This window comes from Schistocerca cancellata, chromosome 2 (assembly GCF_023864275.1).
Source record: "Schistocerca cancellata isolate TAMUIC-IGC-003103 chromosome 2, iqSchCanc2.1, whole genome shotgun sequence".
In the NCBI taxonomy this organism is placed as follows: Eukaryota; Metazoa; Arthropoda; class Insecta; order Orthoptera; family Acrididae; genus Schistocerca; species Schistocerca cancellata.
Window position 1 is genome coordinate 32,541,609 of NC_064627.1, and position 72,089 is coordinate 32,613,697.

Consider the following 72,089-nt stretch of genomic DNA (forward strand, 5'->3'; position numbering starts at 1 on the left):
CTCGATGGTTGGTTCTGGTAGATTCCTTCAGTAATTTTCCTTTTGTTGTCCGGATGTCTTCCACGACGTCATCTGCCACCATCCAAGCGTTGTCCGCTATCTTTTGCATTGAAGGTCTTCCACAGACTATTGTTTCCGACAATGGCCCACAATTCATGTCCGCAGAATTTCAGTCCTTCTGCAAGGCCAATGGTATTCAACATCTGACATCCGCGCCGTTTTCGCCACAGTCAAACGGTGCCGCTGAACGATTGGTCCGGACTTTCAAGTCACAGATGTTGAAGTTGAAAGAGTCGCATTCTCGGGAGGACGCGTTATTGCTCTTTTTGTCCTCGTATCGCTCTCAGCCCCGGGATGGTCGCTCGCCGGCTGAGTTGCTCCATGGTCGTCCTCATCGAACCTTGATGTCTTTGCTGCATCCGCCGCATCAGGTTCCTGTGCAGCGGCAGACTCCTGCTTTTGCTCCAGGCGACGTTGTATTCTATCGCAACTATCGCGGTTCACGGCGTTGGCTCGCAGGGCGCATTCTTCGCGGCCTCGGCCGCGCGATGTATTTGGTTTTCGGGGCCTCTGGTGAGGTGCGTCGGCATCTCAATCAGCTGCGCCTCTGTCGTCGCACGGGTTCTGCCGCTCCCCGTCTGCTTTCAGCGACGGTGCCGTCCGGTCAGCGCCCTGGGGACCCATCTACTGGTTCGCCTCATCCCCAGGTGTTGCCGACGATGCCTTCCATTTTGCCCCATGGCGACGCGCCGCCGCATCCGCCGCCGCCGCCTGTTCTCCCGCCGGCGCCGCCCGCAGTGGACGCCTCGCTGCAGCCGCCAAGCGCATCCCTGGGTCACGCGCCGCCGATCGCTGCCCGTGACCAGCTGTCCTCCGCCATGGAACTCTTGCCCGCTCCGGACCACATGGCGTCATCGCGCGTCGGATACCCCGACGCAATGGAGGTCGACCCTTCGGCCCCTCCTCTCCCTTTACGGGCGCATACACCGCATGTTGGCGTGCACCCTGGACTAGGTTTTCAGGCGTTTCCTAGCTCCCCTCGGACCGAATGGCCGGGTGCGGGTGGCACAGTCTCGCCTGTTGTTAGGCTCCCCACCTCATCGCATACGTCAACATGGGGCCCTCCCCACGGCGGGCGGAAGCCTTATAACACGACCGTTCGCCGATTTGCGGGGGAGGAATGTGGTGTCACCGCCAGACACCACACTTGCTAGGTGGTAGCTTTAAATCCGCCGCGGTCCATTAGTACATGTCGGACCCGCGTGTCGCCACTGTCAGTAATTGCAGACCGAGCGCCACCACACGGGAGGTCTAGAGAGACTGACTAGCACTCGCCCCAGTTGTACGGACGACTTGCTAGCGACTACACTGACGATGCTTTTCTCTCATTTGCCGAGAGACAGTTAGAATAGCCTTCAGCTAAGTCCATGGCTACGACCTAGCAAGGCGCCATTAACCAATTCTAGAGAGTCTCACTTGTATCATCAAGAATGCTGTATACAAATGATGGATAAAGTTAAGTATTCCAGCAGCTACGTACTTTTCTTTATAGCATTCATTACGTATCCTGTTCCAGACGTCACGCCAGTCTGCGTTAGATTATAGCGTGTATTTCGGCCTCCTCTAACTATAAGGTGTTGGCACATCTGCCAACACATCAAAACATTTTTATTTATTATGAAAACATGAGTGCAACTTACAGTTTATGTCTGTATGGAGTAGCGTTCATTATTAGGCCTTTGGTAGATAATAAATGCAATGAATTTTCAAACGGTAGAAATTTATTTTCAGTGATATAATTACAATTTCGTGAGTTTCAAATTTTTCCTTAACTTATAATGTGAAATCTTGCTTCTTACCAAATTTCATGATTCTAGGTCAATGGGAAGCACACTATAAGCTTTGATGAGTGAGTGTGCAACTATCAAAACATGTGACATAAACGACTGAATCTTCTAATTGAACCGACTTAGAGGCTTACATTTTTTATACCGCTAAGGGACCATACAATTTCGTGTGTGACATAAATCTGAACTTGCTACTTCAATCTGTTCCAGAGAAAAAGGGGTCCTAAAAGACGGCCAGACAGACAGATGGATAAAAAATGACAGAAAAATATCTTTCCATGTGATATAATTACAAATTAATAATTATTGGATTTTTTCTTTTATCTGTAACGTAAAACTTTGCTTTTTGCCGAATTTCATGATGCTAGGTCAACTGGAAGTATCCCATAGGTCTTGACGAAAGAGTTTCCGAGTTTCAAAATATTTGACATAAATGTCCATATCTTTTGATTTAATTGACTTAGGAGCTTCAAATGTATACACCGGAAAGGGACCATAGATCTAAATATGTGACATAAATTTGAGCTTCACGCGTCTACTCTTTCCTGAAAAAAACGGTTCTTAACAATCGGACAGACAGATAAACAGAGAGACAGCAATCTTCTTTGTAGATTTATTGCAATTTCCCAGCAGCCCACCAGACAAAAAGATGGAAAACAAGAAGATCCTATTAGGTTTCCGTTTATAGATTGGGACACAGAAACATCAAAAGTTCTCGGTTAACTTGCTGCGTCGAAGTCGGGTAAAATACTAACCAGAATTTTAACCAAAATGACCTTTCGGCGCCGGGCGATGTGGTCGAGAGGTTCTGGGCGCTTCAGTCTGGAACCGCACGACTGCTGCGGACGCAAGTTCGAATCCTGCTTCGGGTATGGATGTGTGTATGTTCATAGGTTATTTAGGTTTAAGTAGTAAGTTCTAGAGGACTGATGACCTCAGATGTTAAGCCCCATAGTGCTCAGAGCCATTTTTGACCGTTTGGAGAGCGATCATTTCTCGTTTGTTCGCCTTCGACTCGTGTTACTTTTATATGGTTATCACTTGCTGCAGTGCAACAGAACGAGAGATTCTGGCCATGGCTATCGCATAGCCGAAACCGGTAATTCTGTTAAAAAAGACTTCGCGATCAAGAAAGTTAAACGAAAAACTAAAATCCCAAACTTTCGATGACTGCCTTCATAGTCGTCGCAAGGGACTATGTCTGACAGTCGAGGTTCCCACATTTATGCCCAGAAGACGGCATCTCATTGGTTGGATTACGCTTGGATTACGGAAATGGCACCTGCTGGGATGGCAGCCTCCGCATGCAGACGCAATGTTTTCGCTCTGTCCGGCGCCGCTAGCAGTGCCATCACACACAGCAGGAGTAAACTACGAGAAGCCATCGTGACGTAATCCAGCCAATCAGACGCCGACTTCTAGGCGTAAAAGTGGAAGAAGCCTCGCTGGTTTCAGACTTATCCCCTGACGACCAAAATGGAGGCTGTCATCGAATTGTTGGTTTTTCATCCGAATTTGACGCGACAAGTTAGCAGAGAACTTTTTATCCTAAAACAGCTTACACGGCAGTATTAACCCGATGGCGTGACACAACATAGAACCCATAGTAAGTCACTGCTGTCAACTGGCAAAATATATTGTCAGTAACAAAGTTTGTCAAATATTGTTAACTGACGTTCTGCATATACAGTCCAGTCCCAAAATTTCTACATCTACATCTACATCTACACTTATACTCCGCAAGCCACCCAACGGTGTGTGGCGGAGGGCACTCTACGTGCCACTGTCATTACCTCCCTTTCCTGTTCCAGTCACGTATGGTTCGCGAGAAGAACGACTGTCTGAAAGCCTCCGTGCGCGCTCTAATCTCTCTAATTTTACATTCGTGATCTCCTCGGGAGGTATAAGTAGGGGGAAGCAATGTATTCGATACCTCATCCAGAAACGCACCCTCTCGAAACCTGACGAGCAAGCTACACCGCGATGCAGAGCGCCTCTCTTGCAGAGTCTGCCACTTGAGTTTGTTAAACATCTCCGTAACGCTATCACGGTTACAAAATAACCCTGTGACGAAACGCGCCGCTCTTCTTTGGATCTTCTCGATCTCCTCCGTCAACCCGACCTGGTACGGATCCCACACTGATGAGCAATACTCAAGTATAGGTCGAACAAGTGTTTCCTAAGCCACCTTCTTTGTTGATGGACTACATTTTCTAAGGACTCTCCCAATGAATCTCGACCTGGTACCCGCCTTACCAACAATTAATTTTATATGATCATTCCACTTCAAATCGTTCCGCACGCATACTCCAGATATTTTACAGAAGTAACTGCTACCAGTGTTTGTTCTGCTATCATATAATCATACAATAAAGGATCCTTCTTTCTATGTATTCGCAATACATTACATTTGTCTATGTTAAGGGTCAGTTGCCACTACCTGCACCAAGTGCCTATCCGCTGCAGATCTTCCTGCATTTCGCTACAATTTTCTAATGCTGCAACTTCTCTGTATATTACAGCATCATCCGCGAAAAGCCGCATGGAACTTCCGACACTATCTACTAGGTCATTTATATATATTGTGAAAAGCAGTGGTCCCATAACACTCCCCTGTGGCACGCCAGAGGTTACTTTAACGTCTGTAGACGTCTCTCCATTGACAACAACATGCTGTGTTCTGTTTGCTAAAAACTCTTCAATCCAGCCACACAGCTGGTCTGATATTCCGTAGGCTCTTACTTTGTTTATCAGGCGACAGTGCGGAACTGTATCGAACGCCTTCCGGAAGTCAAGGAAAATAGCATCTAGCTGGGAGCCTGTATCTAATATTTTCTGGGTCTCATGAACAAATAAAGTGAGTTGGGTCTCACACGATCGCTGTTTCCGGAATCCATGTTGATTCCTACTTAGTAGATTCTGGGTTTCCAAAAACGACATGATACTCGAGCAAAAAACATGTTCTAAAATTCTACAACAGATCGACGTCAGAGATATAGGTCTATAGTTTTGCCCATCTGCTCGACGGCCCTTCTTGAAGACTGGGACTACCTGTGCTCTTTTCCAATCATTTGGAACCCTCCGTTCCTCTAGAGACTTGCGGTACACGGCTGTTAGAAGGGGGGCAAGTTCTTTCGCGTACTCTGTGTAGAATCGAATTGGTATCCCGTCAGGTCCAGTGGACTTTCCTCTGTTGAGTGATTCCAGTTGCTTTTCTATTCCTTGGACACTTATTTCGATGTCAGCCATTTTTTCGTTTGTGCGAGGATTTAGAGAAGGAACTGCAGTGCGGTCTTCCTCTGTGAAACTGCTTTGGAAAAAGGTTTTTAGTATTTCAGCTTTACGCGTGTTATCCTCTGTTTCAATGCCTTCATCATCCCGGAGTGTCTGGATATGCTGTTTCGATCCACTTACTGATTTAACGTAAGACCAGAACTTCCTAGGATTTTCTGTCAAGTCGGTACATAGAATTTCGTGTGAAAGCCAACTACGTACAGGCAACCTTTACACAATATACCGTGCAATTCTGCTGAATCGAAATAATTGGAAATGTTTTACACAACGTGATACATATTTTGCTTTCTATTTTCGTATCTTCTACATCTACATCCATATCCATGCTGTTCACACCATTGCGAAGTGCATGACAGAGGGTACTTCCCACCGTACCAATTATTATAGCTTATCCATGTTCCATTCAAGTACGGAGCTCAAGAAGAACGATTGTTTAAATGCCCCTCTTCGTCCTGTATTCAGCGTATTGTTTCATCGTGATCCCAACAGGAGTGATACGTATGAGGTTGTAGTATAGTCCCAGATTTCTCACATAAAGTACTTGAAACTCCGTAAGTAGGTTGTCACTGGATGCTTTGCATCTGTATTCAACTGTCTGCCAAATGAGTTTTTTCAACATTCCCCTGAAGGTCTCCCACGGATAAAAAAACCTGTGACTATTTGGGCTGACCTTCTTTGTATATTTTGATGATCCCACGTTAGTCTTATGCGATACGGTTCTCACACACTTGAACACTATTCTAGGTCGGGTCGCGCGACTGTTTTCCAAGCAGTCTCATTCTTGATGTATTTTGTTTACCCAGTAGCTTGCCAAAGTACCCAAGTCTGGTCCCTACGTTACAAGTCCTACAAATGACCAAATGTGATCATTCCACTCGACATCCTCGCAAACTATTTCATCTAAGTATTTGTATGAGTTGACTCATTACAGTTGTGACTCATTGATATTGTCATAGCGATACTTAGCTTTTTGCTTTTGTCAAGCGCGAGCTTTTATCCACTATTCCGCAAAACTTACAGACCTAAGTAACTTTAGAATGATGTGACACTGCCAAATATCATAGCTTGCTGATACTTGGACCACACATAGAAAAAAAAAACAGCTAGAGTATACTACACAGCCGACCCCTGCGGCCGAGCGGTTCTAGGCGCTTCAGTCTGAGACCGCGCGACCGCTACGGTCGCATGTTCGAATCCTGCCTCGGGCATGGATGAGTGTGATGTCCTTAGGTTAGTTAGGTTTAAGTAGTTCTAAGTTCTAGGGGACTGGTGACCTCAGATGTTAAGTCCCATGGTGCTCAGAGCCATTTGAATCATATGCTATACGAGGTAAATGAAATAGACGAACAGAAAAAAGACATTTATTCAAAGACAATAATTCATGGTGGTCCCTTTCTCGTTAGTACTGGCGGTACATGGTTCTTAACAGGGTGTGTGATCACCACGGACAGCAATGCATGGTCAGTAAAGCGCTCTGATGCTGACCACCTGGTGGCTAAGGAATTCTTGGGGCAAGGCTTCCCACTCCTCCACCAACGCGGTCAACATTTGCGCTCGTTGGTGCATGTGAAAGTACTGCCATACAGGTCCTCAATGCATCCCACATGTGCTGGATAGGATTTAGGTCAGGGAAATGGGTGTGCCAGTTAATTCGCCGAATATCCTCTCGTTCCTATCCACGTGGACTTTTCGATGTGGTCGCGCATTGTAATGAATAACAGTGAAGTCACGGCCGAGTGCACGCCTGTAGATACGCATGCGGGGAAGGCGTACAGTGTCGCAACAGCGTTTACCGGTGAGTGTAACCTTGTTCTAAGATTCGGGGGTCTGTAGGCGCACGCATCATTATGCCTCCCCACACCATAAAACCAGGGCCACCGAATCTGTCATGATCGACAGTGTGCATGTGTGCATTAGTTGTTGCCGCATGTCGCGTTACGAGGGTACGTCTGGAATCACTGCTCAGTGTCAACTTGCTCTCATCCACGCGACGCCACGTCTCGCTGGTCCAGTCCCAGTGTTTTTGGCATCATGGCAAACGGCGCCGCTGATATGTTGGTCTCAACGGAAGACTATGTGTTGGTCGTCGGACAAAGAGACTATCACGATGGAGTCTACATGCTACTGCGGAGAGTGAGATTACGTGTCTTGCGGGCCTTTTAAAGTGACTGCAACCGGACAGGCTGTTTAATGTGGGTCCCTTCTTGCCTGTTGCACAATTCAGTGGTGATTGCTGCAGTAGCAGTTCTGACTTATCTCTAATAGACCACATGAATGACAAGGGTCCTAATTCACTCTAGTGGGCACACCTGAAGTTAATTCTCTATTTCTGACGATGACTCTCCATCCAAGGTAACAGGCTGCGCATTCCCTACTAAGAAATTCTCAGTCCAGTCACAAAATTTCCCTTAGTACCCCATACAATCGTACTTTCGACAATAATTGTAGGAGTGGGACTGAATCAAACGCTTTTCTGAAGTGAAGAAATACTGCTTGAGTTTCGTGTAACCGATGTTTTCGCAACGCATACTTTAGAGGTACTTCATTAATAGACATAATCCTGTCTGTTGTACACATTGATATGCCGATGTACAGTCAATGATCTGGCTACGAAGCTAACTTCTCGTTGTTAAATTTGCAAATTTTGTAATGTTGTTATCATGTTTCTTATTGTTAGTCCTGACTGGTTTCACAGACAGCATAGAATTATGCAAGACTTTATCAGAGTTGTGAAACGTTTTTAAGTACAATGCGGGCAAAAGCAGGCAAGAAAGAACGCATATGACTTGTTCCTGAAGTAAAGTAACAAAGATTCCTTTTGGCTTTGAAGAGAGGTATACTAAAATAGTTTTCATTGGATAACTTTGCCGTTCGTTATACTGATTTCTTCTTAAAGTAATGTAGAGCAATAGAAGCCAGGTCTTCATCCTACAAACCTACGGAATAAACTAAAGCATTACACAGTTTCACTGAGAGTCTGTACAATAATAGTGACTGCCGGAAAGCCGCTAGATGCTGCTGCGACTGCTCCTAGAAATACAGTATTTACTACTTCTTTCTTTTCGAAATACTGAGTAAACAGTTTTTTTATTCAAAATCACCTGAACAGTAAAAACAGATTTTGTTTTCCATAAAACGCATTTCCAGTGCTATTTTGTTCTCGGTACTGGATTGCATGTCCATTGATTTGTTCTGAATGTCAAATCATAGAAAAAATGTATCAAACATTCATTCCTAGAAGATGCATGGCCTTCGTGCCAATTAGATCCTCGCTCACGACTTCCAAATGCCATTACAAAGAATTCAACTTCTTTGAATTTAAAGATGCTGTTAATACGTTAAATTTGTAAATTTTGTAACTCCATATGCAGTTTCATAAAAGTGTCTCATACTCACCCATCTCACAAAGCTATCAAAAATTCTTACTCTGAAGCAGAAAAATGGAAAAATGTCATCGCTGATGTATACCATGGTGTACTTCATCTGAAAGACCAACCACGTTTATCAGTTGCAAGAAAGGAAGATGTGTTGCAGTTGCCATTTTTTCCTCAACAACGCGAGGAGTTCTATAGATAACACTGCAACATCTGATTCCACGAACAGAGCTATCTAAGAATCAGTGACAGATTTTCTGCATGAATTTAATTTTGTTATTCTAGTGTGAAAAATGTAGAAGAAGTGAGAAATAGTTTTTTTGACTACAATTCTTCTAGCTAAAATATTTCTGCTGTATTTCTGTATTTGTGTTACCACAAATAAAACAGTGTCTCAGTAATAATGGTACTTGGAAAAGAAGCAATCTTATGGATGCATAGACCTATCATATCTTCTGAATCTCTTGGATACAAATAAATTGTGTACAAAAAGTGATACAGTGTTGTTTGATTGGCCTGACAAATGTGAATCTTGGCACTTAGAACCTCTTCCACTTCCAGTCTTGATACGTACTCTAACGTTGTATAATGTGACTTATTTCCTGTTGAGAACCAATCCACAGACATTAGCCGCATTTCTTTTTATGAAAAATTCAAAACATCGTGTTCCATGTAAGTGGTAATTTGTTCATAACACCGTGTGCTTTTATAATTTTGAGCCTCCTGCGTAGCGAATGGAACACAAATAATTCGCGCACGAGTCGCTCATATGACTCTTCATTACCTCTGAACTTCATAATAACAATTTCTTGTTTTTGCCAGCCTCCCTAGCTGAGGATACTAAAGGACGCTTCTGCAGTGGCGCCGTGCTCGAAGATAACACAGTCGATTGCTAATGGTACCAGGGCAGCAGGAAAGGGGTGGAGATGGCATAAAGTTCCTGATAAACAATGAGTAAAGTTCGGGCTTGAATTACAAACCTCTGCACTGTCTCGCATGGGATTAAGGTACGTGACTTTGTTGGTGACGATACATCCGTTTTAAGGCCATTTGCATTACCAAATTGAACATTCATGCTTGAGGATGAGTCCTTTCAAATGATCCCTTCTTTTAGTCACATTCTCGTAGTATGTGATATTCATCCACATCACTTTATTTTCTATAAAATTGTTGTAATTTCTCTTGTTTAGCCATTTCATATGCTCCTTCCCCCTATCAGTTTCCCCTTCCTTGTTTAGAACTGGCTTGTCCACTGAGCTTTAAGTGTTCATCCACTTGCTCCTATTTTCTTCAAAAGTCTGTTTAATTTTCCTGCAGGACACATCCACCTCTCCGCTAGTCATCCATGGTTCTAGAGCCTTTAATTGTCCTTTAGACATCCTTGCTTTGCCATTTTGCACATTATGGAAATGTCATTCCCTAAACCTCTGCATTCTCTTTTGCCTTCTTTATTTGATTCATTTTTATATTTTTCTTTCGTCAGTTAAACAATATCTCAAAATGAAACCAAGGATTTCTATGAGCTTTGTCCTTTCTTACTTCGATCTGCACCCGCCCGTGGAAATGTTCACAGTTTAGAATCTGGTTCTGTCTTACTATTACGAAATCACTATCATATTGGAGTTTTTGAGCAGAAAAATAATAATGAATTACTTTTTGCAAGTACACGAATTACCGTTTTGTTGTAACACCCAAACACATTTCACCACTGTTACCCCTCCCCCCCCCCCCGCCAAAGAACTTTCTTATTTTTCTGAAATACATATATAAAAACTGCCTTTGGGTTAGGGACTATGATACATCAGAGTTTCTTGTTATTGAAGTTACCTGTTATTTCACATTGTTTGTATCCAGTGGCTGCCAACCAAAATCAGCCACAACTGTAAACTAGTGGATTGTGTTATCTCCAAACATGAGGGATGTTAGATAATCGTCCACATTGAATTTTTATCTCTAATCCAATCTATAAAACATATGTTCTGATAAAATTCGTGGCATTTCCCCGTTTTTGGCCTTACCATTGTACTATTTGGATAGTCTTAAGTTATGACAAGCTTTTTTATGTACTGAATGTGTTTTTGTGTCTCTGTGCTGAGATGGTAGGCATTGGTAAAAGTTCCTTGAAGCTTCGTTATGGTGAACAGTTTCGTGTAGTTTGTTATTCTCGGATTATGTTTCGCGTTTTGACAGTATTTACTTATGTTTTATCCTGTTGTAAGTAGGCTGTTTATGTTTTCTTATTGGTAACGCCACGTAGCGCTCTGTATGAAAATGACTGGCTGTGCTGAGTGCAGTCTGTGGCTAGTTTGCATTGTTGTCTGCCATTGTAGTGTTGGGCAGCTGGACGTGAACAGCGCGTAGCGTTGCGCAGTTGGAGGTGAGCCGCCAGCAGTGGTGGATGTGGGGAGAGAAATGGCGGAGTTTTGAAATTTGTAAGACTGGATGGCATGAACTGGTATATATATTATGGTTATTAAGGTAAATACATTGTTTGTTCTCTATTAAAATCTTTCATTTTGCTAACTATGCCTACCAGTAGTTAGTGCCTTCTGTAGTTTGAATCTTTTATTTAGCTGGCAGTAGTGGCGCTCGCTGTATTGCAGTAGCTTGAGTAACGAAGATTTTTGTGAGGTAAGTGATTTGTGAAAGGTATAGGTTAATGTTAGTCAGGGCCATTGTTTTGTAGGGATTATTGAATGTCAGATTGCGTTGCGCTAAAAATAATGTATGTCAGTTTAAGCACAGTCCTGTATAAATGTTCAGAGGGGACGTTTCACTGTTCGTTTGTAAATACTGCGATTTGCTATGTTTTTGTGGCTTGGTTGGTTGGTTGATTTGTGCGAGGGGACCAAACAGCTATGTCATCGATCCTATCAGATTAGGAAACCTTTCCAAAGAAACCATCCAGGCATTTTCCAGAAGCGATTTAGGGAAATCACGGAAAACGCAAATCAGGGTGACCGGACGCGGGTCTGAACCGTCGTCCAACCGAATGTGAGTGCAGAGTGCTGACCACTGCGCCACCTCGCTCGGTGCTGAGGCTTGGACAAACGTTTCACTGAACAAATTTACGCTTTTGGTACGATTCCGACCGTCTTTTTTTACTGTTTTGTTTCGCTTTGAATCTGTTTCATTTCGATTCTGTGTGTATGTTGTGTGTTTTGGTGTTGTCCGAGAATTCATTTAGAGTGTTGAACGGTGTTTTGTTACATATTACTGTTTAGTCATTGATAACTTTTTTCCCCTGTGTGACAGCTTTTCGGATGTTGGAAGATTTTTCTGTTGTTAAAAGTCGGTGCCGATGGTCATTGCGATTTAGGGTTTGGAGGTACGTTTCTATGCCATTGGGATGGTGGTTGTTTCTGATGAGGTTGTCTGCAAATGTAGAATGTGTGATGCCGCTTTTCATTGCTTATAAATGCTCTGAGTATCTTATACTGAAATTTCTACATGTTTGTCCAATGTATAATGCGTCATAGTCTTTCCCGGTTAGCTGGTATACATCTCCTTTGTTGAAGTTACCTATATCGGTGTTGGGTGTCTTTTTAATCTTTCCGCAGAGTATTGTTTGTTTTACATGATGCATTTATAACTTGTTTGCTCATGATGTTTCCTATTCTGTTTGTTATTTTGTTGTCAAACGTCAGGGAGATCCACTATTTCTAGTTTGTGGTTTCTTCACTTCTGTGCCTTGTGTGTTCTCTGTTGACTGGTTGTCGCTGGTTTGTTGTGTTGTGATACTGTTGCGTGTGTTCCATATCAGGTGTGTTTATTGTTTTATGGTTTAGTTTGTCAACAGTATTTATTTTGTAATCATTTTCTGTGACTGTCTGTCTGATTGTGTTTAGTTCTTCTGTGTAGCTACCTTTGCCCATTGGGGTTCTGTTCTGTTCAGCCTGTGTAGTAGGTATCTGATGCTGCCCAACTTTTGAGCTGTCAAGTGGTTTGCCCTGTTGTGAATAAAAGTACTGAGTGATGAAGATTTTCTTTATGCTAAGAACTGGAGTTTGTGGTTATTGTTTTACGTTGTCATATCTATGGAATTTATTATGTTTTTCTCTTTCATTTTCAAGGATGAAGTATATTTTTGGGTGATTAATGTTGATGTGTCTGTGTAACAGTAGTATCCAGTAATGTGTCTCATCTATCCAGCAAATTATACTTTGTACTTTTTTGGTTTTATTATTTCTTCAAAGATTTTGTTTTAAGTGTGATTAAGGAAGATGTTGGCCAATAGACCGCTTACTGGTGACCCCATGGGGAGCCATTCTTGTTGGATGCAGAATTCATGTTTAAATCTGAAATAGTTTTCTCCTATGATTGCCTTGAAAATAGTTGAGAGTTCTTCTGTCTGTGTTTGCTGGGTAATGTTTGTCTGTCTTTCAGTTACTTTGATTGTTCGTTCAGTTACTATAAGGGTGTACACTGATTTGAAGTCGAATGAGAGTAGTGTACCTGTGTTGGTTGCATTAATATCTTTGATTTTGTTGGTTGGGTCCTTAGTGTTTTCTAAGCACCTTTCGTTTGTATAAGTTTAGTGTTTTGCGGAAACGTGTGCAGTTGTCAAATCAATCACACATCTGATCGGAGTATCCGGTTTGTCAATTTTTGGTAATCTTCTGAGTGAGGGTACCCTGGGGTTCTTTCGCGTTACTACACTTTTAAGAGGGTAGATTTGATGTTTCTTAGTATTTTTTGTATATCTCTTTGGAATGTTAGGCTGTGGTCAATTATTAGCTTTGTTACTTTGTTTTCTGTTACGAAATTTAGTGTTTTCTCAATCTAGTCCTTTCCATACATCCCTTTTCTGTCCTTGTAACCATTGCACTGTGTGACTTCAGTCTTTTGTGTATGTCTTCGTCTGTTTTCTCCTTTGTGGTTCCCTTGTTGTCACTGACGGCATTTTGTTCTTTTGATAATTTGTCTGATTTCTTCTGCAAATGGTTCTCTGATTAGCTCTTCCTTAAAATTTCCTTTATCTTTTGTTTCTTCCTGTTTTACTACAGATTCGCTTTATGTAATGAGATTTTCTGCTGCTGTTTGTGTGAAATGTGTGTTTAGATTATGTTTTTGACCCGTTCTTCCTGTGTTGAGACTATTTGATTCAGTTAAATTAGCTACTCCTTCGTAGAATGTATGTTTTCTACAATGGTGACTGTTGCTCCTATTGTGTGGGTTTGTGTTCAATAGTTTGTTTGGTTTCTGGTCCTGTTTCTGTAATATCATAGAGATTGTTTAATGTAGTTGCCTAGCCACAAGTGAGTTTTTTGTGATTGGGTGTTGCTGTGTTCCTGTAATTGTTCTACAGCTTTGAAGGAAACTCCTAGCAAGGCGTTAAAACCATGATACTATAGTTTGGAGCTCAGTTCAAGTTCTTGCAGAAAAATAATAATGAATTAATAACGGATTTGCTTTTTTGCAAGTACACAAATTACTGTGTTGTTTTAACACCTAAACATGTTTCACCACAGTTGTGGCGTAATCAGTGTTTTTCTTTTCCTAAAGTAAATATATACAGATTACAGAACATAATACATCAGATTTTGTTATATTTTACCATGTTTTTCTTATTTTCCGCACTTTTATGTGTTTGTCTCCCATTTCCAGATCCTCAAGAATCTTTTCTATTTTATCCAGTTATGTGATATCAACCCCACTGTCTACGTCATCATTGCCTCAGGCAGTCACAATGCAGTATGAGTCAGAATTAACAATCAATGATACTGAAGCACACCTCCCCAGCTTCACCTTACATACCTGAACCACCTGACTGGGTATCATAGGGACGGCTTGTAGGGTGTTTCTGTTTGTTAATAACAATTTACATCACCCGAGTCCTGTTTGTTAATAACAAATTATTATTTCGAGGAACCAGTAAATGCCACACCCAGGCCACACCCACAGAGATATGTGAGTACTTTCATTTACTCACAGTTTTACGCTTTTTACCCTTTATGTGAGTTATGTGTCAAAGTCAACATCACACCACGTCACGATATCGCGCCAATGTCCCATCGCGTCATGCGAATCCCATGACGCCCACAGCCAGTAGCACTGTTCCGATTTATGTATATCTGTTAAACCGCCATTCCATTACTAGCGTGTGTGTGTGTGTGTGTGTGTGTGTGTGTGTGTGCGCGCGATGTCTTAGATTTAAAAGCAAAATAGCACTGCTAGAAATAATGATATCATTTCATATTAATGTCATTTCAAATTCTATAAACCCTATCGATTTCTAATCCAAGATATTGTATGTATAGGAAATACCACACTGTAATAGATAAACGACCATTACATGACATACTAAAATTCTGATGTTCCCAGCCAAAAATACTGTATGCATGTAACTCAGCAACTGAAAATACCCCTCTTGATAGGTGTGCAGTATCTGATCTGCAGACTGCCGGGTGCCACTGATGTATCAGTTCTGGCCGAGGGATTTTCCGACCGCAGTAATAACGGCAAAAAGACGACGACACGTCAATGACAATACCAGACTGTCTCCATACAGTATTCCTTGGGTAATGCATGTTGGAGATGGAACTCCTCGTGCGATGATGACTACCAGGTCGTAAGTGGGACAGCTCCACACGTTTCATTAACACTACTTCAAAACATCTCCCCATATTTGGTAGAGAAATTCAAGCAATATGTATGTGTAATCGTTTTCAACCTAATAGCTGGTACAAATGGCGCCCATTTCCACCATCCTTTCTCTCGGTACTATCCGGGTAAACCAGTCATAATTGGTAGACACTTACATGCTCAGCAGAGGAGATCTGTGGACTCGTCTTTGGATAAACGTTGCTATCATTATCTTCCCACCACCCTTTCTCTCTCTGGAACAGTCGGAAAAATATGCCCCCTCCTCGACGAACCGACATGCTTTTGATACTAGCGTGGCTGATTCCTTTTTCAATCTGGCAGCCTCCCAGGTGGAACGATTCCCCTAATTACGATACCGAAACAAAACAAACCCTACAGTATTATTAGTGTATGTATGTGACATTACTACTAGTCTTGGATATTAGCCACAGGAAAAACGAGTATGATAATTGCTATTAACGTAATTTCGACTGATCCATAGACTTCGAAAGACTCACTCAGGACAGCTAGCACACTGCAGTGATTGCTACGAGTACTTATCTGGGAGAACAGGACTCATGCAACAGACATAACATCCTTTACACGTGAACCATACAGGGTATATCGGGGAAAAATTTAGCGACAAAGTACAATCCTAGGACCACGTCGACGGTGGGCTGGCTCTACCAATGTTCCTGGACATGTAACGCACGGAATATTAATGTGCAACATCACTACAAGACTCATAAATAGGTATGGCAATAATCTGTAGTATATACATACTCGCCATACACAAATAAGACCGATTTATGCCACGGTGCCGCAAAAATGAACTCTTCCTATATACAAAGCCATAGACTCGCAGAGGCCGCGATATCAATCCCGCTATACGATAAAAATATGATTTTAGAGACTGTTCAACATTTATCTTAAGGTGCATTCTCCAAAGACCAGTTAACCTAATACCTTGCGGATTGAAAAACCCGAACACCACACGCACAATGACAGATGCCGAAACCTGTTGCACATACCTGATGACAGTGCAATCAGCACCATCTTTGTGAGATGATGTGTGTCTCTGTGACCCCAGGACCGCTACACCTGCTGATGCCAGAGCTGGAATACTGACCAGACCTCGGCCGCGCAACGTTTCTCTCCCTAGTTCTGAGCTCCACAATCACGAAGTGCGGACATTTGATGACGGAAAGCGCGGGAAGCGGCCAACACAAAACTAATAAACGGAAGAGAATCACTAGCATGTGAGTCTGTCCACTTAAGCCACCGAAAATTCACTTCTGGAAATACGTTTCCATCAGTCGCAGCTGACAGGTCTAAAGGAAGTAACTAGGCAAAGCGATGTGATTTCATTCATCCGACCGTGTAACTCCAAATTATAGCGTCAGATTTGCTGACAGTATTGATTTTCTTGTTAAAAATATAGACATACGGCGAACATTTATATAAACCTTGATGGTCTTCCTTTCAAATGTGGTTTCGAGGTACTACATTCTGCCATTACCGACCTTCATATTAAAACTACAGTCTTGTGTATAACACTTATGCACTGGAATTTTAGGAGCCGTAAGCAGAAAAAATGTATTGATAACACAATCTGAGCTAGTGTTACTCCCCTGGTAGACAAATTGCAGGGGTTACATACACAGTAGGTTTAATAGGTCTGTTCGGCATACAGTACCTCCTTTACGTATCAGGAAGGGATAATCTGTTATATATTTCAGCCACAAAGACAACCACATCTTCTAGATGTGCATTTTCATATTTACGATCACTATAAACTTCCAGTTTCTTAACGCTACCGCCGACCGGTGTGGCCGAGCGTTTCTAGGCGCTTCAGTCTGGAACCGAGCGACCGCTATGGTCGCAGTTTCGAGTCCTGCCTCGGCATGGATGTGTGTGATGTCCTTAGGTTAGTTAGGTTTAAGTGGTTGTAAATTCTAGGGAACTGATGACCTCAGATATTAAGTCCCATAGTGTTCAGAGCCATTTGAACCATTTTTTGTCTTAACACTATCAAAATTTAACTGAGAAAGTAGTGTAGCCCAAACTTGCTTGCTTGCGATGAACAGACATATAGTGTAGTCGTATAGTGCACAGTAGAACTGTCAGCATCGCTGTTTGGTGGCTCGTGTAATCAATTTCAAGTTAAATAATTAAAAAAGTAGAAATACGGAGGGTAGAATTATGACCAATTATCAACTTTGATTACATGTAATGTATGTACTGCCACACAAGCCAACAATATTTACTATATTTCCCCAGTAGACGTCCTTAGATGTCACATTTGCTTGCCTTAGTATTTGTAAAAGGGTAGGACATACACTGGAATGAATCTTAGCAAAGCATTATGACCAACAGCAAATGCTTTTTGCTAACCATGATTATTCACTCTAGTAGGAGAAAGACCCTCTGGTATAGGTTATGATAGGGACACTTTCAGTCACACGATTGAACTTGCACTACATTGAGTGCACCGTGACATGGATACCCCAAGTTCACGGGGTGGGGGTGGGGGTATGGAGTCCACCAACGTAAAGCAACATTCGTAGTGCAGTTCTACACACCAAAAATGCATACTTAACAGTGCATATCTAATGAAGAACCAGCGCCAATGTCTACAAAAAAGTATGAGATGCAGTTCCCAAGCCTAACACCTATATGGAATGCAATGATAATGCAACCATGGCATGGATGGTCTTCATAATGAATAGTCTACGTTCATATTGTTTTAATTAGAACTAATACTTGTATTTTGACGTAATAATACGCAAAACCTACACTTAAGTCCTCAGCCCGGCGCTTATGCACCCTCTGTTGTAGTATCAGTAGTAGTAGAAAGTGACTGAGAACGCATTTTTTATACGAGTATACACCAACAGCAAGCGTTGACGTTATCGGTTTCCACGTTACATAACTAAAAATTGTAGAAAAATGAGTAGTATTCTGCTGACGACAAACACAATAGATTATCCATACTAATAAAAACGTATGAGTGAAGATTCCAAATGACACCATTTCCGGTCATAATCTCTACGTGTTAATGTACGTACACTCTTTTAAATGAATACTCCAGGATCGAGGGTAGGGTGGATACGACTTTACTTTGTAATCACACTCGTTTACGTGAGTATACTCCAAGACCTAGTGAAGGAGGGATGCTATTTTATTTTTCTTGTGCATGACGTCATACAAATAGGGGAAATTCATTGTAGATGGCTCTGAGCACTATGGGACTTAACATCTATGGTCATCAGTCCCCTAGAACTTAGAACTACTTAAACTTAACTAAGGTAAGGACATCACACAACACCCAGTCATCACGAGGCAGAGAAAATCCCTGACCCCGCCGGGAATCGAACCCGGGAACCCGGGCTTGGGAAGCGAGAACGCTACCGCACGACCACGAGCGGCGGACAAAATTCATTGTAGAAAGACCCAAAACAATAACTGCTGATATTGCCAAATGATAATAAAAGCGGACGGCTGCAAGTAATCACACGCTGTCATTCAACGGTGCAACACCATCACGAGGAGGAGGAGGAGGAGGAAGACGTACGAAACTTCAGTCGGACTGACATCTCAGGAGTCCCTCCTTCTCTCTCTCTCTCTCTCTCTCTCTCTCTCTCTCTCTCTCTCCCCTCTCTCTCCAGTGAGCGTTGATTCTCCTCCAAAACTGTATTTGTATCGAAAACAGTAAATTCTCGCAATTGATACAACCGTAGACGACAATGAAAAACAGGTTAAATGTACTATAAATAGGTTTAAAAATCAAACAAACGCAAAGCAACAGTATTAGGAGCTTATCTGAGTCATTAAATTAAAAATGATGCTATCTATGTCCAGCACAGAGCCACTTTTTATCCTCTGCCAACAAAATTCTCACTATTACATCTTTCGTAACGTGAATATGCTGTCAGTATGTTTCACTTCTTTCGGCTCTGCAATCATGCCACTTTACACAGCATCCAAATAATATTTTACGCTTAAGAATAAATACGTGAATTGCAATCAACATGTATTATTTGCTTTTGATAATGTACTCATTTTTCTTGCTTGCCTTGTCTGTTTCTTGCATTTGTCTCTTCCAACATGCCCACCCCACCTATTCACCCCTGCTCAGCCGCTACAGCGGCCAGCGTTAGACGCAACACAGCTAATGCAGATGTTTCAGTTCCAGATGCAGCAAATATCTACCCTGCTCAACACGGTGCAGCAGCTACTGGTCAACGCTGCGCTCCCGATGGAACCAGCACCAGCTATTACAGCTGATATTCCGCCTTTTCGCCAGTTTTGTGAATTAGAAGAGGAATGGCTCGAGTGGTTGCGACAGTTTGAAGTCCACATACTCGCTCACAACGTACCACGTACTGTGAAACATCCTATTTCTTATCCACGTTAGGAAATGCAGTGTTCCGCCTCTTCAACAAACTATTTCCCAAAGCCACTCCGAGTGAACTTTCGTATGAACAAGTTGTAGATTCGCTCACTAACTATTATGACCAACAATTGAATGTGATAGCAGCTAGGTATCAATTCTTCAATTGTAAAAAACGGTCAGAACTTATCGCAAATGGGTAACAGGCTTGCAGGGTATGATGAGGAAATGAAAATTCAGATGTGTTTGTGGAGATTTATATTCGGATGTTATATTGTGTGATGCGATTGTGTATAATGTACCTGATGTCAAACTTAGAGAACAGATTTTGAAACAGTCCGATCCATCATTTCAGCAGGTAGTGTAAATACTAGATCAGTAAGATTCCGGTCCCCTGTCGGCTGATAAGTTTCAGCAGCCAGCTACAGGGTGTTTCAAAAATGACCGGTATATTTGAAACGGCAATAAAAACTAAACGAGCAGCGATAGAAATACACCGTTTGTTCCAATATGCTTGGGACAACAGTACATTTTCAGGCAGACAAACTTTCGAAATTACAGTAGTTACAATTTTCAACAACAGATGGCGCTGCGGTCTGGGAAACTCTATAGTACGATATTTTCCACATATCCACCATTCGTAGCAATAATATGGCGTAGTCTGTGAATGAAATTACTCGAAACCTTTGACAACGTGTCTGGCGGAATGGCTTCACATGCAGATGAGATGTACTGCTTCAGCTGTTCAATTGTTTCTGGATTCTGGTGGTACACCTGATCTTTCAAGTGTCCCCACAGAAAGAAGTCACAGGGGTTCAAGTCTGGCGAATAGGGAGGCCAATCCACGCCGCCTCCTGTATATTTCGGATAGCCCAAAGCAATCACACGATCATCGAAATATTCATTCAGGAAATTAAAGACGTCGGCCGTGCGATGTGGCCGGGCACCATCTTGCATAAACCACGAGGTGTTCGCAGTGTCGTCTAAGGCAGTTTGTACCGCCACAAATTCACGAAGAATGTCCAGATAGCGTGCTGCAGTAATCGTTTCGGATCTGAAAAATGGGCCAATGATTCCTTTGGAAGAAGTGGCGGCCCAGACCAGTACTTTTTGAGGATGCAGGGACGATGGGACTGCAACATGGGGCTTTTCAGTTCCCCATATGCGCCAGTTCTGTTTATTGACGAAGCCGTCCAGGTAAAAATAAGCTTCGTCAGTAAACCAAATGCTGCCCACATGCATATCGCCGTCATCAATCCTGTGCACTATATCGTTAGCGAATGTCTCTCGTGCAGCAATGGTAGCGGCGCTGAGGGGTTGCCGCGTTTGGATAGAGGTGTAAACTCTGGCGCATGAGACGATACGTGGACGTTGGCGTCATTTGGACCGCAGCTGCACTAGCTGCACGTTGCCCTATGTCGATACGTGGACGTTGGCGTCATTTGGACCGCAGCTGCACTAGCTGCACGTTGCCCTATGTGGTTGCCGTACGCGGTCGCCCTACCTTTCCAGCACGTTCATCCGTCACGTTCCCTGTCCGTTGAAATTTTTCAAACAGATCCTTTATTGTATCGCTTTTCGGTCCTTTGCTTACATTAAACCTCCGTTGAAAACTTCGTCTTGTTGCAACAACACTGTGTTCTAGGCGGTGGAATTCCAACACCAGAAAAATCCTCTGTTCTAAGGAATAAACCATGTTGTCTACAGCACAATTGCACGTTGTGAACAGCACACGCTTACAGCAGAAAGACGACGTACAGAATGGCGCACCCACAGACTGCGTTGTCTTCTATATCTTTCACATCACTTGCAGCGCCATCTGTTGTTGAAAATTGTAACTACTGTAATTTCGAAAGTTTGTCCGCCTGAAAATGTACTGTTGTCTCAAGCATATTGCAACAAACGGTGTATTTCTATCGCTGCTCGTTTAGTTTTTATTGCCGTTTCAAATATACCGGTCATTTTTTAAACACCCTGTATTTGTCGGGTTGAGTCCCTTGTTTACGACCAGCACATTCAGCAGCAGCTTGCGCTCGCCACGCTGTGTAAACAACATTTCACCACAAGTAAACAGTTTGCTAAACAGACGGCTACACAGTCGAACGGAATTAAGTCTTGCCCTCAGTATTATTCAGGGCACAAACGCTAAGACTGCGCCTTTTCACAAGCTGTGTTAAGCTTGTGGTAGGACAGGACATACACAATCCGTTTGTTTGCCGCAGAACAAACATAAGAATTCGGCCCACTCACAGAAATCTAGCCATAAGGCCCCTGTCATTAACGCAGTATATTCAAAGTCTGCAACAGGCCGCAAAACTGGCACGTGAGCAGTTTCTTCAGTGATACGCCAGTCAAACAAGCTTTTTCTCCATTTACGAGGTGCGGCTGGAAAAAAACCGGACTGATGCTGGAAAAAACATTTATTTACAATTATTTACAATTTCATGTTATCTCCTTCAATGTACTCTCCTCCTCGGTCTCTACACCGCTCCATACGAATTTTCCAGTGTTCATAGCAATGCTGCAGATCATTTTCGGTAAGTCCATACATTACTTCCGTCGCTTTTTCTTTTACTGCTTCAACAGTCTCAAATCTAGTTCCTTTCAAAGCTGACTTGACTTTAGGGAAAATAAAAAAGTCACAGGGGGCCAAATCAGGTGAGTAGGGTGGATGATCTAAGATGGGAATGTTGTGTTTTGCCAAAAACGTCTTCACTGACAACGCACTGTGAGCTGGGGCATTGTCTTGGTGAAGGATCCATGACTTTTTTCTCCACAAATCGTTCCGTTTTCTCCGTACTCGCTCACGTAGGGTAGCCAGGACGCTAATGTAGTAATGCTGATTCACTGTTTGTCCCTCTGGTACCCAATGAATGTGCACAATCCCTTTGATGTCAAAAAAAAAACGATCATCATTGCCCTGAATTTCGATTTTGACATTCGTGCTTTTTTTTGTCGTGGAGAACCAGGAGTTTTCCAATGCATCGATTGGCGTTTAGTTTCGGGATCGTAAGTAAAAAACCACGTCATCGCAAGTAATAACATTTTGTAAGAAGGTGGGATCACTTTCAATGTTTTCCAGGATGTCAGAACAAATCATTCTTCGGCGTTCCTTCTGTTCAGTTGTCAGACACTTTGGAACCATTTTTGAACACACTTTGTTCGTGTTGAAACTTTCATGAGGAATCTGCCTAACACTTTCCTTGTCAACTCCTGTTAACTCAGACACTGCTCTGATTGTTAAACGGCGATCTTGTCGAACAAGTTTACCGATTTTTTAAATGTTTGCATCAGTTTTTGCTGACAATGGTCTGCCAGTGCGAGTGTCATCACTGGTGTCTTCGCGGCCATCTTTAAATCGTTTAAACCACTCAAACACTTGTGTTCGCCCGGCCGCGGTGGTCTCGCGGTTAAGGCGCTCAGTCCGGAACCGCGCGACTGCTACGGTCGCAGGTTCGAATCCTGCCTTGGGCATGGATGTGTGTGATGTCCTTAGGTTAGTTAGGTTTAATTAATCCTAAGTTCTAAGCGACTGATGACCTCAGAAGTTAAGTCGCATAGAGCTCAGAGCCACTTGTGTTCGCGATAAGCAATCACCACCGTACACTTGTTGTAACATTACAAACGTTTCACTTGCAGATTTTCCTAGTTTGAAACAAAATTTGATGTTAATACGCTGTTCTTTCTGTACACTCAACATTTTCCGACGAACAGACAAAACGTCAACTACTTAAAACAGACGCCACGGGCAGACTGAGTGCAGGAGGCAGATGAAACTCGAGCAGTAGGCGGAGCGAGAGTCACGTGACAGGCCACGCGACTTTCAGCCTTATTGCATTCGTTTTATTGTTTCACCAGTACTAGTCCGGTTTTTTTCTAGCCACACCTCGTACGTGAAATTTCAGTTGGACACGGGTGCCTCTGCCACACTGCTAAATCGTCACACACATGAATAGTTAGGCTCCCCACACCTGTCTAAAAATAGTACGCAGCTGATGGCTTGTAAAGGACAAGACGGTCCTGTTCTCGGGAAATGTACATTGTCTGCCATATATCGCTTGCATATGCTACAGTCACGCGATAACATATTTGATCTTGATTCTTTTGATTTATCTGGCTTTAATATTCAGGACAATGTGTTGTCACTGTCTGCTTTCCATGCACTTGACAGCATAGCTAGCTAGCTAAAAGAATTCCTCGAACTCTTTTCTGACGGTTTAGGCAAGGTTAACAATTTTGTGGCATATATTACTATAACAGCCAATGCTCAGTCGAAATTTTGCCGGGCCAGATCTGTTCCCATTGCATTACGGGACAAAGTCGCTGCTGAACGTAAAGAATTGCAAGATAGCGGAGCTATAGCGCCCATACTAGCTAGTCAATGGCAAGTCCACTGATTTTGCTCGCCAAACCTTCAGGTCACATTCGCCTCAGTGTTGACTTTAAATCTACAGTCAACCCACAAACTGTAATTGTTACTTATCCGTTGCTACGCCCAGAGAATCTCATGGCCAGATTAGGCTCGGGACGCTACTTTTCAAAAGTTGACTTGCGCGACGCGTATCTTCAAATACCGCTCGATGAAGAATCGCAGAATGTGTGTGTAGTAAATACTCAAAAAAATGGCTCTGAGCACTATGGGACTCAACTGCTGTGGTCATAAGTCCCCTAGAACTTAGAACTACTTCAACCTAACTAACCTAAGGACATCACACACATCCATGCCCGAGGCAGGATTCGAACCTGGGACCGTAGCGGTCGTGCGGTTCCAGACTGTAGCGCCTTTAACCGCTCGGCCACTTCGGCCGGCTAGTAAATACTCATTTGAGCTTGTTTAAATATTTGCATGTCGTCAATTGCTTGTGACGAGTCATTGCAAACCAAAGTTAAGCATTGTCAATTCAATTACTGTAATAAACTCCATTAATATGATCTACTTGTATGTTGCCTAGCTATCGAGAGAGCAGCTTGCTAGGCACCCTGTATTACACGAGTGGGCAGGATACCACAACTACCCTCACCTCACAAATACAGAGATACCAAGATGGAACAGTATGACTAATTTGTCTCGTTTCACTAGAATGCGCCATTGTTCCAATAATACGGCAAATGTGCTGTCACTCAGTTTCCTATATTCGCTACTTACAACTCTCCCGATAGATCCTGTGTTTTCGAAGTATATCTATGATGATGCCATGTTTCTCCCCCCCCCCCTCCCGTCCCCCTACCACCACTGTAACAAAACTCATACATTTCTTTCCAAAGGATCTACGACGAGCTCTCTGTCAACATATAGCATAGACATAACTGAGATGCTATGGTGCTGTGATTGTAATAGATCACTCATTCTCAGAATTTTCTAAAAAGGCATCCAAGGGATCTCTCCAGATTCATATTTCGACTACAGTCTAAATGTCAGTGAAACAACCCTCAGCCTTTATCAAATCCTGATTTTTGTTTCAGAGTTTTTGGCGTTTTCCCACATTTTTCGATATTTATCAATTTTTCCATACGCAAATACGCAAGTATAAATATGCTCTTATTGCATACATACCCAGCTGTGACCTGCTTTAAAAAAATAAAAGAAACCAGCGGAATTTGATACAGAGTTACGATCCAGCCAGGGTATCTACTCATTTCTCCAAATGGCAACACTAACAAAGGAACGTTCCCATGTGTCAACAAAGGATCTTGATGAAACTTTGGAGGTGTGTAGAGGGGCAAAATAGTGCAATACGTATTTTTTTATATGTGCACAATTTCACTTTTAAGGAACAGAACAGATCCTGCAAGGTAATTTGGCAGTTTAGGTCTGGATGGAATATAATAAAAACGATGACATACAAAAAATGTTTTTCATACAAAAGTTGATATGCAATTAATGTACTTGAAAACTGTATAACCAACTTCTGTAATAATTTGGAATTTTTCCAGTTACGACTGGTTTGCCTGGGTAGTCCAGAGGGAAAAGATGGTATCAAGGGGTGAGAGAGTGTTCAGCGTTTAAATTGTTGGCAACGTTTAACTGCAAATGCGTCGGAGCATTAGACCAGGTTCTGCTGCAGAAGGATGTCACCTCCCTGGCTGACTCAGCGCTATTTACGCCAGCTGTTAGGTCGGAGATGATTACACATACATATTGTTTAAATTTCCTACCACTCCTGAGGAGATGGTCTGGAGTAGTGTTAGGTAGACATTTTGAGCTCTCACGTTTGCGACCCGGTGACCATGATGGCACGACGAGTTCTATTCCCAGCCTGAATTATCCACGGAATGTAGGGTGGAGGCAGTCTGACATTTCAATCGACATGTTGTGGTTAGTTTGCCGCTACTACCACAGACGGGAGATCAGTCGGCCAGAACTGATATAGCGGCAGTGTCACCTACCAGGCTGGAGATTATATACTGCTCACCGCTCTAGAGGACAATTTTTAAGTACTCTGTTACATGAATGCAGTATCAGTGGTTGGAAGCATCACAAATTTAGTATTTCGTCACATAATCTACTAATTTACTGCTGGTTTATCAATCACTATGTGGTATTTCTTACGATTAACATGAAACGAGTTTATTACTTCTACGAATGTGTTCGCTTTGAACACTTACACACTGACACACACACACACACAAACACACACAAGCAGTGGAATGGCGGCTTAGCAGTGACTGCCTGAGACGTCGATCTAACGCGATACGATGCTGACGTGACGTCGTGACGTGATGCAGTGTTGATGTTGACACATAACTCATATAAAAGGGTAAAAAGAGTACAGTTAAGGAATAATGAGAATAATTACCCATCTGTATAGGTGTGGCATCTGCTGATGCCTCGAAATATTAATCTTTTACTAACAAATAGACAGCAAAGTGGTATAATTTGTTATTAACCAACATCCCTGTGGTACGCACTCAGGCGTCGCAAGTATGAAAGGTGGGGTCGAGGAGGTGTGCTTCAATATCAGTGATATTTAGTTTGGACTCATACTTACTGGCCTGAGACCATGATGACGTCGACAGTGGGGTGATATATTAGGTAAATGAATAAAATACGTAAAATTGTGGAAAGTCCAGAAATGGGTGGCAAATACTTAAAATCACGAAAAATGTGGAAAAATGTTCTACAAATTACAGGCCCAATAGCGGCTCTCGTGATGGAAGCAAAGTCATGTCACATCTCCACACATAAAAATCGAACGGATTCAAGTGTGTGTGTGTGTGTGGGGGGGGGGGGGTCGGCATGGAAACCCATACTATAGGCTAACCACAATTGATACACCTGCTGTCGAACATTCATACCACGTTTTCCCTTACAGGCACGTTACATTATACATGTACCACAGAAGCATTGTTTTATAATAAGGAACATCGGCCAAATAGTCGATTAACCTGTGTTGCAGGAAATGAATATACTGCCAGTAAGCGGCCAGGTACGGGACGTGGCTCTATCAACCGATCACCGACTCCTGGCGAAACCGTAAAAGAAAATCTCCGCTGATGTCTCAGTGTGAGCAAGCCCAAACGGGTATGTTGTGGATATTTATGGTGCTGTGTTAAAGCACACTGCGCTCGCATTCAGGAGGACGACGGTTCAAATCCCTCTCTGGCCATTCAGATTTAGATTTTCCGTAATATCCCTAAATCAGTCCAGGCAAATGCCGGAAAGCTTCCTTTGAAAAGGGCTTGGCCTATCTCCTGATCCGAGCCAGAGCACCATCTGAAGGGTCTCTACATGAGCCTCTTCATGATTTTGCATAACATTTAAATTAACGTCACCACCTATGGTACCTCATTCCGCGGCGCAAACTATCAACTTCTTAAGAAAAAAAAAAAAAAAAAGACTGAGCAGCTGAGTGTGTCTGTAGTGACTATTATCTTTATTCCACTTCATATTTCGCTAAGATATTTGGTAAATTTACGAGCCCCACATGCATATTCAATGCATTTATGTGCAACATGTCAATATATACATTATTTCCTCCTCTCACCTGGTGAATGAAAAGCACGAATGAGAGTGTAGAAAAAAATTTCCAATATTCAGATCTGTGGGAGTAGAAGTAGACTGTTACTATGGTAGAACGGCCAAACCTATAAGCAAGTACCAAGTAGCAAAGCGATTTCCGTTCTCCTTGGAGGAAGCTTTTGTGTAGGTCGGCACCAGAGTAGCGAGCTCTCGGGGCAGTTCTGGATAAACGGGACGCGTGGGTTCCAAACAAGTTCGCTCGGCAGTGTTCCAGGAGACAAGCGGTGACACCGACTAAGGGTGAGTGTGCCTGTTCAAAGTTATTCATTGTCTTATTTCTGCAGATTTCACTTCCAGTCAAAACTAACGTCTTGCTCTCACCGCTCATTACTCTTTGAGCGGTATACGAAATTTTTGTTGCCAGTTTCGGAGCTTCATAACCTGTTCCACTTAGCCACCCAAGCAAGCCATTGCTCCGCTCTTGTTCAAACATTTGGACGCGTCATGTGTCTTCTCAGTTCCGTCTGATTTGGTTCGTTGGTGATCTCACGAGTATAAGATAATTGATCAGATTTATGAAACTTCGCTAATTTCGATTTCAGTTCGTAATCTACTTTCCAAATGTCTTTGTTGTCTCAGCATGTGTTAAATATGGATCTGAGAGTCATAGGTTCGCAGATCGTGTCTCTCAATAATGTATCCTGTCCAATTTTCTCAGTTACTCTGAATTTTACCACTTATTTTATGCCCAACTTTTGTTTGTGACGTCCACGCATTCGCGGACTGTGTGTCAGTTATTGATTCTCTGGGTAAAACTTCCAAATTAATTTCAAAATTTCGTCTGTGCTACAATTATTAAGTTTTACTTTTATCGATGAGTTCTTGTTCACTTTCTTCGGGCACTCAAGCCAAGGGAACGACCGTTTGCTAACCACGTGTGTACCGGTGAAGTTTTCCTTTATTCTGTATCTCTATATGTCTAAACGTGCTGGATTGCCGCCATTAAAAGATTCCTCTGACTCTCTCACAATTAATGATAAATAATGCTGCGGTCTCCAGGTCGCTGTTGTAGATGCTGAGATTGGTATGAAAAACAGTAACCATCAGTCATTTACTAGTTTAGTTTATTAGTTTGTTCAGTTCTTGAATAAAGTTGATATTTTTTACCACAGCACATACTCACGTATTCCCCTCCCAAACTTAAGTTTTTTACGTCCCACTGATATCCGTTGCGCAACAGATGAATACGGCAAAGGTATTTATTTAATATTTATTCAAGTATTATAAATGTGCAGATTCGGCAGCTCAGTTCGTTTAAACATCAAAGGTTTTTCTTTCATGCATATGCAGACACAGTTTTCTCACTGTCCATGTTAACAAATACCGCTTTTTTCATCTTCTTTACGAGCACCGACTTCCAACCTGATCCTTCACGTATAGATATACTTCACGTCGCTGATGACCATTAAGCACTAATCTTCTTTCCTTCCCTCCTTCGGCCGGCTGAAGTGGCCGTGCGGTTCTAGGCGCTGCAGTCTGGAACCGCGAGACCGCTACGGTCGCAGGTTCGAATCCTGCCTCGGGCATGGATGTGTGTGAAGTCCTTAGGTTAGTTAGGTTTAACTAGTTCTAAGTTCTAGGGGACTAATGACCTCAGCAGTTGAGTCCCATAGTGCTCAGAGCCATTTGAACCATTTGAACCTTCCCTCCTTCCGGTAATTAATGTTTAGTCAGTAAATAACCCATGCACGTGGAACTACAGACTATTCTCGCAAAGTATAAGGATCCATTGACAGTAGACAACCTAGCTCGAGAGTCAGGTGTAGGTAGGACTTGCGCACATTGTACGCAATACGGACGCAGCTGTCCCTCACGTAATACTCGCCGTTTGGTGGGTGGTGAAACCTGCTCTGCTGCAGTAATCCTTCTGGAACATGTGCCTGGTATTGCGTCCACTTGTTGTAATAAACGCTCCTCCATTAGGGGTATCGTCGCTGTTCTTGGTCCACCTGCATGATGCATGTCGGGTTTCAATGAAACGGTCACGCGCAGGCGCTGAGGAGACCTTGTGAATACACCGCTGTCTGGCTGTGTTCTCTGAGCACACGCTTTGTGATACAAGGCGTGCCGTCTCTCGTGCGTTGCTACTACCGTGCCTGTACACAAAGTAGCTGTCAACCGTTCCATCATTTGAAAATGCTTGTGGCGTCATGGCAGCCGCTTTACAGGGAACACGTGTAGACTGCGTTTGGTCTTCACTGGGAGAATTGGTACCTGAGGCGTATGGCCGTGTTAATGTTGCAGCCTCGCTGCTTGCGTATCGGCGGCACGTCATGAAACTTGAGCAGTGGTCGATTGCTTCAGAGTCGTTCTTCGCTTCACGCCAATGAAAGTAACGTACCCTACTAACCGATAGCGATCGGTGAGTAACAAAGCTGAGTTTGAACGTAGTCTAGACATTAACATTGTTGTAACACTGGCTCGACTTAACTTGTACATACGTCGTATTCGGGAGATTTCGGTTTCCAGACTTATGCCTATTAGGATTCTTTGCATATTTCAGTGTCCTTTTCACTCCCCCTTTCGTTTGTACGTATAATAATGCAAGATGCTGTCGTAGTACCAAATCTCTGTAAAAGTTTCTTATTTTATCCCGAGTCGGTAGAAAGCGGTATACGTGATGATGTACAGTATAACTCGTCATGCCCTGCCACTCGACCCAGCGCAAGTTAACCCAACCCTCTCCAGGATTACCTTAATGAATCAGGGCGTATAATTTCCAACCACCTGCTTTCTGTGAACCTCTCGTTGAAGTTGTTCCTCGAAGTAGTTCCTTGAGTGAACTGGATCCAGGAGACCTATGATTGTAAATGGAAATGTGGGTGTCTAATCTACTTGAAATAAGTCCCAGGCTGCCGTTACACTGCATTTATTATGGAACACCGTAAAACAGTTTACAACGAAGTAGCTGAAACAATTTTTCCCAAAAACGTACTAGAAAACAAAGGCATGGATTAATAAGAGAACAGGCTCGGATTACATGCCATCGCCGACTATCACAAAGCCGACTATCACCAAACACCAAGATCGGCGTGCAGACGAAATCTCTTGCATACTAACCTCGTAGCTGTTCGTACACCTTCGCTAGCTTAATAATATTTGTTTGTTTACTGTCTTAAATCGTTTACTGCGTAGTGGTATTCTCATATTTAAGTTCAGATGTCATGTAGGCTCCTCCCGCGGGTAGTATTTGCTATACAAAGAGTAAAATTTGTTAACTAACATTTAACAAAGAAAATTCTGAGCTTTGCTCGTGAATGGATTTGGTTCCTCTAGTACAGAATACGGAGCACTGTCACTTCTTATGGCTCGCTACGTCTCCTTACTCCAGCGATGCACTACCACGCCACATGGTTCGTCTGTTGCCGATGCCTGCCAGAGAAACAGCTTTCCGCTCGGTGCTGTTGCATTCTGCATGGCGGCTGGAGAGAGATAATTACTTCTGCTAGTTGCAGTAGCCCAATAAAATGTAAAATTTAGAAAATAAAATGTTGCCCAAAATAAGAGGAACTTCACACGCTCCTTTCTTTCCAGAACTGTTTTTCTTTTATATAATCAAGTACCTGTATTATTGTTTCTAGAATTAGTTTGTAAAATTGGTTCGTTCTTTTTTCTCTATGCAGTGAACATTCTGATACTTCAAAAGCTAACTCTTTAAACCTCCTTTTACAGGTTAGTAAAGTGCATTACTTTCTCAGTACTACTGCATGCCTTCTCGCAATTTTTTCTTTACGCGTGTACTGTACTGCATAGTACTTCAGAATCAAATTCTTTAATTCTCCTTTCAAAATTTTGTCAAACAAAAACATCTCCTTTACATTGAACAAAGTTCTGATTATCTTCTTGTTTCTGTGAGGTAATTACATCTTTATTGATTTCCCCTTGACAATATTCATTCATCAAGTCCACGTTGCATTGATTTTGCGATTCTTTATAAATATTATTATCTGCCGACAGATCCATTTCTGTAATAAAACATAGATACATCGATGTGGTAGCACCACGTCAATACTTCTTCTTTATTCCTCATCTCTGCTAATACGTGTTCCTTTATTACAATGGCATCTACGACCTGAAATCTCTGCACTGGTAAGAATGGTACTTCCTTCCGTTTACTGATCGCTTATAAAGTCCTCTGCCATGGCACGTTACTTGCTACCATTTCCAATTATCGCTGCTGTTTGAATGTAACCAGCCTTAGCTCTCTCAGTAAACTGATAATTCTCTTTATCCTGATTCCTTATTTCTTTCCTCTTGTCAATGTTTTCTGTGTCACGATCATTACTTCGTCTATTGTAATGACAATTTCAACTTCCATCAAGCTTGTCTCTGCCAAAATCGTTATATCGTCTAAAATGCAAATTTAAAGCCTCAGCAGTGTTGTGTTGGTCACAATCATTACTTTGTTTACAGCTATGAAAATGTGAACCCCTTCGTTTCTGACATATTGCTTTTCTGGGAAAATCAATGCCATATTTTCACTCGCGCTTGCGGGAACGTTTCATTACTTCATCATATTCTTTGCTAGCATTTTCTGTATTACTGATAAGAGCATGCAACGTTCCCTGCATATTAAAGTCAGCATTTTTACTTTTGTTAGTTTCATTTCCTGTGATTACATACTAAGAAATAACTACATGAGTATCTGCTTTAGTTACATTACCTGCTGATCCCACAGTCCCTTGAGCCTTTTCAAGCTCCCGATCTTCCCCTAAATCACTCACTCTGACGTCTTGGACTGTAGCACCTGCTTTCTTCAAAATTCCTGTATGATTCCTGTCTCATTCCGAGATACTAATCAACGTATTTCGGAAAAAATTGTCAGTTAATTCTGTTTTACTACGAGTATTGTTATCATATTCTACTATTGCTTCATTTATTCGCCGCAACAATAATTCGTTAGTATTTCCACTTGATTCGTTCTATCGTTTTATTGAGGCCATCTAGGATTTCGCAATTATCACTTTACAGTTTGTTACTCTTCTGTTGACTTATTGTTTCTTTGGGAACTCCCATAAAATCGTCGACAAGATCCCACATTCCTAGCCACTTCACGTAATTTTTAGTTTTATTCTCCCTGATAAGTTCCTCTATTTTGATGTTATATGCTTGTACATCATAAATACAGGGCTATTACAAATGATTGAAGCGATTTCATAAATTCACTGTAGCTCCATTCTTTGACATATGGTCACGAACGCTACAGATACGTAGAAAAACTCATAAAGTTTTGTTCGGCTGAAGCCGCACTTCGGGTTTCTGCAGCCAGAGCGCTCGAGAGCGCAGTGAGACAAAATGGCGACAGGAGCCGAGAAAGCGTATGTCGTGCTTCAAATGCACTCACATCAGTCAGTCATAACAGTGCAGCGACACTTCAGGACGAAGTTCAACAAAGATCCGCCAACTGCTAACTCCATTCGGCGATGGTATGCGCAGTTTAAAACTTCTGGATGCCTCTGTAAGGGGAAATCAAGGGGTCGGCCTGCAGTGAGCGAAGAAACGGTTGAACGCGTGCGGGCAAGTTTCACGCGTAGCCCGCGGAAATCGACTAATAAAGCAAGCAGGGAGCTAAATGTACCACAGCCGACGGTTTGAAAAATCTTACGGAAAAGGCTAAAGCAGAAGCCTTACCGTTTACAACTGCTACAAGCCCTGATACCCGATGACAAAGTCAAACGCTTTGAATTTTCGGCGCGGTTGCAACAGCTCATGGAAGAGGATGCGTTCAGTGCGAAACTTGTTTTCAGTGATGAAGCAACATTTTTTCTTAATGGTGAAGTGAACAGACACAATGTGCGAATCTGGGCGGTAGAGAATCCTCACGCATTCGTGCAGCAAATTCGCAATGCACCAAAGGTTAACGTGTTTTGTGCAATCTCACGGTTTAAAGTTTACGGCCCCTTTTTCTTCTGCGAAAAAAACGTTACAGGACACGTGTATCTGGACATGCTGGAAAATTGGCTCATGCCACAACTGGAGACCGACAGCGCCGACTTCATCTTTCAACAGGATGGTGCTCCACTGCACTTCCGTCATGGTGTTGGGCATTTCTTAAACAGGAGATTGGAAAACCGATGGATCGGTCGTGGTGGAAATCATCATCAGCAATTCATGTCATGGCCTCCACGCTCTCCCGACTTAACCCCATGCGATTTCTTTCTGTTGGGCTATGTGAAAGATTCAGTGTTTAAACCTCCTCTACCAAGAAACGTGCCAGAACTGCGAGCTCGCATCAACAATGCTTTCGAACTCATTGATGGGGACATGCTGCGCCGAGTGTGGGAGGAACTTGATTATCGGCTTGATGTCTGCCGAATCACTAAAGCGGCACATATCGAACATTTGTGAATGCCTAAAAAAACTTTTTCAGTTTTTGTGTGTGTGTCCAAAGCATTGTGAAAATATCTCAAATAATAAAGTTATTGTAGAGCTGTGAAATCGCTTCAATCATTTGTAATAACCCTGTATATTTTACCACATCCTTCATTCTTATTTCATTAGCTTCGAGACTTACCCACAGACTTGGTGTCACTTCCTGCTCTTCCATCTTCTTTAAATTACTGCTATTGTCTCTCCATATTTCAGTTGAACTTAAAAGGACTGTATACCACAATACAGAATTACTAATGGGCCCTATCACAACTAACGTGAACAGTCACATTTTTATATGAGCCCCCGCGCTCTCCAGATGGCATATCAGCTGAAAAGACGTGCCGATGTCGCACCCGCGTGTCAAACTCCGGACCTTGGGGCGTCCGCCATCACCGCGCCGCGCGCTGCCGCTCTGACGGACCGCTTCCCGCGCGCCCCCAGCACACAGCGATGCCTCCTCCTGGATACGTGATCATCCTCTCTACCTGTGTTTCTGCTGTCGTCCTTCTTCCTCGCGATATCTTCTTGGTAGGCGGTCGTTATCCCTAGTAATATATACCTCTGAAACTTGTCACACGAAGTGTGCAAGAGGGTCACAGTGATCTTCAATTATTTGCTGGACAAACTACCTAAAAATAGAGTATTTTACAATGAAACTGGACTCTTACATTTCGCCTCTATCTCATACTTCTTCAGTCAATATTGGTAATAATAAATCCAAAACTGGAGACTAAGTAAAAACTGTCATGGAAAATTTTCAGTGGAAAAACCTTAAAGTGATCCAAATCTAAAGACTTTATTTGCAATTTAATTAGATGAAGATACTATTCATTTAATGAATTGCACATATTACTCGAATATTTAGAGACGTCTTCAGTTATTCACAAATCCGTTCCCTCATTACTTGTACATTTTTGGAGTATGGACTACAGTGTCAACGGCAGCGGGCAGACTTGTTCTATTAGGGACAGCTGTATTCCAACAGGGACCATTCTTAAGGAGGATGACTGTAATTGCTTCATCGCATTCGGAAGATTCAACAGATTGTTTCGCCATTCTTCGTATTTACTTCGGGAGCATCAGCTTCAGAATCACTTACCTCACGAAAATCACGTCACTTTCACAGTTGAGTTCTTTTAATAACTCTTCTCCTTTTAGCCTCTTGCGTCCGTGAAATGTGATTCCCACGTGCAATTTTCACATAAATAAACTTCACACTCAGCGGCGGAACATTTACATAATGTATACTCCATGGTCACAGATCTGGAAGAGTTGAAGAACCTGAGCCGTAGTGTCATAACATCAGTGACGAATAACATGCTTGCCCGAGTATGTGAGGAATTTGAGTGTCGATGTGATATTGTTGGTGTCGCTGATGGAGGACATACTGAACATCTGTAATCGAACTTGGGAGGGTCGTAAATATGTGTGTAAAATTTCATATTCGTATGTCTTAAAGTTTAATAAATATATGCATTCGAAATACGTATATTATTTTTTAAACACCCTGTAAAGCTATGCGTTAACTGTGGCGCAGTTTTCCAGAAAGTCAGGGAGCATCGGGCCCTTCCACACAAAGAAAAATATCATCATGACTTTCCCACAGCTGGCGTATAGGGCTTTGGATTTTTTCTATGCGGGTGAATGATGATAATCATGTTTCATCTCCTGCGACAATACGGGTCACGAAACCATATTCTTCACCGCGATACAGTTCCACGTGCTGCAGTGATTGTGGCATTCTGCTCAACTTCTGCTCTTCCGTCAGGTTGTGGAGAACACCCTGCCCGCAGGTTTTCCAGGACTTCAGGTGCTCTCTTATGATGGTGTGAGCGGCACCGTGAGTGCTGCCCAACGTGAGCCGAATGTCTTCCACCGTCTGTCGTCGGCCGTTTCTGACGGTAGCATCCGCCTTAGCAGATACAGAAGGGGCAAATGACGCGGTGAGCCCAGGACAGGCATTCGATGACACCCACCTTCCGGAAGTCCTCTATTCTACTGGAACACACGCGCACGTGACGTACTGTCCTCGTCATACACAGCAGACATTCTGGCAAGATTTTCGCTTCCTGACACGCTTTCCGCGGTCAAAAACAACGACACCTCGCTGTTCCTCTTTCCCGGCCTCCTCAGTGAATTCGGACGAACGTACGACTCGTTGACCCCACGTCGAGCACAGCGGTGAACGGTTGAGCTGTTTATTACTGATTCACGATACAGGGCATTTTCACACACACGAGTCTACCTGCATTACCAACGTCCCCGCAATACTCGTTTCATACTCTGTCTCGCTATCATTTGGCCTACTCTTATACACTAACGCGCCAAAAAAACTGGTATAGGCATGCGTATTCAAATACAGATATATGTAAACAGGTAGAATACGGCACTGCGGTTGGCAAAGCCTATATAAGACAAGAAGTGTCTGGCGCAGTTATTAGGTCGGTTACTGCTGCTACAGTGGCAGGTTATCAAGATCTGAGTGAGTTTTAACGTGGTGTTACAGTCGGCGCACGAGCGATGGGACACGGTGAGGTAGCGATGAAGTGGGAATTCTCCCATTCCACCACTTCACGACTGTACCATTTCACGACTATACCGTGAATATCAGGAATACTTGAAAACGTCAAATGTCCGACCGGAGAAAGATCCTGCAAGAACGACGACTGCAGAGAATCGTTCGAGACAGAAGCGCAACCCTTCCGCAGATTGCTGCATATGCTGCAATGCTGGGCCGTCAACAAGTGTCAGCGTGCGAACCATTTAACGAAACACTATCGATATGGGCTTTCGGAGCCAAAGGCCCACTCGTATATCCTTGGCGACTGCACGACACAAAGCTTTACACCTCGCCTGGGCCCGTCAACACCGACATTGCAGTGGTGATGACTGGAAGCATGTTGCCCGCTCGGGCGAGTCTCGTTTCCAGTTGTAACGAGCGGGTGGACGTGTACGGGTATGGAGAGAACCTCATGAATCCATGGACCCTGCATGTCAGCAGGGGACTGTTCAAGTTGGTGGCGGCTCCGTAATGGTGTGGAGCATACGCAGTTGAAGTGCTATGGAACCCCTGATATGTCTAGATACGTCTCTGACAGGTGACATGTACGTAACCGTCCTGTCTGATCACCTGAATCCATTCACGTCCATTGTGTATTCCGCAGGACTTGGGCAACTCCAGCAGGACAATGCGACACCCTATACGTCCAGAATTGCTACAGAGCGTCTCCAGGAACACCAATCTGAGTTTAAACACTTCCGCTGGCCACCAAGCTCCGCGGACATGAACGGTATTGAGCATATCTGGGATGCCTTGCAATATGCTGTTCAAAAAAGATTTACACCCCATCGTGCTCTAGCATGGAAGTTATTCCCTCACGTTTTTTCATCAAGCCCTTCTTCTTCTAGTTAAACTTTACAATATATCTCTTTCCTCCACTCTTCCGCAGTGAACCTAGTGTCTTACGTTATAAGTACACCTAATTTTCAACATATGTCTATAGCACCACATCTCAAACGCTTCCTCTATCTTCTCTTCTGGATTTACCACAGTTCATGATTTACTTGAATACGATGCATTGGTTTGAAAGCACATATCCAGAAAATTCTTTCACAAATTCAGGCCCGTGTTTGATACTCGTAGACTTCTTTTGGTCAAGACTATCCTCTTTGTCTCTACTAGTCTGTTTTTTTACGTCCTGCTTGCTCCGTCAGTCATGTCTTATTTTGCTTACAAGGTGCCAGAATTATTTAACATCGATTATTTCAGGGTCAACAATTTTTATGTTAACATAGAAAGCTGTTCACTACATTAAACTTTAACCTGTGAGTTCGTAAGATACAGGACCACAGTTTTAATTCCCTGAAACAATACTCTTTAAATGAGATCTGACCCATAACTGAACAAGAAAATGCTCTTACAAACTTTATCTTCTATCCTTTAGTGATCAGGAACTTTCTCATGGTGCAACAGAATAATGAAACGGGATTTAACGCAATCAAATTCAAAATAACTTTAAGGCATAAATTTTAGAACAAAGCCCTTGTAACTACTTGCTGTCTGGCTAATTTGCTTACAACACCTAATAAACCGAAATGAGCTCATACTGTAGCTAAACATCGATTTTTTCGTCACTTAAAACACGTGACTGGACGTTCCACTGCAACACGCAACTCCCTTGGTAGCTGAAATTTTCATTCAAACATTCGTTGAAGGCAATTAATCTCGTTTGTCTTGAAACATAATGAAACAGAATGTATTTCTTTCGTGAACGAGGTTCTTAAATGAGCACATGTGAAGATTTAAATAAAGATCAGAGGAGTCGAAAAAAAAATGTTTGCGCAGTTGGCGCCTGGGCTAAAGATTTTCTGTGAGAAAGCAAGTGTTTCGTGTAAATATGTAATTTAATTATTACTCACCTAAATACAGTGGTTACCAGAGTGATTTTCTGGTGGCTTGCTCGGTAGCATCAGTATCGACCGCAGAACCCTACATCGATGCACGCGCATCGATGCCCGACGTGCCAATGTCAGCTGACGACGAGACCGTATTTGGTGGTCGCGTTACCATCTGTGTCTATATTATCACTGTATTCTGTACTGCCTTCCGACGACTTCAGCACGTCCGTAGATGTTTAGGCTCGAGGGCTTTTCTCTGATTCGCATTTTCTAGAAATCCTATCAAATTTACGTGTAATGTGAGGCAGACGTTTCATTGTATTGTAAGTTTCCATTTAATACCAAGTTTAGATTTTATTCCGGCGAACATTTTTATCGTGTCGCTTTTGGTCTTAATAGTGCGCCGCCAACTCTGCGCCGTAACACTCTAATCAAAGTGCTTGCACACTACGCCAGTACATAACTTTACACAAAACTAATCCGTAAAAATCACGTAGCAATCGTGCTCCTTCAGTAGTACCATGAAATCGTAGACAAGCACGCCAAACACCTCCAAACCTGGTCTATCCATTGTGGGCCCAACCTTTGTTTACTCACCATTAGTCTCGTAGTTATTAACGGTTCAAATCTGGAGGTATTTTGTAACACAATAAAGTTCGACGGACGAGCAAATAGACGCCTTCACGCCAGTAACTTCGTGAAAGTGACATATTACTTGAATACTGAGTAATTATGAAAATACTGTGCAGAAAATGTGTACAAAGTCGCATGTCTTACATCGGAGAGCACTTCAACGGACCACGTGACTTTGCATAACCGCATATATACAAGAGGCAGAAAAATAATCCTGTAATTCATATCAACGTCCATAATGTTATTAAAACAAGGAATGAACAGCCTGCAGACCCAGATGATTGAACAGAAAACGGATGTTGATTCCCATGTGTTCCAACAAATCGCGATGTCGTACAAAGTACAGGCATTGCTCACATGAAGTACAGTTGCGAAATACTTCACGTGGATAAATCTGAAACACCACGTAACAGATAATTATGCAAAGGCTGCAGAAACAAACAGCCATCTTAGCAAAATCCTGGACGATGCCGCTTCCGTGTCCCCATTTCTATGTCACAAAACAAATCGTCTAAGCTAAGTGCGAGGGGCACAGATTTTTTTTTCTGAAAGAGTGTTGGTTTCATTCAGGATTCCAGCACACCACATTATTCCCCACTCTTTTGTATCCTAAACACTGTTTTTTAAATATAACCTCCGTTCAGTTCGACAGCCTTACTCCCCTTTACTGGGAAAACCCATATAATACAACGGTACTACTCCACTAGTCGACCGCAGAACCAACGACTTGCTACATCAGTAACTTCCCCATCGTCGACGTACTGCTTCCAGTGGAGTGCGTCCTTCATTGGACCAAACAGATGAAGCAGGAACGTGAGAGATCCGAGCTGTAGGAGGTGAGTGACCCAGCGGACGCACATCTTTGAATACGCCAACTGGTTGTCGAGTGTGTCAGCACTGCTAACACAGATGTCCGCAGGAGTAACAGCTGTGTGGGGCCAGCCGGCACACGGGAGGCTGGGCAGGACTGCGAGGCCTCCCTGCGAATGTGACAGACGCCGCGCCCAACGACTCACCGTGCTTTTGTTTACTGCTAAGTCTCCGTACATATTCTGCAAGCCCCTGTGACTACCTACGTCGCTTCCCACGCCCGGGTTCCCGGGTTCGATTCCCGGCGGGGTCAGGGATTTTCTCTGACTCGTGATGACTGGGTGTTCTGTGATGTCCTTAGGTTAGTTAGGTTTAAGTAGTTCTAAGTTCTAGGGGACTGATGACCATAGACGTTAAGTCCCATAGTGCTCAGAGCCATTTGATCCATTTGACTATCTACGATGCTCCGGTTATCGCCCAAAAGAAACTCTTTGATATATTGGCGACTCCATGGCGTTTTGTGTTCACCATGACCAAATAGTGGATAGAATTGGAAGCAAAATCAGCATTGGCCGTATTTTGTTGTTCCATTGTCAGCAAAATCGATTTTCGGGCACTTAGTGACTATCCTCATCTCTGTAATATACACTCCTGGAAATGGAAAAAAGAACACATTGACACCGGTGTGTCAGACCCACCATACTTGCTCCGGACACTGCGAGAGGGCTGTACAAGCAATGATCACACGCACGGCACAGCGGACACACCAGGAACCGCGGTGTTGGCCGTCGAATGGCGCTAGCTGCGGAGCATTTGTGCACCGCCGCCGTCAGTGTCAGCCAGTTTGCCGTGGCATACGGAGCTCCATCGCAGTCTTTAACACTGGTAGCATGCCGCGACAGCGTGGACGTGAACCGTATGTGCAGTTGACGGACTTTGAGCGAGGGCGTATAGTGGGCATGCGGGAGGCCGGGTGGACGTACCGCCGAATTGCTCAACACGTGGGGCGTGAGGTCTCCACAGTACATCGATATTGTCGCCAGTGGTCGGCGGAAGGTGCACGTGCCCGTCGACCTGGGACCGGACCGCAGCGACGCACGGATGCACGCCAAGACTGTAGGATCCTACGCAGTGCCGTAGGGGACCGCACCGCCACTTCCCAGCTAATTAGGGACACTGTTGCTCCTGGGGTATCGGCGAGGACCATTCGCAACCGTCTCCATGAAGCTGGGCTACAGTTCCGCACACCGTTAGGCCGTCTCCCGCTCACGCCCCAACATCGTGCAGCCCGCCTCCAGTGGTGTCGCGACAGGCGTGAATGGAGGGACGAATGGAGACGTGTCGTCTTCAGCGATGAGAGTCGCTTCTGCCTTGATGCCAATGATGGTCGTATGCGTATTTGGCGCCGTGCAGGTGAGCGCCACAATCAGGACTGCATACGACTGAGGCACACAGGGCCAACACCCAGCATCATAGTGTGATGAGCGATCTCCTACACTGGCCGTACACCACTGGTGATCGTCGAGGGGACACTGAATAGTGCACGGTACATCCAAACCGTCATCGAACCCATCGTTCTACCATTCCTAGACCGGCAAGGGAACTTGCTGTTCCAACAGGACAATGCACGTCCGCATGTATCCCGTGCCACCCAACGTGCTCTAGAAGGTGTAAGTCAACTACCCTGGCCAGCAAGATCTCCGGATCTGTCCCCCATTGAGCATGTTTGGGACTGGATGAAGCGTCGTCTCACGCGGTCTGCACGTCCAGCACGAACGCTGGTCCAACTGAGGCGCCAGGTGGAAATGGCATGGCAAGCCGTTCCACAGGACTACATCCAGCATCTCTACGATCGTCTCCATGGGAGAATAGCAGCCTGCATTGCTGCGAAAGGTGGATATACACTGTACTAGTGCCGACATTGTGCATGCTCTGTTGCCTGTGTCTATGTGGCTGTGGTTCTGTCAGTGTGATCATGTGATGTATCTGACCCCAGGAATGTGTCAATAAAGTTTCCCCTTCCTGGGACAATGAATTCACGGTGTTCTTATTTCAATTTCCAGGAGTGTACAATTAAAATTGGTAGGCACTGGTATGAAGCTCAGTTTATGTGATCTCTCTAAGCTTGTGGTTATAGCTTCGTACAAGTGCCTACCAATTTTAATTGTATATTACAGAACTGAGGATGGTCACTAAGTGACCGAAAATCGATTTTGCTGACAAAAAAAAACAACTAAATACGGCCAATGCTGATTTTGCTTGCAATTCTGCTGGGACTGGACCTCCGTTACAGAAACCATTTTGAATACCATTTGTAGTGCCGCCATCTGTCGAAACTTCGTTAAACTGTATGCGTCTGAAGCGAGGATACTCCGCGATGTCCCAGAAAAAATTCCGCATTTTTTCAACCGAAATTAGCAGAGCAAAAAACTTGTTTCATTGTTTATTTTGACGCCACTCGTAGTTAGGCATGTCCAAGCACAAAAGCAGATCGTGTTCGTGGCAGTAGGTGGAAGTGAAACCTGTCGCATTGTCCACAGACCATGTGGAGCCTTCCTAAAGGATTCTCCATTCCAAGCCTTACCACTCGCTGGCTAATTTCAGAAACTGAGCGACTTGCTTGAGACTTGCCTTTCCATATCCCAACCAAATATAAAGCTCCTGTAGCAGACGGAATAGTGAGTATAGGTTCTCTGAGACTTGCAAGTGCTTCTCGATAAGCGCATAAACACTCACACAGCTCAAAATAATTAGGGGAACACATGTTTCGACGCCCAGCACATTAAATCTATTTTGATATATGTGATATCTGTGATCTTGTTGCATAGCCTGCGATTTTCGCTTCCAGTACTTGTAACAATTAAAACCACTCGCAATCTATCAGCTGCGTTATGCTTTACAGTTTCAGGTGACCGTTAGAAGGAAGTGGGCACGGGCGTCCCACTGTTCCAGTGAGGTACACTGTTTTTATTTGTGGACGTCATAGTCACCTAAGCGCTTGTAGTCGAACATCTTAAGGCAGTGCAATTTGCAAGGCCAATCTGTGTGATCCAAGAACGATAAACTTCCCATCGTATTGCTTCTGAAGCTCTCCATGTGTCATTCATTGGTTGTGGACACGCTATTGGGAGACAGGTCAGTATACAAGGCATGTTCGAGAAGAACGCCGACGCATTGCAACCACACGTGAAGACCGATATCTGGCCATCTCGTACGGCTACCTCTAGAGTACTGGAAGACGATTGCAGAAGGGCCACTTGAGACTCTCTGTTCGAGCAGACTGTAAGGAAAAGGTTGTTACAGAAAGGACCTTATGACACCGACAGCCTGTTCCTGTAACCCGCTCGACAAGACTACATCTCGCAGCTCTCCTTGATATTTTTCATTCCGATTTCAGCCGGGCTGTACAGATTTACACTGACGCACCGTGATCGTGTGGAGACGCTGTGGTGAGTAGTACCTGCCAAACCGACTGATTCGGCCAAGGGCTTGCACGGATCTTGTCGTTATCTACGGTCCCCCTAACCGTGACGCAGTACACTGTGCGGATGCTGTTGGGTCATGTGGTGGCTGCTGCATTCTGTGATGGCACTGGATTACTTCTCATGCACGACAGTAAAAATGTGAATGTCGTGTGACTAGGGCCTCCTGTCCGGGTGTAAGTCTTTCGATTTGACGCCACTACAGCGACTTGTCGTCGATGGGGATGACATGATGATGATTAGGACAACACAACATCCAGTCCCTGAGCGGAGAAAATCTCCGACCCAGCCGGGAATCGAACCCTCTGCATTCTGATGCACGACAGTGTCAGCCCCCATTTGACAGGCATCAGCAGGGGCGAGTTCCGACCTAAACTCCACCGCGCATGTCTACGACATGCTTCACAGGCATGTTCGTGGTCGTCCTGATCTACTTTCTGTCCACTCGTCTAATACATGGTACCTAGGAAGCTCTTTTCTCGGATCGCTAGACAACAATTCAAGCAAATCGTATTAATAGATGTAAGCGTAGCCTTCCGCGGCCGTTGTCATCTTCAATAAAATTCTTCAGGGTATCAGACCGCATCGTCATAATTTTAAAATGCGCCAACGTTTCGGCCAGCGTTGCAGCTAGCCTTCATCAGGGCCTTACGTTAAACTGCTAAATGAAACTCACTTGGTTCCTTAAATAGCTGCACGAGAAAACCGTGACGTTACTTGATTGGCTGTAAAAGGAGGAGCAGGAGGGGTGAAAGGTATGCTTTATTGGTGTTTCCTTTATTATCTGTCGTTGGCTGAAATAGCTGTTTTCTATTGGTCTTTATATTAATCCACCCCATTGGGGGAGACGGACGAATAGCGAACAGGTGATGGCTGTGACGTCACACTGGTTACATGCTGTCCAGAAGCCGGCTGCGGCGTGCCATTGCTTTGTGTGCTCGCGACCACTACTGCGGCTCTCCGCGTATCTACATGGGCCGCCACGGCTCTGCCGCCGCTCCGTAGCCCTGCTATTGCAGGCAGCCAAGACCTCGGAAGCTTGTACCAGTCCTCTCTATTCATGTTGGCGGGTCTTTTGGCTATTTCTATCGCCTCTCTAATCTTTCTTTTGAAAGTGAGAGGCTGTTTCGCTAGGACGCGGGGTTCTTGAAAAAATATTGGTTTCCCGCACTCGTCTCGGCGTTCTGAAGACAGAACTTGAACGCCTCAGGTCCATCTTCGGAACTGATGGCTATGGGAAGCAGACGATAGACAGCACCATGTCGACAAGGGAGAAGACTAATAGGGAAGAGGAGAAGGAGGCACAGAGCATTGCTGTGTTACCATATGTACAAGGGGTCACCGAACGTATTGGCAAAATTCTACGAAAAGCCGACATCAAACCAATTTTCCGAAGCAGAAACAAAATATCAGACATGCTCGGTTCTACCAAGGATGCAGTTGACAAACTACACACAGCTGGCGTGTATGAAATTGGTTGTGCGTGTGGATTAGTCTACATAGGTGAGACGGGACGTCCGATTAGCACAAGGCTCTCGGAACATGAAAGATATATCCGCCTGAAACAACACACTAAGTCAGCAGTGGCGGAACACCGAGACGAGTGCGGGAAACCAATATTTTTTCAAGAAGCCCGCGTCCTGGCGAAACAGCCTCTCACTTTCAAAAGAAAGATTAGAGAGGCGATAGAAATAGCCAAAAGACCCGCCAACATGAATAGAGAGGACTGGTACAAGCTTCCGAGGTCTTGGCTGCCTGCAATAGCAGGGCTACGGAGCGGCGGCAGAGCCGTGGCGGCCCATGCAGATACGCGGAGAGCCGCAGCAGTGGTCGCGAGCACACAAAGCAATGGCACGCCGCAGCCGGCTTCTGGACAGCATGTAACCAGTGTGACGTCACAGCCATCACCTGTTCGCTATTCGTCCGTCTCCCCCAATGGGGTGGATTAATATAAAGACCAATAGAAAACAGCTATTTCAGCCAACGACAGATAATAAAGGAAACACCAATAAAGCATACCTTCCACCCGTCCTCCTCCTCCTTTTACAGCCAATCAAGTAACGACACGGTTTTCTCGTGCAGCTATTTAAGGAACCAAGTGAGTTCCATTTAGCAGTTTAACGTAAGGCCCTGATGAAGGCTAGCTGCAACGCTGGCCGAAACGTTGGCGCATTTTAAATTATGACGATGCGGTCTGATACCCTGAAGAATTTTTATTGAAGAATCAAACGCGCATGTCTATGACATGCTTTACAGGCATGTTCGTGGTCGTCCTGATCTACTTTCTGTCCACTCCTCTAATACATGGTACCTAGGAAGCTGTTTTCTCGGATCGCTAGACAACAATTCAAGCAAATCGTATTAATAGAGTTTATTACAGTAAGTTAAATTGACAATACGTAAGTCTGCGTGTTCACAGAGGTGTGTTGCAAGCAAATGGCGACATGCAAATAATCAATGTCCTTCAATGTACACAATTTCATTGCAAGAAAAACAATACAGTTCGTAAGTCAGTGCTGTGGCATTTGTACGACGGCGCGTCCTCCACTCCGGCCGCAGTTAGGCGGCGCGGCGCTTATGTTCTCTTCGTGTAGAGGCCGCTCCTGTCTTGTTGTCCTAGAGAGTGGTTCGTCAGCGTGCTGTTGGCTGACGTCGTCTCGCAGTCCCCTCTGCCGCTCTTGATCGTCGTGCTGGTACTTGTCGTTACTCCGGAACACGCTCCACCACAAATTCTCCAAGAACTCTGCAGGGCTCTCGTTAAAGAAAGGTAACGGTTTCCTAAGAGTGACCTCCGTGGAATCGGTGATAAACATTCACATAGGGCGTGCTTAAGTCCAATGAAAAGCACCCTGGATTTGGGGGTGGATGGTGGTTTCCACTTTGTTTTCAACATTTTTCGGACATTTCAGTTCCGATCATGTAAATCTGGGCCGGCCAAACGCTGCACAGTGTGCAGACGTGCGGAAGTGCTGCACGTGTGCGACAGCGACATCTGTTATTATACATGTGTCCTAAATGAACGGCGACGGCTCCACTTCCCTGTTTATGTGGTACAAGCAAGAGCGCAACATACCCAGTCTCGTTTACCCCTGGTAACCGTAACCTTAACAGAGAAATACTGAGAAATGACAAGTACTGTGAAAAAGCAAAGGATGGGAGATCTATGTTCTCAGTCGTTTAAAAATGACTGGGAACTGCAATTCTTTTTTGTAGCCGTTGGTGAAAACTCAGTGTTTGTTATGCCGCCGAATTACAGGCGGCCAGCGTAAGTTTTCAATTGAAAGACACTACAATACATACCACAAAGACGAGTGTAGTGTACTCAAGACTGAAGAACGGCAAGCAAAATTAAATGTCCTTTAGAAAATGGATGAGACACATCAAGTCGATTATCATTTCTCATGAACGGTGATAAACGTGTTTGGATTTATTCCTTTCATAATTAAAAGTTATTGTTTACTAACTGTGCATTAGTGCCTCTTCTGCTCCGTTACATTATTATAAGGAAAGTTGGTCATAAAACCGATTGTTCCAATGTATACTTACATTTAGGGTTTTTTTTTGTTAATGTCTGAAGGGCTACGCTCAGCTGAGGTCGATAAAACGTGACATTCATCTAATTGTCGGTTGTTGTGCAGATTTCAGACGTAACTGATGAAAGATATAGCAATAATGGTATTGAAATAACAGGTGATCATCGAGAGGTCTGAGGTTATCATTCTGTTCAGAGGTCAGTGAGACAGAAATTATGTGGGTGTAACTGAGGGCATCGAGAATTAGTTAGAGGAAACCTTGCATTCGTTTAATGTTATTTCAAATCATGAGTAAGTTTCGTTGGAAGTCGCTAAGTGCTCTCTTTCTTAAATACTAGATCAAAAACATTGCTCGTATTTACGTGCTGTCAGTCAAGCTGTCATAATAAAAACCCACGGTTGTTAACTGTATTACTTGTCTTACTGGGTTAAACTGTTAACATATAAGTAGACGTCGCAATGAGTAGTCTGTGACACTGTTTTAAATGTTTAATACGCGAAATACCTTCCCATGGTTGGCTTGCAACATGTGGAAAGAGCACTAGAATGCGCCGGGACAGAGTATCCCAGCAAGTGGATAAAGCGACATCTGTGGGTAGAAACGTGCACTACATGAACGCTGACGGCTGCGGCGTGCGCGCTGTGACCCGGAAGTTGCACATGTGCAGGAGCACCGCACGCGTGCAGAATTTCTGGCCGGCCCTGATGTAAATGAACGGGGATGTAATAATGTTCTGTTGTGTGCTTAATTTGTGAAACATGAAGGTATAATTTGGTAACATAGCCAGACCTCAGTTGTTGCTGAATGGAGTATGGCAGACGCCCAGAGTCATGTTCCCCTAATTCTTTTGAGCGGTGTAGTCTCAAACTTGACTATAGTAAAGCCGTCGGCACACGGACCGTGCATCCGAACGTTGAGCGTTGAGCGTGCCGAGTTTCTGACGTCATAGCGTGAAATAGCACGTTCGCGAGTCTTTCCGAACGTGCAGAGCAATATCTGGCCTGTCAGATATTCTGAGCGTGCGTCTGAGAGTTGACCAATGAGGTGGCACAACGCCACCTACGTCACATGCACGCTGTCCCCCTTCAGTACAGAGTTGTGAGGCGCCATATTGGCTTTCATTTCAAGCCTATATGTACATATGCCGTTTCTGTGCACCAGCAAATTGAGAATCACTCGAAAACCCGTTGTTAACTCTGTCATTCGTTGCAATAAAATAATGAGAAACATCATATTCGTGGCAAAAGAATTATTGTAACTTGCGTATTACGAGAGTAGGCTATTTGAAGCCAGCGACACACTGAAGATCCACCCAAAACGCATTGTTCTTGGTACAATTTGTTATAATTAAATTTCAATTAGTAACATATCTACCATTAAGGTTTCCTGTAGGACGTAACATACTATGATTAGACGTTGCTTGTCTATTACTGTTGTAGTGTAATGACTAGCGTCAATGCCCAATATAGGAATATTTGATGGGGCCCTGATTCGCGTCTTGCCACTTCCAATTTTTTTTCCCAACATTCGCGCTTTTATTGGGTTCTGATACTTTATTATTAGTTTAATATAAGTATATACTATAATATTTGATTTTATGTAAATATAAGTTCACCTTTTTTTGAGGGACTACTTTGTTCGATTGGCTTAATCTACAGGACAGCTTGCGCTACTTGTATAAAGTTATTTTGCTCCTTTTTCTTTTACGCTTCGTAATGCAGATGTTGCAAAGATTCTGCTACTGGGTAGGAACACTGATCAAGTAAGACTGACCTTGGGGTTTTACTAAAATGTGGGAATGATGAAATAATGTTTATCTTATGCGGAGAAGTATTCCCACTTTGTACTGCAAAGTTCGTAATGGAACTTTTATAAGCCTGTGTCCTTATTGACCGGACATGGTACTTTCATATTCGTGGACGATGGAGGAAAAGTACGTTTTAATAGAGCTAATGTGGGAATTTTACGCGCGCCCGTTGAGTAAACAGTGTGACTTACGAACTAAGAGCATCACTCAACTGCCGCTGGAGTGCGTTGCGGTCGCGTATACCTACGTTGGGGCCCACGTACCGTGTGCACAAGTCGCATCGTTCCTGAGCGTTCAGCAGCACGTTGAACTTGGCACGCTCAACGTTGACGTCCGAAAGCACGGTCCGTGTGCCGACGGCTTAAGGGACTTCCGTGTTTATCGCGTTTCACGAGTGCCACTCCCATTCCTTTCGTCTTTCTTCGGTTTCACTCTCACAAGGGAACCTCCCTATCGCACCCCCCTCAGATTTAGTTATAAGTTGGCACAGTGGATAGGCCTTGAAAAACTGAACACAGATCAATCGAGGAAAGAGGAAGAAGTTGTGTGGAACTATGAAAAAAATTAGTAAAATATACAAACTGATTAGTCCATGCGCAAGATAGGCAACATAAAGGAAAATGTGAACTCAGGAACGCCGTGGTCCCGTGGTTAGCGTGAGTAGCTGCGAATCAAGAGATCCTTGGTTCAAGTCTTCCCTCGACTGAATATTTTATTTTCGCAAAGTTATGATCTGTCCGTTCGTTCATTGACGTCTCTGTTCACTGTAATAAGTTTAGTGTCTGTGTTTTGCGACCGCACCGCAAAACCGTGCGATTAGTAGACGAAAGGACGTGCCTCTCCAATGGGTACCGAAAACTTTGATCGCAAGGTCATAGGTCAACCGATTCCTCCACAGGAAAACACGTCTGATATATTCCATACGACACTGGTGACGGCATGTGCGTCACATGACAGGAATATGTTGTCGACCCACCTAACTTGTACACTTAGCGAATGGGTAAAAAGATTCTTCTACCTTGCCCGATTTAGGTTTTCTTGTGGATGTGATAATCACTCCCAAAAAAGTGATGAAAGCATAAGAGTTTGTCACACAAACTGAAAATAAAAAATGAAACTTTTCGCTCGAGGGGAGACTTGAACCTAGGACCTCCCGTTCCGTAGCTGCTCTCGCTAACCCCGGGACCACGGCGCTCCTTGACTGCCATTCTCCTTGATGTGGCCTATCTTCGCATGGACTACTCAGTTTGTATATTTTACTAATTTTTTTATAGTTCCACACAACTTCTTCTTGTTTTCTCGATTGATCTGTGTTCAGTTATTCAAGGTCTATCCACTGTGTCCACTTATAACTAAATCTAAGGGGGGTGCGATGGGGAGGTTCCCTTGTCAGCCCACAGTGTGTAGCTCCCCGGTCTTTTCGTTCCATTCAGCTGGCAGCAGCGTGGCGGCAGGGAGGCAGGCCGGCCCCGGCTGGTGGTGCGGGCTGCCTAACGAGCCTGGAGACCGCGCGCTCCCTGGACGCCCCACGCAGCCGTCAGCCGTGATGAGGCGAGCCCTCCACCTCCACCGCCCCCGCCACCACAGCGCGCGCCGATACCCCCAGCGACACACAGCGCCTCTGGCGGCCGCTTTAGCAAGCGATGGCGCGCTCACTTTGCGCTCGGTTCCCGGGGGGTGTCGGTGAGTATCGTCTCGGCATTTCAGGAGGCTGTCACCTCCACACATCGGTGTCAGCGCTCCAAACAGTTGCCAGCACCTGCCGCGAAGGCGCTTGCGTTTCAAAGTGAAACAAGTGCCGTTTTTTAACGACTTAAAGGAAAACACACTGGCGCCAAAGCCGAAGTTCAGATACCACTTAAACTTAGTAGTCGCGTAACCGAGTTAAGATTGTGTGTGTGTGTGTGTGTGTGTGTGTGAGAGAGAGAGAGAGAGAGAGAGAGAGAGAGAGAGAGAGAGATTTGCTATATTCCACTATAAACAGTAAATTAAACATATGGCATTACTGACACTACACACTTGACCTCTAAACAACAAATAAAACCGAGCTAGTAACGAGCTTCAAAAGGGATACAAGGATTAGTGAAACAGGGTTGTCGAAAATATACCTGTTAAAAAAAAAAAGCAGATAAAAATTCACTTTACGCCTTCCTGAGAGAGAACCTCCACTTCTTCGAAATTAACGACGCAAGTGCAGACCAAATGTGGCTTGAATTCAGAGAAATAGTATCGACGGCAATTGAGAGATTTATGCCAAACAAATTAACAAACGACGGAACCGATAGCCCTTGTACACAAAAGTGGTCAGAACACAGTTGCAGAAACAACGAAAAAAAGCATGCCAAATTCAAACGAACGCAAAATCTCCAGAACTGGTAATCTCTTAGAGAAGCTCGAAATTTAGCGCGGACTTCAATGCGGAATGATTATAATAGTTTCCACAGCGAAGCTTTGTCTCTTAACCTGGCAGCCGGCCTGGGTGGCCGAGCTGTTCTAGGCGCTACAGTCTAGAACCGCGCGACCGTTACGGTCGCAGGTTCGAAACCTGCCTGGGACATGGATGTGTGTGATGTCCTTAGGTTAGTTAGGTTTAAGTAGTTCTAAGTTCTAGGGGACTGATGACCTTATAAGTTAAGTCCCATAGCGTTCAGAGCCATTTGAACCATTTGATTTGAAACCTGGCAGAAACCCCAAAGAGATTGTGGTCGTATTTAGAGTACGCTAACGGCAAGACAGAATCAGTGTCTTCACTGCGCGATATCAATGGAAATACACTCCTGGAAATGGAAAAAAGAACACATTGACACCGGTGTGTCAGACCCACCATACTTGCTCCGGACACTGCGAGAGGGCTGTACAAGCAATGATCACACGCACGGAACAGCGGACACACCAGGAACCGCGGTGTTGGCCGTCGAATGGCGCTAGCTGCGCAGCATTTGTGCACCGCCATCGTCAGTATCAGCCAGTTTGCCGTGGCATACGAAGCTCCATCGCAGTCTTTAACACTGGTAGCATGCCGCGACAGCGTGGACGTGAACCGTATGTGCAGTTGACGGACTTTGAGCGAGGGCGTATAGTGGGCATGCGGGAGGCCGGGTGGACGTACCGCCGAATTGCTCAACACGTGGGGCGTGAGGTCTCCACAGTACATCGATGTTGTCGCCAGTGGTCGGCGGAAGGTGCACGTGCCCGTCGACCTGGGACCGGACCGCAGCGACGCACGGATGCACGCCAAGACCGTAGGATCCTACGCAGTGCCGTAGGGGACCGCACCGCCACTTCCCAGCAAATTAGGGACACTGTTGCTCCTGGGGTATCGGCGAGGACCATTCGCAACCGTCTCCATGAAGCTGGGCTACGGTCCCGCACACCGTTAGGCCGTCTTCCGCTCACGCCCCAACATCGTGCAGCCCGCCTCCAGTGATGTCGCGACAGGCGTGAATGGAGGGACGAATGGAGACGTGTCGTCTTCAGCGATGAGAGTCGCTTCTGCCTTGGTGCCAATGATGGTCGTATGCGTGTTTGGCGCCGTGCAAGTGAGCGCCACAATCAGGACTGCATACGACCGAGGCACACAGGGCCAACACCCGGCATCATGGTGTGGGGAGCGATCTCCTACACTGGCCGTACACCACTGGTGATCGTCGAGGGGACACTGAATAGTGCACGGTACATCCAAACCGTCATCGAACCCATCGTTCTACCATTCCTAGACCGGCAAGGGAACTTGCTGTTCCAACAGGACAATGCACGTCCGCATGTATCCCGTGCCACCCAACGTGCTCTAGAAGGTGTAAGTCAACTACCCTGGCCAGCAAGATCTCCGGATCTGTCCCCCATTGAGCATGTTTGGGACTGGATGAAGCGTCGTCTCACGCGGTCTGCACGTCCAGCACGAACGCTGGTCCAACTGAGGCGCCAGGTGGAAATGGCATGGCAAGCCGTTCCACAGGACTACATCCAGCATGTCTACGATCGTCTCCATGGGAGAATAGCAGCCTGCATTGCTGCGAAAGATGGATATACACTGTACTAGTGCCGACATTGTGCATGCTCTGTTGCCTGTGTCTATGTGCCTGTGGTTCTGTCAGTGTGATCATGTGATGTATCTGACCCCAGGAATGTGTCAATAAAGTTTCCCCTTCCTGGGGCAATGAATTCACGGTGTTCTTATTTCAATTTCCAGGAGTGTACTATCGACGACAGTGCTACCAAAGCAGTTACTTACCACAGTCAGGACTGAAAACTTGCACAGCTCACACCAATATACAAGATAGGTGGTAGGACCTATCATTATCGTCTATATGCAGCATTAACACACACTCAACACTGATTTAGAAAACAGCGTTCTTGTGAAACACAACTACCTCTTCACTCTCACGAAGTGTCGAGTGCTATTGACTAGGGATTTCAAATTGATTCCGTATGTCTAGGTTTCCAGAAGGATTTAAACACAGCACCACACAAGCAGGTTGCAGTGAAATTGCGTGCTTATGGAATATCGTGTCGGTTATGTGATTTCCTTCAGTTTATAGTAATTGACGGAAAGTGATTGAGTCAAACAGAACTGATTCCTGGCGTTCCGCAGGGTAGTGACATAGACCCTCGGCTGTTACTTATCTACATAAACGACTTAGTATACAATCTGAGCAGCCGTCACCTTGTTTGCAACTAATGCTTTCGTTTATCGTGTAGTAAAGTCGTCAGAAAATCAAAACAAATTGCCAAAGTAAAGTTATCAGAAGATCAAAACAAACTGCAAAGAGATTTGGATAAGATACCTGTATGGTGCGAAAAGTTGCAATTAACCCTAAATAATGAAAATGTGGGGTCACCCACATGTGTGGTAAAAGGGATCACTGAAACTTCGGTTACACGATAAATTAGTCAAATCTAAAGGTCGTAAATTGAAATAGAGACCTAGGTATTATAATGACGAACAACTTAAACTGGAAATAACACATGGAAAATACTGTTGGGAGGGCAAACCAAAGACTACGTTTTATTGGCAGGACACTGGGAAAATGTAATAGATCTACTAATGAGATTGCCTACATTACTCTCGCCCGTGTTGATTTGGAGAACTGCTGCGCGGACTGGGCACCATACCGATAGGATTAACTGAGTACATCGAGAATGTTCAAAGAAGAGCAGCACATCTTGTATTATCGTGAAATAGGAAGAGTGTCACTAAAATGACACAGAATTTGAGCTGGACATCATTGAAACAAAGGCAATTTTCGTTGCGGCGGAATCTTCTCACGGAATTTGTCACCATCTTTCTCTTCCGAGTTCGAAAACATTTTGTTGATGCCGACCTACATACGAAGAAACGATCATCGTAATAAAATAAGGTATATAAGAGCTCGCACGGAAAGATATAGGTGTTCGTTTTTTCTACGCGCTGTTCGAGATTGGAATACAGAATTATTGTCAAGGTGGTTCGACGAACTTTCTGTTAGGCACTTACGTATTACTTGCGGAGTGTCTATGTACTTGTAGATATAGATGCAGATGTAGATGTAAATTAGTTGCTAGACGCTAACAGGGGTAGTCTGGCTGCCTAGTGCCCACCTTTCATTATGAAATCACCTCGGCGACTTGCGCGCCGATGATGACGCAGTCGTGATGAGGACAACAACACGCCGTCCCTGAGCATATAAAATCTTCGACACAGCCGGGAATTGAACCAGGGACCCTATGAACTAATAGTGGCGGTGAGTGGTATTGTTTGCAGTGTGGCACAATTGCCAGTAATATTACACTTTATCTGTCCCTTTTTCTTATGTATATTTCTATTGGTTTAGGAAGCCTAATATGTATCATCAGACAGTCAACTACATTTGATCGTTCAGTGTTCTACTGTCTTGTAACGGACCCAACAACGGTGTCCGTCTCGAAGCAGATTCAGGGGGTTTGTACTCCTACTTCTCCCTGACAGACAGCGCGGGCCATTGTATATTCGAGCAGCTAGGAGACGACGCAGTAGGTAGCAAGCGCCCGAGTGACGTCACCGGGTGTTCAATTGTCATGCAAACTCCCTGTTTGGTTACAGTTCCAGACGCCCCGTTGGGTAACGCCACTTTACTGATGAGACTTCTCCCGGCTTTCTCTCCTCCCGCGACGTTAATCCCTTATCTAAGACGCTAGAGTACGCCATTCCGCCACCCACAATATTAGCAATGTTGATAGTCCGGAAGCAATCATAATAATTTTACTTCATTCACTAATTAGTGTTAAGGGTAGAAACACGGATCAAATGTTTTCCCATCAGCATAACTGCCTTTTTATGTTTTTGTCTATCGTAGATAGAGCTTAAATTCAACGATAACGTAGTGAGATTTGGGAAAGTGGCTAGAAAATCGCGATTGTTGGCATTACTGTAGCCGTGATGTTTATGGGGGGAGGAGATTAGTGTTTAACGTCCCGTCGACAACGAGGTCATTAGAGACGGAGCGCAAGCTCGGGTTAGGGAAGGACGGGGAAGGAAATCGGCCGTGCCCTTTCAAAGGAACCATCCCGGCATTTGCCTGAAAGGATTTAGGGAAATCACGGAAAACCTAAATCAGGATGGCCGGAGACGGGATTGAACCGTCGTCCTCCCGAATGCGAGTCCAGTGTGCTAACCACTGCGCCACCCCGCTCGGTCCGTGATGTTTATGTTTCTCATGTCTATGAATATTATTTCTAGGTACTCTGTGTATAGATGTTGTGGTGTTTCAAGGTAATTGAGTGTTTTGTTTCTTGGACCCGCAGTTGCGTAGCTGTAGCAGATACGTTTTGGACAATAACTAGCTCTTCACGTAGTTTCCAGGTTGTGGAGCGTCGGTGAAAATGGATAGTGTAAATAATTTACATACTTTTCCCACCTTTCTGATGAGGGGAAGCTTGCTGTAGAGAGACTAGTACGGCCGTTGCCAGTTTTAACAATTGTACAAAAGATTAACATTGGAAATCGACAATTTAAGAGAGCATTTAAAATGTACAAGAGAATAGTGTTTGGCGATGTGGCTGTGCAGTTAAAAACGCGTTACTCTGCTTTCCATGCCTGCTCTTTCTTAGGGAACCCTCATCGACGAAAGTGGCAGTTACGGACATAAACCATCTAAGTATTAAACTGAAGTATCATTAATCAAAATGGCTCTGAGCACTATGGGACTTAACTTCTGAGGTCACCAGTCCCCTAGAACTTAGAACTACTTCAACCTAACTAACCTAGGGACATCACACACGTCCATGCCCGAGGCAGGATTCGAACCTGCCACCGTAGCGGTCGCGCGGTTCCAGACATTCGCTCGGCCACTCCGGCCGGCGAAGTATCATTAATCTCCAGCTGTTCACATACTGGCCCTTTCTTGATTGTCAATGTAGTTGAACCATTCGATAGTGTATAGAAAAAGAAAATTGCGGAACACAATGAAGAAGAGGTATATGTTAACTAGTTTAATAAAGTGTATTCCTTTCTCTGATTCCTTTGAACTGCCCTTAAGGGATCGAAATGAAAATGAATCGTTATGAAACCATGGTGTTTTCATAAAACTCATAAATTTTAGCGCTAAATTGGATGTAAAACTAAAAGATGTTTTGGATGAGGCAAATTTTTTCAAAGGAACATCCAAAACAATTCAAGACTCATTGCATTTCTACTAGAAATAGAGTTAATTATCTAATGCTAGTAGTTTTTCTAGGTAGTCTATAAATCGTAGCATGCTCTTTAGCACAGATATTTCTGGATCTTAAGTTGGATTTAATAAATTGAATTTCGTGACTGTAATACACCAAATTTTAGGAGTATTTACATCATAACTAATGACGGGAAGCCTGGACACGCGATAAAGAATTTTCTCCCTTGTAAACGTTTCATATAAAAACGCAACACTGAAACTTCGGTCAACACCCAACTTCAGACACCACACGCCGCCACTTTGATCTGATGGCAGCAACGCTAACTATGTTTTTTTCTGTGTCTTTATTCCTTTCAATCTGATTCTTTCTTCTTTGTGTGTGTGTGTGTGTGAGTGTGTGTGTTCTTTCCCTCGATCTGTTTTTTCATTAGTGGTTCTGTGCGAGTGCCGTCGATGAGCACTTCGCTTTTTTTTTTATTACAGAGAGTTGTAGGTCCCCTGACTGTGCACGCTGAGCTATCATGCCGGTAGCGACTAGACCACAAGCTGCGGACTGCTGTACTGTTAAGGAAAATGTTTAACTAGGAAAAGGGTCATACAAGAGTGTAAGAGGTCCATCACTAAGGAATTTATTGAAATTTATTGCTAGCGCACTCGAGCAGATGTCATTTTGATGGACTGCTCACGCGCTGCCTGCGATGTGTAAGCTATAATAGAATCGCCATGGAGGTAAGAATAAGGGGGGACGGCGCTACGTATCCCAGCCGTACTACGTTTTGAAGCCATGGGGGCGTGGCTCGCTGCCATGACACTCTGACCAAAACATTGCCAGTGTGCTATAGCGCTGCGTGTATTACAGTCGCTAATTGCACCATATACGCATGTAACGTCATCAGATTGGTTGTTTCAAAGTTTTTGTTTAAAATAAAATCTCGTAAAGGCGAAATTGCGCGTTTCTTCTGATTAAAAATAGTTTTTAATGTAATATTACGAATAGCTAGTCTTCAATGTAAACGATCCAATTTTGTTAATTCAGTAATAAACGTGTATCACAAACTAAATAATAGTAACTGAAAACTAAGTCAGCTATACCCTCCCTCCAAAGCCCCATAAATACATTTTGTTTGTAATACGTACTGGAACATTTCAGTTACGTTACACTACTGGGAAACACTGTTCATTACCACCAATATTTACTGAAATACGGTACATAGAATGGCAAATCCACACAGTGTCCTGTTTAGGCCTATACTTTACGCCAGTTAATGTAGCGTTAGCTTTTAATTTGGTACATGGTGAAGACAAAGTGAGTTACTCAACACTTCGATTATAGACGATACGTACGTATTATACTGAAACGTGAACTTGAAAACTAAGAATTTAATTCTTTGAATTAACATACCTTTTGCACATGTTTTGGGTGTGTAGGTAAAACTGATGGTACAGCATTTTCACGCAGCCTTACTGTTGAAAGGGAAGTTCGGTCTGTCCCCTCTTCTCGAAAATGCTGAGAACATGCTCCATTTAGACGCACGACAATTCTTCCTCCTCACGGCATTCTCCCACAGAGATTTCCGACTTTCATTTTTAGGAAATCTAAAATCATACAGGAGAAAAATACGCTATAGCACAAGTACAGATGTAGCACACGTTCGTTCACAATGAAGTTGTAAAATCGCACTTAACGAGACAACTTACACATGAAATGTTATTCCCTTCGATTTCGCATCACAGTCAGAACGATTCGTACATCCGAACACCGCACAAGTCACCATAGTAGCGCAAAATCCTTCCAAAAGCGAGCGACAAGCCTATGCACACAAGCTTACAGCAGCAATGTTTTGGTCGGATTGAGATGGCTACCCTCGGCTTCACGTTGCTTCGCAGCTGTGACGTCACGGCGTCTCCCTCTATTCTTACCTCCCTGAGAATCGCAGACCAGAGACCAGTGTCGGCTGCAGTAGGAGCTGCGTCGGCAGTAGTGGTGGTAGCTCGCAGTCGTCCGGTTGGGCCGCTCATGCCTGAGCGACGTAGTACAAGTTAAAAACAGCCGCGCACGTATCTAATTTGTTACAACTAAATTTGTACTATTGTTATATCAAGTCCCACGTAAATGTTTTAAAAAATATTTTAATAATTACCTTTCTTATAAAATTAACTATTGACAATCATTAATATGAATTTAAAGAATTTACTGATTTCTCCAATCCATGGTCACCCCGATTATTGTAAAGAAAAATCAGTTGTTTCTCTTTATACATGACAAATCTAGCGGCCAGCATTGCACTGGGCTGTGCCAGAAAAATTTCTTATAGGAGCACATATATACGCGTATCCGGCAACTTCATTGAGGTAAGAATTTTGAATTTATTCAGAGTAACTTTTCGGGACCATGACGCAGCATTGCTGACGTCCAAATTTATCAGTTTAGGTTCATTGTGAGTTAATTATTGAAAGGTTACATATGAGTCACATTTTCATTGAGAGGTTAGTCATCATTATTATTGCGAGGTTATGGAATAATAAACTGTTGGGAGGTTACACTAAATGTTAATTTTGTAAGTATAATCATATATCTATTTTTTTCTGTTGGGAGGTTACAAGATGCCACGAGATAAACAAAACGTTACGTTATGTTACGTTACGCTTACATATAAAAGTCCTGCAAGTGACTGCCTAATCGACAGTTTAATTTAAAGAACAAGGGTTGAGGTGGATAGCCACAGAACGATGATAGCCAGTACATGCCATTAAAAAGGGGTGAAGGGGGAACTGCAGAACAACGATAGCCACTAGAGGCTATTAAATTTGAATAAACACACCGGCTGGTTATTGACAGTCGATAGCAGGGTACTGCGCTGCTGGAATGAAATGTCGAGACCCAGTTCAGGATGCAATAAAACAATATTCTTTTTTTACCAAAACGTAACAATATTGCCCGCTGGTAGAAACATGAACATCAAGATCACAACAACCGGTGTAGCCCAGAAAATGTTTTAAGAATTTCAATGCATAAAAACTTGGGTTCACACTTCACAACACATTTTAATGCAAACCGGCTGGAAGAGGGGGGGGGGGGGGGTGAGGAGGGACTGCAAACAGAACTATATTCCAAACCGAATTTACAATTTAAGTCCATTAATAATAATTTCATGATTCGAAGAAAAATGAGCATCAAATATCCAACCAAGCTCTCCGAAACGGGTAACTAAAGCAACACACAGTTCCACTAAATTTATTTAATCAAAATTACTGTGGAGAAAATCTTTTAGCCGGCCGCGGTGGCCGTGCGGTTCTAGGCGCTCCAGTCTGGAGCCGCGCTGCTGCTACGGTCGCTGGTTCGAATCCTGCCTCGGGCATGGATGTGTGTGATGTCCTTAGGTTAGGTAGGTTTAAGTAGTTCTAAGTTCTAGGGGACTGATGACCACAGCAGTTGAGTCCCATAGTGCTCAGAGCCATTTGAACCAAAATCTTTTAGACAACGGGTCAATTATCAAACCTTCCGCTTTATGAGCTCAGTATAATCAGAACTCTTTACTTTTAACCTAAAGCATTATGACTTACAAACTATAATTTAAAGAGAAAGTGCTCTGTTGAGAATAAACAGTACACTAATTATGGCGCCAGTTCAATATGGCACCGTTCAGAGAACATGGCCAGGCTGTTCACACTGGACTGCGACGTCGCCTGAGACAGCGCTGGACACGACACAGACAAAGTAAGTTCCACTGTACAACGTACAAGCGTGACGGTACTTGCCGAGTATCTTGGGATTTAGGAAGCATCGATACAAAACAATTAGTGTTCCAACTAACCAGCTAGTGGAAGCAAGGAATTGTTTTAAATAAATCTTAACACTGGCAGCTGTTGCGGTTCATGTGGCGAACATACTTCTACCTTTACACTCCCACCCAGTAAAGTGGAAATTAATGAAACCACTCCTCCACCTTCCTTACATAACTACAAACAAAGTAGGCAGCGGAAGTGTACTTAAATAAGACATTTCAAGAAATGACTAGATAATTAAAAAACATTGGCTAGCCTCAGAAACGCCATTTTGCTGTATGATGAGGCAGACAGCTTTTGAATCTTACAGTGATTCCGATTTAAAAGCAGTTTAGGAAGACGGCAGAATTACTGGTATTTAGAGGTCAAATGGTTCAAATGGCTGTGAGCACTATGGGACTTAACATCTGTGGTGATCAGTCACCTAGAACTTAGAACTACTTAAACCTAACTAACCTAAGGACATCACACACATCCATGCCCGAGGCAGGATTCGAACCTGCGACCGTAGCAGTCGCGCGGTTCGGTATTTAGAGCTTACACTGGCTTCATACAAGAACCCCTGAAATAGCACACCCCTTCGACAACGGTTGTCAAACATCTTCGAAGGTACAACCACTAACACTGACCTCTTGAACAGGCCCAACCATCCGGTTTAAGCATTTGCTGCGCTATTGGCGAGACAAAATTCGAACAATGCTGAACCAGAACAGTAAGGCAGTGCAGAGTGTGGTACAGTTGCTAACAAGAAATGTGCCGACAACAACTTAATAGTTTGAGGCACAAGAGTTACAGCAGAAACAGCTCACCTGTGAGAAAGGGTGCAGTCAGCAGTAGTAACGAGAACCGGGCGATGCCACAGGATAGGACACTACTGCGCCGTGGGGCCCGATTCTATATCGTGCATACCGATCGCTGCAGGAGGTTAGTCTTGGCAGTTTCGTCATTTTCGGTTCTTTATCCGAATTTCCTATTCAGTAAGTTTCTGAGACCTGTTACCGAACAGTCTTCCCACAGATTTTTAGATAACTGTACCGAGAGCTTTTGGATTCCGATATGGTCCTGTCGTTCGGTTAGCTGTGGTTGATTTACACCTATAATTTGTTATTTTAAACATATGCAGCGGTTTCAGCTTTGGCTTTAGTGATTGTGTTACTAAAGAATCACCACAGGACGCATGGAAAGTGAGTTCATAATAGACTATTTTGCTTTGTTATAAATATGGTTAGGTTAAGTTGTTACTGTGAATGATTACAACATGCAATAAAAAAGTTTTCCGTCAATATTCTCTCAAAATAGCTGTTAGTTTAAGCAATTCAGAGTGTAAAGATAAAAAAATATCAATACATCGGCTCTGCTTATGTATATTACATGAGTGTCAGCTGAAATTACTAGTGACTTCGCATTCATGGAACCCTGCGATAGGCGAAATTTGAACAGTATTGTGCACTCTAACCACACTTTTCGATACTGTGAAGAATGGCATGCCTGTGTTGGCTGATAGCAACTTCGAGTTCGTGCAGCTGTGGCGCTGCAGTGTGCATACGCGGATCTGAGGCAGATTGCTTTTCAGTGGTTGACGCGAGGAGAACTGACAACAGCGTTTCGGTTCGCCAGAACCGTTCGGCATCGCTCTCGAAATGCTTACTGAATAATGTTGGGGTTTTGTTTCGAAAACCAGAGCGTTCGGTGCGCTCGCGTACCGAACCGATCGTCAAAATCGCTGAAAGGTGCAGAATAAATCGCCCATGGACAGCAAGGGCTTCCATTGCAGACACTGTCTACCGCATTTCCGCTACGCCAATGAGGCCTCCTGCCATGCGGTCCCAATCCTCTGTGGCATTCTTCAGGGAGCCAACAGCGACCCCACCCAGCTCCAGAACTGTCGGTAGGTCATCAACACTTGGTACACAGACTTGTTACCCTCTCCTCATTGTCCCTGTAACTCTCTCTCTTCTCTTCTCTCTCTCTCTCTCTCTCTCTCTCTCTCTCTCTCTCTCTCCAACCTTGTTGCAAACCGACCGACCACATGCCCGTCCTAGCCTGCTTCTTTAAAGCTTCATGGAACCACTCACGCCACAGCAAAGGCCAGCCAAATCGGAAAGCTGGCACACAATCAGCGTCAAAGATAAAGAAAAGGTGTTATGGTTCAGTTATAACTAAACTGACAGTGTTGTGCTGTGGGGTGGGCTGTATACACAAAAGGATGCTGTAACATCGTAGTGTTCAGTCGGTTCACTAGCCCGTCACTGGAAAGTGCTGCCCTCTGTCTCGAGTTATTTGTAACTGAGGGACAACGGCCAGTTCGCCACAAGGACGACTAACGGCACACTCGCCATGGCGATTGGGAGGGCAGTTGTGAATGGACACTCAGTCGGACGGCTCTCGTAGGTCTGGGCCCATGTGCCTAGTATGCAAAGGGCTAGTGTGTATTTTCTTTGTGTCTTACTGCTTTCAGTAATAAGTGCTCCTCTACATGTATCGTCAGTCATTTTCTATCTGAATGGATCCGAGCCGCTGGCCGTTGTAGCCGAGCGGTTGCAGGCGCTTCAGTCCGGAACCGCGCTGCTGCTATGGTCGCAGGTACGAATCCTGCCTCGGGCATGGATGTGTGTATGTGTGTGATGTCCTCAAGTTAGTTAGGTTTAAGTAGTTCCAAGTCTAGGAGACTGATGACCTCAGATGTTAAGTCTAATAGTGCTCAGAACCATTTGAACCAGGATCCGAAGCATTTACAGTCCTTTAAATTCCTGGTCCTCTGGTAAAATTTGCCCGCATCTCGTGGTCGTGCGGTAGCGTTCTCGCTTCCCACGCCCGGGTTCCCGGGTTCGATTCCCGGCGGGGTCAGGGATTTTCTATGCCTCGTGATGGCTGGGTGTTGTGTGCTGTCCTTAGGTTAGTTAGGTTTAAGTAGTTCTAAGTTCTAGGGGACTTATGACCACAGCAGTTGAGTCCCATAGTGCTCAGAGCCATTTTTTTTGTAAAATTTAGGATTCCAATTTCCTTCTGTGAACGTTAACAACAGGTATGTTCATTATTGGTGCCCTCACAGAGTATGATGAAACCAACAATAGATCCGTTTTCTGCCACCAGGTGAAAATATGGAGCTGAAAGTAGTCAGAATGTCTACTGCTGGTTAAAGTCGTATTATCAGACCCGCAGCAATAGCAACACTACATTGCGGGAATATTGCCGACAGGAACAGCTGCGATGAGGCTCGAAGTCAATAAATGGGCTAAAGAATATGATCGCGAAATTTGAAGACACAGACGAATTAGGTGGTGCAGCAAGGAGAGGAAGGCGGCCCCATTCGTATGACAGCTGTTGATGAAATTGCTGCAGCTATGGCCGATTGTGCAGCACATACCTCAGATTCTGCAGCCAGTATTTGAGGTTTGTCACATGAATTGTCCCTCTCTCTCTCTCTCTCTCTCTCTCTCTCTCTCTCTCTCTCTCTCTCTCTCTCCTGGACAACAGTTAAAAATAATTTTCGATGCGTTTGAAACTGGTATTGCCACATGTGGTGTCACCGCCAGACACCACACTTGCTAGGTGGTAGCTTTAAATCGGCCGCGGTCCAGTAGTACATGTCGGACCCGCGTGTCGCCACTGTCAGTCATTGCAGACCTAGCGCCACCACATGGCAGGTCTAGAAAGACGGACTAGCACTCGCCCCAGTTGTACGACGACTTTGCTAGCGACTACAATGACGAAGCCTTTCTCTCATTTGCCGAGAGACAGTTAGAATAGCCTTCAGCTAAGTCCATGACTACGACCTAGCAAGGCGCCATTAACCATATCTGGAGAGAGTCTAAGTTGTATCGTCAATAGCGATGTACCACAAGGATGCATTAAAGTTGAGTATTAACTTAGATACGTACTTTTCTTATTAGCATTCAATTACTTATCCTGTTCCAGAATTCACGCCAGCCGGCGTGTGTGTACGCGTGCCTTTCGGCTACTTCAGAGTGGCGTGGCTGTCTTGCTACGCCACAACACCACAAGAGTCAGAATGTGCACAAAATGAAGCCCGAGGTTAGGCTAAAACGCCGTGACTTCGCCCTACGTTTTTGGCACACATCGAAATGGATATATGGCCAGGGAATATTCTTTGGATGGATGAGGAACATTTTATTCGGCAGAGTCCTGTGAATGCATGGAAATTATGGATATGAGTTTTACTCTGCAACTGTTCTGCAGGAGCACCCACTGCACTCGGCCTGAGTGACTGTGTGGTGTGGTGTGGTTTCACAAGTTCCTTCATTTGCAGTACATTTCTCTTCGAAGAGATAACACCTCCCTGGGCAGTTATGTGTACAGTGACATCTGTACGTCATAAGGACCCCCTTGTGCGACATGTGATTACAGATTTGCAAGAACCCAACTAAGTCCACACCATTATTTTCATGTAGGATGGAGCGACACCACATGCCACTCACCAGGTGGAAGATTTTTCTTTAAGGAAACTGCAGCAGCTTTAGGCAGTTTCAAGGTGTCTGACCATCCAGTCTAAATATATGTGACTTCTGGTAGTGAGAATATCTGAAAAATCGTGTTTATCAGGGATATATGTGGACTCTTCCTGATATGAACGATAGTATAAGACGACATATCGCTCTGATTACACTAAATACGAGGTGCATTCAAGTTCTAAGGCCTCAGATTTCTTTTCTAATTAACTACTCACCCGAAATCATGAAACTGGCGTTACTTCTCGACGTAATCGCCCTGCAGACGTACACATTTTTCTCAACGCTGATGCCATGATTCCACGGCAGCGGCGAAGGCTTCTTTAGGAGTCTGTTTTGACCACTGGAAAATCGCTAAGTCAATAGCAGCACGGCTGGTGAACGTGCGGCCACGGAGAGTGTCTTTCATGGTTGGAAAAAGCCAAAAGTCACTAGGAGCCAGGTGAGGTGAGTAGGGAGCATGAGGAATCACTTCAGAGTTGTTATCACGAAGAAACTGTTGCGTAACGTTAGCTCGATGTGCGGGTGCGTTGTCTTGGTGAGACAGCACACGCGCAGCCCTTCCCGGACGTTTTTGTTGCAGCGCAGGAAGGAATTTGTTCTTCAAAACATTTTCGTAGGATGCACCTGTTACCGTAGTGCCCTTTGGAACGCAATGGGTAAGGATTACGCCTTCGCTGTCACAGAATATGGACACCATTTTTTCAGCACTGGCGGTTACCCGAAATTTTTTTGGTGGCGGTGAATATGTGTGCTTCCATTGAGCTGACTGGCGCTTTGTTTCTGGATTGCATTCGTGGCACCCACCTGGGTGACACTTTTCGCATTTTCAGGTCGTCATGCAGGATTGGTGCACAGAACCCCCAGAAATGACAACTCTGGAGGCGATCTGTTCAACAGGCATTTGGCGATCCCCCAAAACAATTCTCTCCACTTTCTCGATCGTGTCGTCAGACCGGCTTGTGCGAGCCCGAGGTTGCTTCGGTTTGTTGTCATATGATGTTCTGCCTTCATTAAACTGACGCACCCACGAACGCACTTTCGACACATCCATAACTCCATCACCACATGTCTCCTTCAACTGTTGATGAATTTCAATTGGTTTCACACCACGCAAATTCAGAGAACGAATGATTGCACGCTGTTCAAGTAAGGAAAACGTCGCCATTTTAAGTATTTAAAACAGTTCTCATTCTCGCCACTGGCGGTAAAATTCCATCTGCCGTACGGTGCTCCCATCTCTGGGACGTATTGACAATGAACGCAGCCTCATTTTAAAACAATGCGCATGTTTCTATCTCTTTCCAGTCCGGAGAAAAAAATCGGAGGCCTTAGAACTTGAATGCACCTCGTACACTGCGAGTACCGAACTCATAGCTATAAACTCTCTTCCTTGATTCGTTTCGGTTAAACATTACTCGCGCTCTCTCATTGAGCTATATCACTGTGTTTGATGTGTTTGTTAGCCTCATTCCTGGTCCTGCAGCAAGACGGCATCTCGCCAAGTCATGCAGACCTATTGATGTTTTCTATAAAGCACTGTGACGAGTTACTTCGTATTTTGTGTCTTACTGCAGTGTACACCGGGAGGTTATAATTAAACTGATGGTCTTCCGAGTGCTACAGTGAGCAGTAAGAATGTGGTGTGGGTGCGGGAAAACAGGAGGATGACGACATGAGGCCAGGCAATATTCTTTGGACAGAGCCAAAGTTCAAATGACAGAGCTTACCACATATCGATCGGCGGAGTATCGATGACGGAGTCTCGCGTTAAAAAAGAACATAATCACAGGAAAGCCATCACTGTAATTCCTGCATGTTTCCTAACGGGAAACTTGCTGACCAAATCATATGGTCTTGACACTAGCAGTCTCTCAAGGTTATGGAAGGCAGGGCTTGCTTACCCAAATGTGTTGACTGACACACTCCTATTATCTGCAATGTGTACCCATCCAATATCAGCAAACGAATGGGCTTGGAGAGTTTCTGTACAATTAGTAAACTATGACGGCGAACCATAGGGTACGCCTGTACTTAAAAAATAGGCCTCCGCCGCCAACATGCCACGAGGAGGGAACAAACAGCTGGAGCAGTCCTTATCCAGCAGGTGGCTTGGTCTCTGACTCTCAAGTTGAGGCACCTGTTTGGGAGCCAATTCCACTTGGCTTCACATCGAATTCACATCTAACGACGTGTAACTTTTAAGGAATTTCGCATTGTTGAGTAATTTCGTCATTAAACAAACGGAAAATGTGGAAATTACTTGGCCCCCTGCAATTGATGGTCCTCCATGTTGGCCGTCCACCGATATTACTCAATGGCTGGAGAAAATAAGATGCATAAATTGATCGATTAACTTTTATGGATTTTTAATTAAGTTTCCATCTTATCTGAATATATAATTAAAAAAAGGTGCAGATGGTTCTAAGTGCTATGGGACTTAACATCTGAGCTCATCAGTCCCCTAATCTTAGAACAACTTAAACCTAACTAACCTAAGGACATCACACACATCCATGCCCGAGGAAGGATTCGAACCTGCGACAGTAGCAGCAACACGGTTCCGGACTGAGGCACCTAGAACTGCTCGGCCACAGCGGCCGGCTATTATCAAGCAGCTAGAAATTTTGTAGGTAAACGAAATCTATGTTGTGGTCTTCAGTCCAGAGACTGGTTTAATGCAGCTCTCCACATTACTCTATCCTGTGCAAGCTTCTTCATCTCCTAGTACCTACTGCAACCTACATCCTTCTGAATCTGCTTAGTGTATCCATCTCTTTGTCTCCCTCTACGATTTCTACCCTCCACACTGCCTTCCAATACTAAATTGGTGATCCCTTGATGCCTCAGAACGTGTCCTAACAACCGATCCCTTCTTGTGGTCAAGTTGTCCCACAAATTTCTCTTCTCCCCTATTCTGTTCAATACCTCCTCATTACTTATGTGATCTACCCGTCTCATCTTCAGCATTCTTCTGTAGCACCACATTTCGAATGCTTCTAGGCTCTTCTTGTCCAAACTATTTATCGTCCATGTTTCACTTCCATGCAAATACTTTCAGAAACGAGTTCCTGACACTCAAATCTATTCTTCAGAAACGCTTTCCTTGCCTTTGACAGTCTACATTTTATATCCTCTCTACTTCCACCATCATCAGTTATTTTGCTCCCCAAATAGCAAAACTCATTTACTACTTTAAGTGTCACATTTCCTAATTCCCTCAGCATCACCCGACTTGAATACATTACATTATCCTCGTTTTGCTTTTGTTGATGTTCATCTTATATTCTCCTTTCAAGACACTGTCTATTCCGTTCAACTACTCTTCCAAGTCCTTTGCTGGCTCTGACAGAATTACAAAATCATCGGCGAACTTCAAAGTTTCTATTTCTTCTCCATGGATTTTAATTCCTGCTCCGAATTTTTCTTTTGACTTCTTTACTGCTTGCTCAATATACAGATTCAATAACATTGGGGATAGGCTACAACCCTGTCTCACTCCCTTCCCAACCACTGTTTCACTTTCATGCCCCTCGACTCTTATAACTGCGATCTGGTTTCTGTACAAATTGTAAATTGTAACTATGGTTAGAATTATGAAATTACTTTTATTTGGCTCTGTTGCTTTCTTGTGATAGGGTCAGGCTCTGAGCACTATGGGACTTAACATCTGAGGTCATCAGTCCCCTAGAACTTAGAACTACTTAAACCTAACTAACCTAAGGACATCACACACATCCATGCCCGAGGCAGGATTCGAACCTGCGACCGTAGCAGTCGGGCGGTTCCGGACTGCGCGCCTAGAACCGCTAGACCACCGCGGCCAGCGATAGGGTCAGGCCTGAACAGCTGTTGTGAGCTCTTCATGCGTGTTGTATACCTTCAAAAAGCCTTTGCATTGTAACTGCTCTCTCCAGAGTTCCAAATTGCAGACTAGCTGTCCATGAGGGAAGCAAAATCCCTCCGTAAGCACTGAACACAAGCAACATTAAAATAAACACAGAAATTGAACATATACATAGAAAAACAACAAAGGCAAGAAATATTTACACGTTAAACAAACAAAAAAGGTGTTTCATTAAGGACTACCACTGTATATAAACACTTTACAAAAATCGTAACTAATTACGTACAAAGAGGAAACTTGTTGCTGTGGTGGTTTTTTCCACAGCCATAAAAATAAAATTGGTTTTGGTAAGTGAGTTCTCATCGAAACATAGTGAGATCTTTTGTGTGACGTCACGTGTGCTGCACTGCTGTTGAAATAGCTCGTTAATATTTTATAAAGTTTTGACTTCATTTACTTATTTTAAAGTTTATTTGCATTAATATTTGCCGTAAAAGTAACTTTTTCATTAATCTCAGTCTTTCTTCCTGTGTTATTGACTCGAGTGGTCTATTATTTGTGAGTGTGCTTGCGTCGTTCGTCTAAGCCTCGCGCCTCAGTTGTGTGTTTACATTTTGCAGCGTGCACTGCAACTGTAGCAATTATAAGCTAAGTACTGACAAACTTATTTGTGGTCTGTAATACAGTTATTAAATTAAATAGATTTCAGCGGTGTTGCGTGCTGTTTGTGGCGAAATAACGACTTAATAAACTTTTGTAATCGTTCGCTCGCTGTGTTTTTTAGAGTTTTCAGTGCGTTGAAGTCGTTTGGTAAATTTGGTGCTTTAGTTTTCAACTGACTTTTATTTTTGTTTCCAGTGAAATATTTCATTAAAAGTTTCATTCAGTATTTTAACTTCGCTTTGTGTTACAGTGGCCATTTGAATTTTGGTTTTAGCTAATAATTTTAGTGAAGTTTTGTTGATATTGGTATTGGCTGTGTTGCAGTAGTATTAATACGTTTCTTTCTTAGTAGGCAGGGAATTTCGCGACCATTATTGTTAGTTCGTAAATAGTTCTACTGGTGTAACTGAACTATGGTAACCTAGAGTTTTTTTTTTCAGTAACTGTAAAATTTTAACATGAGTGAGAAGTGAGGGCTCTGTCGTAGGTTTGTGAGTAGTGGATTACGGTGTGGGGCTTTTGTTCAAAGTATTTTCATTGGGGGGGGGGGATGCAGTGGGAAAGCCAGTGGTCATTTTAGTGAGATCCTCTCCCGGAAATGTAGAATCTGTAGTAGAAACAAGTTGATAGAGGAGCAGGAGCGTAAGATCTGTGCCCTTCAGGTGCAGTTACTACGCGCAAAGGAGGAACTAGATATGTTGTGGAGGGTGAATGGTGGTGGGGAATGGGACCTGGCAGTTGGCAAGAAGGCAGCTAGGAAAAGAAGGTATTCAGACAGTTTTACTTTGCATACATGCAGTAGATATGACCAACTGTCAGAGTTGAGTGGAGAGGAGCCTCGTGTAGCTGTAGATGTAGGGAACGTGTAGCAGTCCTCAGCAATTAGGAGGCCTAGGTTAGTTGCAAAGTCTAGCAGAAAGAAGGTTCTGCTGGTAGGTAGTTCCCACGATAGAGGTGTGGGCCAGCAGATGCAGAAAGTGTTGGGGTGTGAGTACCAGGTCACCAGCATTGTGAAGCCTAGTGCAGGGTTGGCTCAGGTGACTGAAAGCATAGGAGAGTTATGTAAGAATTCTACAAAGGAGGATCAGGTAGTGTTAGTGGATGGAGCAAGGAACAGTCTCGATACGGACGGGGAATATGATGTCGGTGGTGACTTGGTTAAGATAGCTACTCGAACTGGTGGCACTAATGTGCATTTCGTACAACTGTTTCAGCGTCATGATCGGCCTCACCTTAATGCGGCTGTTAGGCGCGTTAACGTGGGGCTGGGGAGGGCACTGATGGCGGAGGGCATGGGTCACGCCTCAGTGGTGCCAGTTGGGTCTATCAGTAGATCAGGTTTCACTAGGCATAGCCTGCACCTCAAGTGGTATGGGAGGGGGGGGGGGGAGGCTGGCTAAGCGTATAGGTGACAGTGTAGTGAGTGGTGGTGGTGGCACTCATGGAAAAATTCCTGTAGTAGTTAGTGTTAGAGCTGCACCTTTTTTAGATTGAAGACAGCTGATAGGTATACCTGCTTAAAGGAAGTTCCTCTAACTAAGGGCTACCTTCAAAGGATGTAATGTTTCCAAGTAGAGGAAGAATTAGCGTATTTCATCAAAATATAACAGGTATTAGAGATAAAGTTAGTGAACTGCTAATAGATGCTGACTCTGAAATTATTGGTATATCAGAGCACCACTTAAATAATTTCATATTTCAGAGGCTTCCTTTACCAGGCTACAGATTAGCTGGCTGTTTCTCAAGGAGTTCCTTGCGAGGTGGGGGAGTGGTTCTGTACGTAAAAAACAGTATTCTATTTGAGTCCATAGCCGTATCGCGACACTGCACTGAAAAGATATTTGACAGTTGTGCAGCATTAGTTGAATTTAGTGAAACTAAACTTCTAATTGTTGTTGTTAATAAGTCCCCTAACTCCGACGTCAGGGCATTTTTGCTCAAGCTAGAGAGGGTTCTTAATTCATTTTGTAGGAAGTACCAGAATGTAGTTATATGTGGTGACTTCAATATTAATTTTGAATATGATTCTGCAAGAGAAAGGATGTTAGTAGATCCCTTAAATTCATATGATCTGATGCAGATAGTGTTTTTACAACTACGTTGCAGGGCAACAGTTGCACAGCTATAGACAATATTTTTATTCATTCTGCGTTACTAGATGGGAATTCTGTTAGTAAAAGGATTGATGGCCTTTCAGACCATGATGCATAAATTTTAACACTAAAAGGCTTTTGTACTCAAACCAATGTCATATTTAATTACAAACTATGTAGGAAAGTTAATCCAACAGCAATAGAGAGTTTTTTAAAACTTGTTAAGGAACAAGAGTGGCAGGATGTTTGTAGTACCGATAGTATAGATGATAAATACAATGCTTTCCATAACACATTTCTCATGTTCTTTGACAGTTGCTTCCAATTAGAACATTCTAAATGGGGTACTAGCAGTAATGGACGGCCCAGGTGACTGACTAGTGGGATAAGGACATCATGTAGAACAAAGCGGGAATTATATCAAAATGTTAGTAGTCACAATCAAGCTACAGTAGCCCATTACAAACAGTATTGTAAGGTGCTTAAAAATGTTATTAGGAAGGCAAAGAGTATGTGCTACGCAAATATAATAGCTAATTCACAGGATAAAATTAAATCCATATGGTCAATTGTGAAGGGAGTGTGTGGTCAGCTGCACAAGGTCGATGACATAAAGTCAGCTGGTAGTAAAAATATTTCTGTTGCCGATAAATCAGATATATGTAATGTATTTAAGAATCATTTTCTGAGCATTGCTGGTGAATTAATTAAAAATTTAGTTTCTGCAGGAAATCATATAACTTTCTTGGCAAATGCCTTTCCGAGATTGATGTCTGAAATACTACTCTGTGATGTAGACAAGAGGGAGATTGAGTCAATAATCAAATCACTGAAGACTAAGAACTCTCCTGGTTATGATGGAGTGTCTAGCAGAATATTAAAGTATTGTGGTGCACATGTTAGCCCTTTATCTACACATATTTGTAATTTTTCCTTTAGGAATGGTCAGTTTCCTGAGCGATTAACGTACTCAATAGTAAAGCCGCGTTAGGAAAAGGGAGAAAGGGATAATGTAGGTAATTTTAGACCTGTTTCTATGCCATCAGTGTTTAAA